Source organism: Anopheles ziemanni, chromosome 3, assembly GCF_943734765.1.
Source record: "Anopheles ziemanni chromosome 3, idAnoZiCoDA_A2_x.2, whole genome shotgun sequence".
NCBI lineage: Eukaryota > Metazoa > Arthropoda > Insecta > Diptera > Culicidae > Anopheles > Anopheles ziemanni.
This window is the reverse complement of record NC_080706.1, coordinates 19466417-19537432: the sequence shown is the minus strand read 5'-3', so window position 1 is coordinate 19537432 and position 71016 is coordinate 19466417. Positions and strand designations below refer to the sequence as shown.

Below are 71016 nucleotides of genomic sequence, written 5' to 3'. Positions count from 1 at the left end.
TTTCTTACGAAAGACATTGCCGGAAAGAAAAACCTTAACTCCAATGATGGCGGGCAGATTCACTGCCTCCGGCTTTAATCGACACGTTGAGCAAGACTTAGTTCGAGAAAAACAGTCCAACACATTCTGTCTTCTTAATTATATTTTTAGTAGTAACTAGTTCTTTGAATGTTAGTGCAACATATTTATTTAATTTTTTCGTTTCATATTAAAAATTAAGACAACATTCCTACTACCCAACTTTTAAGTAATAAACTTAGTTTATCCTTTTCCCTTATTAAATTTCAACGGAAAATGCTTATTTGAATAATTTATAGGAAACCGGGAAAAATGCAACCGCTTCTTGAACCGGATTAAAATGCCCATAACTTCAGCACGGTATGAGTAGTTTGTGGAACCTACACAAACCCACTTGGCATACCCTCACGATGGTCCTGGACCCTGATGATACAGACACCGTCACTCCCGCCTCATTTTTCCGCCTCAGTTCGATCGACGTCCGGCCTCATCTTACTTACTTCGGCAAGTTTTCAGGAGGAGGGAAGCAGGGAAAAAAAAGGTTTCCTTCCCCAACCTGAGTGCCCTTCTTATAGTTTTAACAGAAGCCAACCGACGAACGGCTACTCTCCTTCCGCGGAAAAACCCAAGCAGCTCGGAAACTTTCTCCATTTCGCCCATCAATCAATCTTAACTTACGCTGCCAACATCCGTACAACGCCGATGACCGATGGCTGCCAGGCCATCATACTTTCATTAAAACTAGCGAAAACTGCAGCCTGCCATGCTTGGGGCGGGATGGGAAAAACTCTTGGAAAATGAATTTGGGTTTTTCATAAATTAAGCTAAGCCACGGTGGGGGAGTAGCAGTAAGTGAAACCGTGAAACTTAAAGTGAAGCTTTTTGAAAACAACACGCCAACAAGGGGTAACTTATTAGGTTTATAATCGTACTTGACGTTGGCCTCTAACACCCTACAGGGGGGATGATCCTGGCACGGGATCCTAGCGGATGAAAAATTCAATCGCCCTCGCTCTTGCGTTCGTGGTGCATTTCAATTCAGCTAAGCCCATCTCATTCCTGTCATCCTACTTTCAGCTAACCTCGAAACGGGTATGATTTGCCGAGATTATAATCCGCACGTGCCGTGGGTAAGGGATTCGTTAGTACCGATGGCGTTACAACGACCCACAAAACCAATGTCGGCCCCACTTTTCCATCGTAGGCTCCTCGTGACCGGGACCACGATTGGCAACGGCGAATAACATTTACCGATCCAGAGAGACCGACATCGACACATCGACTATCGACAACTCGGAACTCAGGGATCCTTGGAGCTGCGAGCTTGAGGAAGCCCTTCGCACAGAGGAACTGCAATAAAATGCTTTTAACCAGACCGAGTAAATCTAAGGCCAGCCGGTACAACGCAACCACAAATCCTGGTCACCCTTCCATTTTATGAGACCCTTACACCCCATCCCGGTCGAGGGTGGATAGGGGCATATTTACATTTTGAAGCGGAGTTTTCAATGGGATTACCTTGGGTTTTCCCGAGGACGCCCCGCCAACGCCTGAAAGCGAATCTACATATCCGCCCACTGATGAAATTTTCTATGAATTCATCGACTCCCAATCCGACCCCTGGGTGAGTATCACCCCCCCCCCACCCCCTCCCCCCCTGCCATGCCAACCATTCGATCCAGAAATATACCCACAATAAAATCGATATCTAAACGCTCGTTAGTTTTCGGGCTACAATGGAGTGGCGCCGTGCGGGTGTCCACATGTACATGTGGGTTTGCCATTAGATGCCATTAGATTGTCATTATAGGTTATCACACGGTGAATAGCCTTTGACACCACCGCCGCCACCTGGAGCACCCCCGTGTGTCCCGTATTCCGGCGTACTAAGGGATGTTTCTGCTGCCTCTCCAGTCCTAAACCGCATGACAAATAGATTCTGATTGCGTTCTCTAGTAGAAACATGCGGCATGTGGAGAGTCAGCTCCATTAAATGGCAGTAACTTGCAGCGCAGATAAGTATTTCCTTCACAATTGAGTCCCGGGTAAATCGAATGGTGTGTTAAAATGACAAATAAATGAATTCTTAACAAACACATATTTTACCGGTTCAATTCAACATGATGAGATTAAAGTAGTTTGGATAATGAAATTCTGTGCTCTTGAAATTATTGTTAGGTATGTAACTGCTGAAAAAGGTAAGCTTTGGTAAGGTTTATCATTGTTACACAAACTATGCTATATTACTACGTCTATCTTTGAAGTTAAGGACTATAAAGTCTGAAATGTAAACTCCTTCAGATTCTTCCATACTCCACAAGATACTCAAATGGGCTTAAAGAGTATGTTCAATCCCTTCTTCAAGTATCGTTCACGTTCGGTTCAAATGCAGCGTCTCAAGAAACACGGGCAAGACCCCCTACCTTTCGTACAGCTTAAATTCAACCTTTAAATTCCATGCACTCGAAGTACTGTTGTAAACAAGGTCCTTCAAATAAACTCACGCATTCCTACCACGTAATGCCGAAGACGCTCGGTTCGTCTGCCAAGGTTCACTAGCCCTCCTTTGCCCCATTCCCCCCCCCCCCCCCCCCCCGCCACCAGCTTAGTTCAAGAGTTTTGGGGCGTATTTTACGGCAGGTCGCGCCACAGTTTTTCCCATTTTCATTGCCCTCCGCGCTGCAAGAAGCGCAGCTACAAATTTATCTCAAGTGTTTTTCACCGCTTTTCGACCGCGCGGAGCCGTCCGTTGTTTTTCGAGAACCGAAGCCGGTGGGCCGCGCCGCCCCGAGGGAAGACTAAATCGTAGACCGTCTCGGGTGGGGTGAATCCTTAAAAGAAAATACTGGATGGGCTGAAGGTTGGCAGCGAGAGAGAGCAAAACACGGCCACACACACCACCCACAAATCCGTGCGCCATGCGGTCCCACGTCACGGAGCATAGGTTTGCCGCTCGTGTAGAGCGCACGACCGGGGGCCAAGAGGGCGAGACGCCTGCCGACCGGCAGGCTTCGTGATTTATGATTCATCAATTTTCCATTGCGCTGCTCGACCGGCACAAGATACTTGGGCTCGTGCTGATGTGCGACGGTTGTTTGCGTACCCGGAAAAGAATGTAACGCGGGCGATCGTGATAAGCGCAAGACTTTTGCGACGGAAAGGAGGTTAAAATAAATACGGAATCTTCAACTTATGGGAGCTGTTGTTTTCCTGCGTTGGGCTTGTTCTACCGAACAAAGCTCGGCTGAGAAACAGCTTCATTTGGAGAAGACTTAATTCGTTTCCTTTCTACGAACGTTGCAATCTTTCATGAACATTCCTTGTTTCTTTGCCATCCAGCGTTTTTAATGAGAATATGGTTTAGTTCTGTTGTGATGTTACATGCTGTTTTTCTAAAAAAAAATAACTTAGTACATGTATCAGCGTTTGTTATATGTCAGCAAAAAAATCAAAAGCTATTTATGATGCTTGTTATTCCTGGGTCGCATTTAACGATTGTTGCTTTTAAATAATATTCAACCGCTTCGTTTCAATAAAATGTAAAAGCTCTTGTACGTGAAACGAATTTTATGCTACGAGGCAGAGAAAAGTTTTGTTTTTATCCAATCGAATAAATGCTCAAGAATTAAAGAATTGTTCCAACGATAAAAAAATGTACGATAAAAGGCATCCTACAACTGCAATTCAATTTCATGTGGAGAGCAAATGTTTGTCTGAATTTAATATCGCCCAGTGAATAAAACATTGATGCAGGTTTGAAGAGCATTTTCTCGTGTTTCGATTTCCCTCGCTGCGTACACACAGTTTTTCCCGCAAATTCGTGCAATTTCATACAACATGGAGCCCAACTGAGGCTCGGAAGGAAATATGTACGATGGACTGTACTCATAATTTTCGTGCTCACGCGCTCGTCCCTATCTGTTTCACCCACGGCGGGCGCTTATTTTCCGCAACGCATAACGCCTCCATGCAACGTTAAAGTGCAAGTATTGAGATGTAAAATATTAGAGAAAACCAAACAAAAATAACTCAACCAGTCCCGCGCGAGCCACGTGCCAACCGAAACCGAACCACGCTTTCATATTCGTGGGACCGCTCGTACTTTAGCGGCCATGGTTTTTCGAGAAAGCAACAAGTAGGTGGATCCAAGCGCTTTCCGACGGGAGAACGCGCACGGGCCGGTGGAAAGTGTGTTCCGGGAAAGAGTCGAGCAAACATCGCTGCACGGTTTTATTCCGCTGCTGGTCTCGGGTCCGGGATGATCCTAAGCGAATATTTACCCGCCGAGACTCTGAAGTCGTAACCACCGCACATCGATTATTTCATTTTCACATCACGGCTTACTGTTTACAGTTGGAGGGATATTTTAAAATAAAAAAGATGACCAATAGCAAGAATGTTTTCGCTGTATCGAGTGTCAAATATTGTGGAATTCCGTGAAGCTACAGGCTTATTTGAAATTCAAATATAATGCATCTAGGGAGGCTGTCAATAAAGTAAACATTTGCGTTTGCCAAAAATAATTTCTAATTATGAAATATGTTTACTTTCCTCACTGCCTCACAGTCTGTGGTGGAAATAAAAGACCTTCCAGGATATGCGTAACATGATGGCATAATGGCTCCAAATTTCGCTTCTTCTCCGTCTTTGACCACTCGACGATACGGAGATTGCCGGAAATCCAGGAAATTATACGAAAACAAGTCTCACAAATCCTGCCCCGGAGCAAGTACACCCTCGGAACAAGGCGGAAAGTCCAAACGGAGGTGAGATTAAGCAAAAGGTAACTGGCAGTCGTTACACTCTCCACTGTCAGTTGCTTTGCGCCCTTGACTGATGTTGAAGTCACCTTCAGTTTTTGCGACGAAGTGTTTTCTTTTCGATTTTTTTTTTGTCTCGTGTTTTTCATTTCTGATTGTCTGATCACGAAACGACTCGTTCCGAGAATTATGATGAAATATTTTATCCATCCCGCATCTTCCGCCGGTAAAGTCGCGGAAAAATACCTCGCCGGAAAAAAATGTTCACGAATTTGGGGTTTTTCTCCCCCGCAACGTTAATAAACGAAATTCTTTTGAGCAGCGCCGAACGGAACGTGTCAATAAAATTTGCCCCAATCGATCTCGCAGCTTCCCGCCCCCGGGGTGGAACGAGGTATGCCACTGTTTTCCTTGGATTATTTCTATAAACCCCAAACATTTTTCATCAATGGCTTCCGATGCGGAAGGTAATGGAAGCCCCACAAAGGGGGAAGCTCTACTTATGATTGCTGCTGTTTTCTCCCAGTGAAACCCCAAACAAAAGAGGAAGGAAAAAAACCTGGCACCGATGAGAAGGAATCGTCGTTTGTGCGGAAAAATCAAGTTCCCAAATATCGATCGACGGTTCCGGGTCTAGTTTTTTGTGCCGACATCAAAATTTCCTCTATCGTAAAGGGACCATTTGAATGCTCGATTGAATTACAACGTCGATCGGTTCGGGTTCAGCCACATGGCGCTAGACCTGGGCCGCAGGTGCACTCAATTTGTACGCCAATAATCGCACGTGGCACTGGCGTAATTGTGCGCGGAAAGGTGTAGTTCATTTGCATTCCATTTAATTGTGGTTTCGTAGTAATTTTACGTTTGCTCGATCGAAGTGTACTGTATAATGTTCAATAATTTAAATGATTTACCGTGAAGATAACATTTCAAATAAGCCTAAAAAAATGGTTGATTTAAAAAATAATGTGTAGAGTTATTAAATTTATTTTCAACATTGCGATTCCAAAACTAACTACACATAAACTAAACTATCAAAGAATTTAAAAAAGAAAATTGTCCGGAGGTCGATAATACGCATAAACATGCGTCCGTTTGTGGTTCAATATTTCCCAAACTTTGTCCATATTTCTGCATCATTCGTCTCCAAAATGCCTACGCATGAAACCGGTTCCGGACGAAGCCGGATTATGGATTTAATTTAACAGATCACCGATTTGCGGACCCCACTCGATGGCACACCGGAGCGGGTGGGGCCGTGGAAAAGGGTGGCATGGCCCGACGGTAGCCGAAATTTTGCAATCTGTTTCTTATCGTCGAACATCTTGCTCTGGCTTCGCCGGAGCACCAGCGCGCTCGGTTTGACGAAAGATTAGGGCAAACTTTGTTCTAAGTTCTCCTTCACATCTCACAAACCGGCCTCGACAAGTACTAGGGTTTCGCGTGGGTGAGGGGTGAAAGTGGGGTAGCGGTAGCGAATTTAATTAACAGTGTATCCGTTGACGACCGTACAGTGCAAGCTGCGGGGTAGCTAAACTGGTGGAAACGGGACTGTGCCGTTTTCCCCACCACGGGCGATAAAGGAAGCTGTGTATGTGAAAACCCTTCTGAAGTCGCCCTGTGCTAAGGAAAGCAGCTCTAGTTCATTTTTTCTTAGGTGCTCCTTAGGTGCTACCATCGTTTTGCTGCACTCGTAAAAGTTAACGATAGTTCCACATTTCGATTGCCCCCCTTTGAGGTCGTTCAGTTCGATGTGGTGCTTCATTAAGTCATTCAGTATAGGCCACACTTACCAAGAACGTGCTAATTACCTTCGCACTTCATTCGTCTGATTTGGCGATCGTTGAAGGGTTTCACAAACGGGTTAGGTAAATATTGATTGAAAACAAATTTATCCGTGATGAGAACAGTAATTATTGAGTTGATCAAATTGATTTGAGGCCCAAAGTTAATCTGCTTTACGAGGCGTTTAAAGTTGAAAACAAATTTGAATTTTATCAATATTTTTTATACAATTTTTCATTTTGTTCATCGAATTTTCCCAAACTTAGAATACCGGAAGTTTCTTTTTATTCCCTCTTGCTCCAATATTCAACCCCCCAAATGGGTTAAAACTTGAACTATGCTACAAATTTTCCCAATTAGAGCATTATCTATTCATGCCGAAAGCGGAAACCCTGTCAGTGGGACACTAAATTTTTATTCCCATTTCCACCTCCGAATCTTGCCCGCTGCATCGCCGAGCGAAAAGCGTAACTTTACATCGTCTCACTCGCTTATCCTTTCGTATCGCTCACGGGATTTCGTTGCACCTACGAGATGCGCTTGTCGCTGCCGTTGGTAATTTCCGTTCCGGATCGCCTTTTGCCACAGGAAAATGTCTCCCTTTACCGTTTCCCGGTTTCGCTAAGAATGACGGCTGCTCGTAGTCGTCTGAAAGCGCCGTTATGTTCGTGCTCACCTTACTAGCTGTTCCGTATCCTGTATGATCCTCCGAGAAAGATTGCTTGCACTTGCATTTGTAAAGGATTCACTTCTCTGCCAGTTTCCAAGTCAGATGAAACTTTCAGTATAGAAGCGACTTTCGGTGTCCCTTGGATGTGTATCGGAGTTTATTTTTTTATTCGCAGCTACAAAAATCTCATCCGTATGCATCAACGTCTACCGAGGGACTGCTATACTCTCATTTGAACCGTCATCGAAGCGTTTGGCGTTTTTCTTAAATACTTTCACCAAACGACCTTTTTTCTTACCCTCTACTCCATCGTTACAGTAACTTCGCTCGAACTATTTTTTGCTCCAACGAGAAAATTTAACGCTTCCTTCTCGGCAGATGCCATTAGTGTTGGGGAAAGTTTTTCCCAATTCACTGCACGGTGACACTTCCTCTTCCGTGGCGGAGAATGACCAGTTTTGGTTGACATATTCTTCGCCGACACACACACCCACCCGCTCTCTCTCTCTCCCTCATTGAACATTCTTGGCACACTGATCGGAGGGGTTGAACAGTTTGCCAAACTTTTCGCCAAAGTGCAATATCGCATAATGTTTCGGTGAAAGAAGCGTCACTTCTCACTGCATTATAAACGAAATCCAACGGAAGGCGCCACAAATGGCGGCATAAGGGCGTGATGATGTATTTAATATTTAAATTTAATTGAATCGTGTTTTCATGTCGGGTACAGTTGGAAGGTGGTAGGTTTAACCTCTGGAGTTTTAAAATCAACCATCGTCGGCTTGAGCATTTATAATTATTAAATCTTTACTATTATGAATTGACACAAAAAGTGCAGATCATTTAATACATTATTTATTTATTTAAAAAACGCAAAAATGTGTAACTCTTCTTCCATTCTACGTTCAACTGAAATATGGGGGAAATTTAAATAAATAAATGAAACAATGCTCAAAAACCAGCCTTGTGTGATGTGATCAAAACACACACCACACCATTATCCACTGGAGCATAATTCAACCCATCACGCGGTGACACGGTGGTAAAAGCTGATTTCACGCAACGGTCACCGTCTATTTCACGGCTAATACCCCTAACCGTTCTCCTGTTTGACGAAACCAGCTGATGGAAAACGGGTGTAGGCAGTGCTGCGTCAAAATTAGCCACCACACTTTATGCCGTTTCTATGACAACTAGCACAATCCCTACAAATATGTCCCGCAACATTAATGTCCCTTTCCGCTCGTCGCGGGATTTTAAAACATCCGTTTGTTAGTTATGAAAATTGAAAAAGAAAAACCACCTGTTCGTTGCATCACCAAAGTGGACAATGGAGGCTGCACTGGGACATGCTGCACGGAAAAGGTAGCAACGGGAACATGCGCTTCCTCGATGGTTTTTCACGCACCAGAAGTCCTCCCGTTTCGGCTTTCGAACGTAAACGCTCCTGTCACTCGTACCGCATCGATGGCACCGGAAGTCAGTGCGCCCGCCAATTTCAACACGTGCCCGTATGTGTGCGTGTGTGTTTTAATTAAGCGCTCAATAATTCAATTACACACTTGGCCTGTACTGTTGCATAACGCTGCTAAAGTACCGAAGCGGTGTATGTTTCACCCAGCGAATCGTTACGAATCGAAATGCGGCCTGACCTACATTTCGGGGCGGCCCCAGCTGGCCGAGCAAGGGTTTCCTGCTCGTTTCGAAATTTAATACATTTCAAGCTCCAACTCCAACCATGCCGCTGTTCGCAGTGTGGTGCGATAATTGCGACATGACTGGAATAATTAAATCATAAAATTTTTCTTTCACTTCAATGTAAGGCGATTAGATCGAACGGAAAATGTGTGATTATTCAGCCGGGTTTAGTGGTAGCGACATGGACGGTAGTTTTTCCCTTGGCAAAATCTAACAGTTGGAAAATTAAACCATGCATGTACACATGTATTATGTACAGATGACTTAGGTCGCTTTTTTCGGAAACACAGTGAACCGCTTTCGATTGATTTATTATGCTTCAGGTGGGCTTAGTGGCTTTATTTCATTTTGTTCCTGTGAAACAAATGATTCCCTCTCGAACTGCTAGTCCTGCCTTGCGCAGGCCACCGCAGTACAAAAAAGAGAAACCAAACATAAGCGTAAGTAAACGGTGCTTTGGAGAGATGGAGTCCTTCGGGAAGAGCGTGGAGAACGGTTCCAGTTTACTAGAACGGATACGTAACCGGTTCGTCGGCGTTGCAGAGACCGGCGTAGTCGGGATTGCATCCTGTCGTACATCCCGAGCACGGCGCGCCCCGCTTGTACACCGGAAGGCCCTGAATGTCGGTGAACGAATAGTTGCACACCAGGTACAGGAAGGGGTTGCCCTCATCGGACCACTGCGACAGTGCGCAGCCAATCTTGTTCGCCTTTTCAGCCGCCATCACGACAAAGTGGAAGACCATCGTGCTGAAAAGGAAGGAGTACGATGTCCATGAGTACTGGAGAGCTCATGGGTACCGAACTGCGGAACCTGCCACACTTACTGTCTGCCCGGGTCGTACATGCTGTCGATCATACGGGACGGTACATCCTTTCGTTCGTCCCACCAGGACGAGATCAGGTCCTTGATCACCTGCGGGATGTTACCGATGTCGTCGCCGGCACCGAATGTCTTGATGTGGTTCAGGTTCTGGCCCGAGTAGCGGAAGTTGGCCGTGTTGTGGCACTGGTCGTGCTTCTGCGTGCACCGGTTGGCGTTCAGCTGAGCCAACTGAGCCAGCTCATCGTCCCAGCTCTAACGTTTGAAACCAAGGATATCAATAACGTAAGATAAATCCGAACTGCCTAAAGGATCGCTAATTAACCCTACCATCGTGACCATCTGCTTGGCCTTTGGCAGCCATTTAACGCCTCCAGTCGCGACGGTACTCCTGTACTTGTTGTGCTCATCCAGGATGATCTTCTTGTACTCGTCGGACATTTCGATCTTTTTGGCCTTCTGGCAGCCTGGTACGAATCCTCCGGGATTGTTGCAACCGATGTGATCGTCGCCAGGATCACAGAGGTCCGGATCGCAGTAATCCTGGGCCACGGTCGTCTTCAAGGCAGCCGCCAGCAGCACCGACAGGAGCAGCATCCACACGCACTTTCCACTGGCCATTTTAGAACCCCAAACTACTTCGACCTCTGGCAGTTTCACGAGACACACGCACAGTAAAGACCTCAGACTTGTTCACCGTTCACCGGGGAGAACACTGATAGTTTGCTGCATGAAGCGTCGAGATTTTATATGGAATCTTCACGCTCAACGCAATTGCCATTAATAGAGCATCTCCTCGAATATTGCACTTCTAATCATTTGATTTTTCCCACCTACGTTTTGCTGCCCGGAGATGCCATCAGTCAAACTGCGAGCTCCAACAGCAGTACAAGTAGCAGCCGAACAAATCATTCTCTCGATCGTAACTAGCTGATAGCGGCACGCACTTGTACTATCACCTGTTTCCATCAAACCGTAGGAAAAATTGAACAGATTGATTAAAGCGATTTGCTGGAACGAGGGATACATGCCGCTTGTTGTGCGGCGCCACACCCTCACGTGTGGCGAAAGAAAAACGAAAATGCCACCAGTATTTCCTTCCAAAGGTTCGTAGTATCACACCTCAATAAAAATTGGACCTTCAAGGGAGCGAAACAATTAAAATGTGATTAGAGAATCAACCACTTACAACCCACAATCAGCCGGCAGTTAAGGGTTTTAATTTTTTGTTTCCACCTCAAGATGGCCGCACTGTGACGTACATGTAAATTATACACTTATGCACGTGTTGGATTTTAAATTGTTCCCCAAGCGCTCCATTACAGCACGTTTTGAACAAGGCAATAAAAAATCTCATATTGTCTGTTCGCCAATATTCAAACTATTCTGCGAATTGATTGTGTAAGAGTTCTCAGCAGCTTCAGATTACGGCGATTAGTATTGTACGGGTGCTTAAAACTGCAACGCACACGAGGGCAATACAGTTGCAGCAAAAGCTGATCTTATTACCTTCCGGCACGATCAATGCATAATAAATATGCATACGAGGACGCTTGATCGACAGAAGCTGATAAATGGTAGATAACATATATGAGCAACCAAAGCTAACGGGTTGCCTGACTTAGATTTATCAAGCTTTTGTAACAATTAACATTTTCTTGATAGGAACAAATGCGTCACATGTTCAAAAGTTTTGTGAGTGCAAATTGCAACAAAACTAAGTAACCATAATTTATAAATACATTATTCAAAAAGGTCTCTCAATAGAAACTAAAACAATTTACCACTAGAAAACAAGGTAATCGATAACAGAAATGTGCAACACTTGTTGTGCTTTGAATAGTAATAGAACGAGCAAAGGAACCTTCTCACAACACAAGACACGTAGAACTGATAGCTCTCTAGCGCACTTTTAAGCAACCTTTCACCTTCACTTCCAGCACATTGGTTATCATAAATTTTAGAAGATACTTTCTAGAACTCCATTCAAGCAAAAGATAGCATCAGAAGAAACTGGCATGCACAAAACACTTTCGTAATTCAGTATTCAACTTTCAAATTGAAAAGGATCGTCTTGGCTGAAACGTGACGACTTCGTAACTTTATAAATCTTCAAATTGAATTGTAGAGATTGCCTACTGGGCTTTTCCGTGCTTAAAATACGTGCTGCTTTCGGAGTAACTGTTGATAAGCAAAATAGCATAATTAATGCAGCAGTATTATTAGGAACTCTGCGTTTGAAACCACGAACAAATATGCCTTTGTGTAATTTAAAACTGCAAAACGGAGCGTGTCAGTACAATGAACCATTCAGCTGAATTAATAATAAATTTTTAATACGGCGTACTTTGTAATTGTTTCCTAGAACATATATGGATAATTGGATCCCAATTCATTGAATATTTAATTAGAACGAAAACGAATTTCACTGCCATTTACATTCGTAAGCCGAGTAATTAATTAAGGAAATTGAGGAATCGGTTAATCTCCAAACTTAATAAAAACTTAGCTCAAAGCAAATTCACTTGCTTGTGCGATTTGATAATTGACAAGCACTATCTATTGTGTTCAAATCTATACATGAATATTAAAAATTAAACCAGAAATGCCTTGTACATCACAGTGTTTTTTATTCGTCTTGTTATATTAACATTTTCTTTTCTTATCGACTCTTTAGTTTATATTTCAACGGGTATTTCAAGTGCATATATTTAGTTAACTTAATGACAACTAGGTGGTACTAACGATTCGGAAACATGATGTTTTCAAATTTACCAAGGTGTCTTAAGGTGTGATCTAGAAACTTTGGTTAAAATGTAAATACATTAGTGATGGGGGAACTGAATCCCTACATTCTGAGATCCGGATCTTCGAATCCGAATCCCAATCCGGCATATCCTCTTATATCTTCCTTTCCTTTCCTTGTTATGTTATAGGCAATGCCTGGTTGTCAAATTGTTCGCGCGAACAAGTTCGCGACGTCTACGCCTTGCTTTAGAATCTGTCAAATGGGATTCGAATCTTTAGAATCCGTCTAGGGAGCAAATCTTCGTTCTTCCGAATCCCGATTCTGACAACACTAAAATACATATTTTGACAACTCCTGCTGTCAATTGTATGTAAACAACAACATATTTTTAGTCGTAAAATCCGGAATATTTTGTGAAAATGTCTGAAGACGATAATTGGTCAGTAAATTGCATCGAAACGACAGATTGGATGCCATCACCTGACGAACTAGATACAGCATACAGCGCGTTGGAGAATGGTACGTACGTGCTGGAGTTGAACTGGAAATGCCCAGGACGCCGAGCTCCTTCGCCAGCCAAAAAGGACGAACCGAAAGTGGCCGACAATGTAGATAAGGAAGCGTAAGTATGAAGAAACCGATCGCTGGAAAGGAAAATCATGTGATTTGAAATGTACTTCTATTTATAGAGCAATGAAGAACAAAGAATTTGATTTCATGGACGACGTCGCGCTGCCACAGATGCGGGTCCGTGGGCAAAATTCCGGTCCGAAAGGGTCGGCCAAAAAGAAGACCACCAACTTTGCCGGGGTCCTGGATCAAATGAAGAAGCACGGTCGCCTAACGCAGTCAAAGGACAGTGCCGGATCGTAGCCGTTTCGTTCGTAGTATTTTTTTTTTACTTAATGCTCATTATTTACATTCACTATCCCAATTTGAAATATCTTGGCCATGTGGTCACAACCCGGTGAATCCCGTCAGTCATTCGTTCGCGCTGTACAGGGGTATGTCGATGAAGTTGAGGGTGAAGGCCTGCAAGGGACAAATTAATAGATCGATCGACCGTTAAACGACAGTAAACAGTTTATAAATATAGCTTACGATCAAGGTTTGGTCGTATGATGCCAACTGGTATACGGAGGGTTGCCCAACAAGATCGAATCCCATCAGCAGGTGTTAGTTCAATAACTCATGCAAATTTGACGGAAGTAAGGAAGATTAGAAATACAAAAAAATGCCTAGAATATAAAGTAAGCAGGAAATCCTAGAAGAGATTAAGTCTAATTACAGTTAAGTCTTCATCAAACATTGTAGACATTGTAAATAAATAGTGTACACCTACAGTAAACAACGATGCTCGTAAACAGTGTTTTATAGTAACGAGAAAAACGCATCCAAACATCAGATTCGGCCACGTTGCAAAGTTGGTCGAATTCTCGAGGGTTTGGCAGGTCTCCAATAATCATTAGTTGAAATTCCTCTACCAACGGTGCGCATCAGATTTTTGATCAGGAAATTAGTTTGCTAAAATCTCGCCGGCAAGCAGTTTGACCGCCAAGCCGACCGTCATTAATCCGTGCTAGTGATACACATGTCAGGCTACATTTTCAATGCCACGAATGCGTGGACAGAACATAAAATCTTCTTAATTATATCCTGTATTCACACACATTCGCACCAAGGTTTTATTGACTCGAACACGTGTTTTTTTTTATTTAAACACATTCCAAAGAGTCGAAAAACCACACGTGTCGGCAGATTGTGGTGCTACGAGGGATATAACCAACGTCGTGGTCTTCGCCGCTTAGTCCATCAAGTGATTCACAGTTCATTAGGCTCGTCAGCATTAACTGAAAAACCGGTGGCCACCATATGGAAACTCGTGACTTTTCAATCAACAAGCTACTGGAAGGAGGAAAAACTCTATCTAGGAAAAGGTTGGGCGGTTGCGTGCGATCTTTGCCGCAAAACGTGGACGATTCTGAGGGACCGTTCGGCAGCTGCACAAAATCCAAACCACGGCGAACGCATCAACAATGTAAACAATTTCGTTGAACCACAGTTCGAAAAGTAAACCGTCGGATTTGAGGTGAATCCAGTTATGTTCCAACCCTTTCCCTCCTGCCTGTTGCCATTCGCTTAGAGCCGTGGTTCGACCAAGCATTAGGATCGGCTCATCGAATTTCGTTCGATCCATTTAGTTCGACAATGAGTTTTTGTTTTTTTTTTAATTCTTGATCAAAAATCCTCATCTGATCAGGAATAGAATTCAAGGGAAATTTCATTTTGAAATCACCCGATCAATACACAATCGAACGGAAGACAATCGAAACCCGCCAGCAGCGGAACAATATTACCTGTTCCCTGTCGACTATCGTGCCATCGCGGTAACTGGTCGGTCAACCGTGCTCGATGGGGAAAAATATTACACCAATATTTACACTTGCCGAGCCAACCTCCCGGCAGTCCGATTCACCTGGGGTAATGAGACTGAACGCGGCCTGAACCGTCGCTTGCTGGAGAAGAGAGCGAGAACTCGAATCTCCACTATGAACTGCACTGGACCGACTACAATCGAACGAAAGTGTGTTATTTATTTCCCTCCCATTTCCCTCACAATTGGAAACCGATTTCCACGGCGTGTAGGTGTACCGGTGTCCGGAGTAGAATAAACAGTTTTTAAAATCAAACGAACTCGCGCTAGAGCTTACCTTCGGTTCGGAATCGAAGCACTGTGTATACGGAATCACCGGTCGTAGGCCTTCCGCTTTGGAGTCAGGCTTAGAAATTTGTGTTTTTCTTTCCATACCGAAAGCCGGCTCATATCAGCTCATTGCGGGCCCTGTCAGTGTCTACTTGGACACGATCGCGTTAAGTGTATGCGTGTGCGCGTGGTGGTCAAAGGAAGGATCACGTTGAGCAGATGGTAGATTGAAAGGATCCCCCACGAGCACGCCGTTTGGTCTGGGAAGGAAACCGGTAGCCGGGGTCGGACACCTCGTCCACTACTCACCTCACCATCCGCTCGCGGGCCGCTGCCACTCCTGGGTTCGTTCGCTGGCGTCACGTTTTCGGTGCGTTCGCTACCAGCTGCGCCAACGTTTCGCGCATCAGTACATCATAACGCTTCGGTACGGGCGGACTGTTCGCTCCGGCTTGCGCCGTTCCTGGTTGGCGTGCGTGCGTGAGTTTTTCCTACGATATTGGAGGAAAGTGCGTCGAGTGTGTGAAGAGAGAAAGAGAGAGAGAAAGAGAGAGAAACAGTTTAGTTTATTTTTATGGAAAATAGTTAGTACGAGTGAACGGGCGGATTTCCTGTGGATGTTTCTAAGTTATAAGTAACAGGAAGTGTGAAAAATTCGTGCCGAAACAATGGACTGGACTGACCGTACGGTCGTCGAAGACCAGCAGAGTGTTGATGGGTTGCGTGGGATCGATTTTCGCCACGATCAGCAACCGGCACACCAACAGCAACATCTTCTGCAGCAACCGCTTCAACAACCGCTGCTGCAACCGGTGCAGCAACTGCATCCGTATCTTCCGCAGTCCACGGCACCAAGCCCACTTCCACCACCTCACCACACCCCACCGGCTCTGGCCATACCGATTTCGGATGCGTTGAGACATCGAACAGGTTAGTGAACTACGTTAACTGATTCTTTGGATTAATTGTTTGAAACAGAGACATACCTTTTTTGTATGTTGTGGTTTTGATTAAATTTTAAGCGTAGGTTTTTTGGGTAACTTCAAGTTAGTCACGTCTATTACCTTTGATAAGTTTGCAGTAACCAAGTTAAAGAATGTTGTGAAACATATTTCCCGTAAACTGTTTATTAACGAACTGTCGATAACGTTGGCCGCAGCACAGCAGAACTCAAAACAGAAGCATACGCATCCTCATAAAATCCCAACGTATCGCTCCAGCTTCGCTGGGAAGCAGAAATGAACCAATGCAAACGATTTCTCACACCTAATGCAATCGCGCAACGGTTCCGTCCGTTTCCGAAGGTCGATCCGATCGGTGGTCTGCGGTGGAACGGGCCCAAGAGGATCGGTTTCTCCACCCGTGGCCCGTGTTCCGGTCGGTTGTATTTACTTAAGATATTAGCTTGAACCTCCGCTCCGTCGTCTCCCGTGCATATGGGCTGGTTTATTTTTATTTTGTTAACCGATCGATTAATGTAAAAATAAACACAACCTGAAAAACACTCGGGACAGGACTTGGCCGGAGCGGTCACCGGTTGGCGCGGGACGGCTTCCGCCAGACACTACCCACTCCCAACCCACCCTTCCTTCTCAAGCAACGATGTCCTGTCGATCGTGTCTGATGATGTTTCGTGCGTTTTCGCGTTGAAAGAATTTGGCAAAAGTTTTTTTCTGCTGCTTCTACTACTTTTCGCAGGTCATTTGGTAGAAGTGTGTAACAATGTTCCGGTGTTTTTTTTATTTTTATTTTTCGATGTTGTTTTCCGCTCCGAGCAAATGTCAGATCGGTTCGAATCCATTAACAACTCGATCCATCCGTCCGTTTCGAACTCTTGGAACATCCGGCGCCGGGGCCATCGATACGCCGAGCGATGCGTGTTTGTACATCGCGCTGGTGTTAGTCGACGTTTTCGTAGGTAAAATGGTCCAAAAGAAGGCGCTCCACGGTGCGTAAACAGCGCGAAACACACGGAACACCACAGTCCATTAATCTTGCAGACAGACGCCGACCGGGCCGATCGCTGATGTTCGAGTTTCTTACCATAGAAAATTTAAAAGAGAGGAGATGTTAAAAAAAATAAGTAAAAGGTTTCATTGATAAGTTGTACTATATTTAACCAACATATATCTATGCAACATAAAGTCTAATTAATTAAAACTTACTGAATTTAAACGTCTAAGTAAGAACTCATCTAACGAGATTTTTCAACGCTACACGTGCCACAAACTGGGATCCCACTAAACCATCGTGTACTACAACCCCCACCTCACGCCATGTAAGACAACCGATCACGACCGTATTCGAAAATCGTGTTTCCGCACGCACCTTAAAACGATCGTGACGTGACAACGGGCCCGAACCATTGCGCTTAACAGGATGTCCTGTCGGGGCGTGCCCATAAATCAAACCGGGCGGGAAAGTCCCGCTGGCCGGAATAGTTTATTTTCGTTCGCCCAGCCGAGCAAAACACATTGTTGTCCGAAGTTTCCGGGGGTTCGATTGAGGGAAAATATTTATATTTGCTTTATCGAGTCCCGGGACGTGCGAAGATCGGTCGGACGGTGATTGTCGACCGTGGTCGGTTTGGAATAATATTTTCCGATGAAATTATGTTTAGATTACACAGACCGGGCAAACCAGTCGCTGTTTATTTCACAAACGGCTTCAGTTCTTGATCAAATGTTGATCCATGTTATCGATCCGTTTACTTGAAGCAAGTAGCAAAATGGAGTAGCAAAAACCCCGCGTAACAAACAACAATAAACAATTTTGCATAATTTTTGTAAATACTCTTTGATGTTTTTATTACAGATCACGAAAAATTCTTTCTTCTTTCGTGATATGCATAATCCATTGTCCATCATAATGCCTGTTACAAAGTAACACTGGCCGACGACTTTTAAACTAGATTGGTATCCACGCGGTAGTGGAATCGAGTAGTAAACAATAGTGACAGGCAGTGACAGGCAGGGTTTATAGAGTAAGAGAGGTCGAAGAAACACTCCTTAACTGCTTACCTTGGTTGGGCGAAATTTCGCCCGATCAAGATGCGCGCATGATGGCCCCGATGGGCATTTTGAAAATGAACCGGCCATCGCGAAACGGCCATCGCGATACGGAGAGTATAAATATAAGATACGAAGGGAAGCGGTTCCTTTTCTTGATTCGACTGTGAAGATAGCCCGAATAAACACCGCGTTTTTTAAAACGCTTGCAACACAAAGTAGCGTTGTTAATATACGGTTGGGGGCATCGTTCACATTTTTTTAAAAAACGCGCGTAGTGGTTCCCGTTGAACGGGATAAGTAATAAGTGAACCCGCGAGTGTTTTCCGCCGAACGAGAGGTGATAAGTTCACGCGATTGAGTCGCGACTACACCCAGGAACATTCGCCGTTCGAGGTAAACGCGATTGAGTCGCATAGTGACCAGAAGGATCATTCGCGGATCGTGTTACAAACCTACGAGAAAAGTTATGTTCCGTCCAGTGGCCCCGCGCACCGAGGAGTTCGTTGGTACAGGGCAGGAGCAGCATCCGCCCGCCACCGAGAGGCCACCAAGCAGGAGAAGTGTGCAGCCGGCCACTTCGGACCCGTTGGCCAGCTCAACGATCATGCGGCCCGCCACGGAAAGGCCAACGTCAAGAGGGTCATCCGTGAGCGAAGTGGACGAGTTAGTGCGGAGAGCTCGGTACGCCAAGCGTGAGCTAGCGGCCGTGATGAAGGAGCTTGGCGACATCGTCATTGACTCAGCGTCGTCTATCGCAGATGAGCTCGACGACGAATACAGAGCGATGGACGTTGAATGTGAAGATGCGCGCGCGCGAAGCGCGCCAGGCGAGCATGGCGGCATACTAGAGAAAGTGCGCCATCACGAACAGATCCGCCATCGCGGTTTAAGTGCTGCAGCCGCACACTCCAATGTAGCGCTGGAAGCGGAATTCAAACGGATCGACGAGCAGTGTGAGCAACGAATGCTCGAAGAAAAATTGCGCGTCATAGAGGAGTGCGAAAAGCGTCGGCAGGAGGAAAAACGACGCCTACTTCACGCCTCACTCCGGCAGCCTACGCGCGTCACTGCGAGGCAGCCGGAACCAGCAGTAAACGGAAGCCACTCCGAAAGCTTCGAGCTGCTGAACCAAAGCCAACTTTCGGCAAGAAAGTGCACGAGCCGAGAGTTGCCAACGTTCTCCGGGGACCCGCAGGAGTGGTCGGTGTTTATTGCCAATTATAAACACTCTACGGCCATCTGCGGGTACACCAACGAGGAGAACTTACTTCGACTTCAGCAGTGCCTTAAGGGGAAGGCACGGGACGCCGTGGAAAGTTGCTTATACCATCCGTCAAGCGTACCGGAGGCAATCGACATCCTGACAGAGTGCTATGGCCGCCCGGAGCTCATTGTGGAGTCGTTGATGACCAAAATTCGACGGATGCCACCACCAAAGGACGACCGATTTGACACCCTGGTCGATTACGGTGTCGCGGTCAGGAACCTGTGTGCGGCGATGAAGAGCTGCGGTCTACAGGAGTATCTCAGCGGAGGATCGCTGTTGAACGAGCTGGTGGAGAAGCTGCCACCGACGGTGAGGCTGAACTGGTTTTACCAACGGAACATCAACGGGGGGGCAACACTGTTGGCCTTCAACGATTGGATGAAGGAGCTAGTCAGCGCAGCTTGCCAGGGTGTTAAGCCAATCTCCCGGGACTTACAACGCGAAGGTGGTGGTCGCTCAGGCCACCCGCGTAAGTACGCTAACGTAAACGTCCATGTCTCAGGTCAGTCTGCAGAGCCCGTCACCGTAAATCATGGGGAACCCTGTTCCGCGTGTTCAGGGAAGTGTTCCAGTCTGGCAGAGTGCGGCAAATTTCTCGGCATGGACGTCAATTCGAGATGGCGGCACATCAAGACCCACGCCGTGTGCAGAACCTGCCTGAAGAAACATCCGCGTTACTGTCGTGTGGATGTGTTGTGCGGTGTGAACGGGTGTAACCGACGGCACAACAAGCTGCTCCACGACGAGGATTTTGTACGAGAACGCCAGTCGGGCAGAGCCGCCGAGAAAACGATGAGCTGCAACCTCCACGTTGGTCCGTATGATGGTGTGCTCCTCAAATACATCCCCGTGACGCTGCACGGAAAGGGTAGAACCATCAATACGCTCGCACTGTTGGATGACGGTTCGACGGCGACCTTTATGGACCACTCGTTGGTGGAAGAGCTGGGTCTTGTCGGACAACCCCGTCCGCTCTGTATCTCCTGGACGGGAAACCAAGGACGTCGAGAGGAGCAATCGGTTGAAGTGTCACTAAAAATCTCCGGAGTTGAAAGTTCGGCAATTTTCGACCTTCACTCAGTACACACCGTTGCCAGCTTAAGTCTGAGGAAGCAGTCGGTTGCGCCCTCGGTCATAAGCGAGGAGTACGAGTACCTCAAGGGACTTCCGCTGCGTGGGTACACCGCCAAGGCTCCACGAATCCTTATCGGGGTCGACAACATTTTCGTTGGACAGGCGCTGAGAACCGTGGAACGAGAGCCGAACGAACCAGCCGCTTCAAAAACTCGTCTCGGTTGGGTGTTGTATGGGCCATACAAACAGTCCGGCTCTAAAGAGGTAAAGATGGCATCGGTAAATGCCCACATCTGTCCGTGTAACAAAGAAAGAGATGATAGAATAAACATGGCATTGAAAGACTACTTCACGCTAGAGTCACTTGGAATATACCGACCGACTACAAGTTTACGTTCGCGGGATGAGGAACGCGCGCTGATGTTGCTTGGAACCAGCGTTCACTTAAAGGATAATCGCTATGAGGCTGGTCTGCTGTGGAAGTACGAGGATGTTAAGTTGCCTGATAGCCGAGCAATGGCCCTAAAGCGACACGAGTGTCTCGAAAGAAAATTGCGAAGAGATCCCGACCTGGCTAAAGCAATGCACAACAAGATCGTGGAGTACGAGCAGAAAGGGTACGTCAGAAAGCTCACTCCCGAGGAGCAGGTTACTCGAACGCCAAACGACTGGTACCTGCCGATCTTCCCGGTGACCAATCCGAATAAGCCTGGGAAGATTCGAGTAGTGTTCGATGCGGCGGCAAAGGCGAACGGAGTAAGCCTAAACTCCATGCTACTCACCGGCCCGGACCAATTGGTGAGTCTACTCATGGTCCTGTTTAAGTTCAGAGAGTACAAGGTGGCAGTGACGGGAGATATCCGCGAGATGTTCTTCCAGGTAGACATGAACCCTCGCGACCAGCGCAGCCAAATGTTCTTATGGAACGACGGGAAACTCGGTAGCGACCCACAGCATTACGTACTACAAGTGATGACATTCGGTGCCGCGTGTTCACCCAGCACCGCGCACTACGTCAAGAACGTAAATGCGGAAAGGTTCGAGGCTACACTACCCAAAGCTGTGGAGTGTATAAAGTACGAGCATTACGTGGACGACATGCTCGCGAGCGTAGAAACAGAGCAAGAAGCCATAAATCTAGCCCGTGACGTCCAGTATATACACTCCCAAGGCGGGTTTGAGATACGGAATTGGCTGTCCAATTCCACCACGGTGAAAATATTATTGAATGGCAACGAGAACAACGGAGTGGACATTCCTGTCGAGAGCGAAATGACGACGGAAAAGGTCCTTGGAATGTGGTGGAACACAGCGACGGACGTGTTTACGTTTAAAATATCCCCGAGGTACGATCCACGAGTGTTGCTTGGTGAGCGAGCACCTACGAAGAGGATAGTACTAAAAACGCTTATGGCAATTTATGATCCCTTGGGGCTAATAGGAAACTTCCTCATGTATCTGAAGATACTTCTACAGGAGTTTTGGCGCGCTAAGAGCCCATGGGATGACGAGGTTATCGGACACCTCGCCGTTAAGTGGCAAATCTGGGTAACCGCGTTGCCCAATGTTCAAAGAGTCAGCGTCCCAAGGTGTTATCGGAGTAAGACGACGGCCAACGCAGAAAGAGTAGAGCTCCACATGTTCTGCGACGCCAGTGAAAATGGGGCATCAGCCGTCGCCTACCTACGATTCGAGGAAAACGGTGTGATCGAGTGCGCCCTAGTAGGCTCAAAGACGAAGGTGGCCCCTATTACGTTCGTTTCCATCCCACGACTCGAACTTCAGGCCGCAGTCATAGGTGCCCGCTTAGCAGAGACGATACAGTTATCCCACCGAATTGCTATAACTCACCGATTCCTCTGGACGGATTCGCGCACCGTTATGAGTTGGTTGCTATCCGACCATCGCCGATACAGCCAGTTCGTGGCAGTTAGGGTCAGTGAGCTACTAGATACTACAAACCCGGAAGAGTGGAACTGGCTATCTACACGGCTCAACGTAGCGGACGAAGGAACAAAATGGCAAAAGCCACCAGACCTCAGCCCCTCGAGTAGGTGGTTCCGTGGGCCTGATTTCCTATGGGAACCAAAGGATCAGTGGCCCATAGTCGAACAAAAACCCGGAGAGACAAGCGAGGAGATTCGACATAGCCTGCTACATCACACGGTCACGACGCCAAATATCGAGTTCACCAGATTCTCAAAGTGGCAACGGCTACTAAGGGCGGTAGCTTATGTATACCGCTTTTTGGAAAATTGCAGGAAGGGCATAGCCAAAGAGCATAAGCAACTTGATAGCCTGACGCATGAAGAGCTGGAGCGTGCAGAAAACGCAATTTATCGAGATGTACAAAGATCTGAGTATGCCGACGAGATACATGTACTCAGCAGTAAAGAATGTGTGAAGCACCCTTGGAAGCGACCACTGCAGAAATCGAGCCCGCTGTATAAGCTAAGCCCGATGCTGGATGTGAATGGAGTGCTACGCATCAAAGGCAGGATCGAGAAATGTGTATGGGTCGGCGAGGATACCAAGCGCCCCATAATTCTCCCCCGACGGCACTACGTCACTGAACTGCTGATTCACAGTTACCACAGCAAGTACAAGCACGCCAATCACCAAACAGTCGTCAATGAGGTCCGCCTTAAGTATCACATCCCGCAGCTCAAGGCCACGTACAACCAGGTAAGGCACCGATGCCAATACTGCAAGGTAAAGTGTGCGCTCCCTCAAAACCCCGCAATGGGAAATCTGCCGCCCCAGCGACTAGCAGCATTTCAGCGACCGTTCTCGTACACCGGAATTGACTACTTCGGTCCGATGCTAGTCTCAGTGGGGAGAAGAGCTGAAAAACGGTGGGGAGTCATATTTACGTGCCTGACAACGCGAGGGATCCACATCGAAATCGCACATAGCCTCTCTACAGATTCCTGCATATTTGCGATCCGCAACTTTATCACGAGGAAGGGAATGCCTCTCGAGTTCATCAGTGATCGAGGCACAAACTTCGTAGGAGCCTCACGTGAGCTACGGGAAGCGATGGCAGCAGTGGATCAAGAGCGCCTGATGACAGAATTCATCCAACCTACAACGAAATGGATTTTTAATCCACCTGCTGCGCCACATTTCGGAGGATCATGGGAACGACTGGTACAATCAATTAAGAAAACGCTTACCAAACTGGCCCTTCCACATAACCCGTCCGACGAGCTGCTACGAGCTAGTTTGAGTGAAGTGGAGTTGATTGTAAACTCGCGACCGTTGACAGACGTACCAGTTGAAGATGAAGCCGAAGCCCCACTAACTCCCAATCACTTCATTTTAGGGAGTTCCAACGGTAGTAAACCAGCAGTGCCATTTGACGACTCGCCGCCGTCGCTCCGGAGGTCATGGAAGTCAGCACAACAGTTCGCAGATCTTTTCTGGAAAAGATGGGTTACCGAGTACTTACCCCATCTGACGAGGAGGACTAAATGGCACAAATCCACTAAACCAATTGAGGAGGGAGACTTAGTCCTCGTAGCGGATACAAACAACCCTCGGAACTGCTGGCCACGGGGGCACGTGATAAAAACATACCGATCCGCGGATGGGCAAGTACGACGCGTGCAAGTTAAAACTTTGAGCGGAATAATCGAACGGCCGGCCGTCAATATCGCTGTGTTAGATGTCGGCCAGAAACAGGGGTAGGCCACTTCACGTAGCATACCGGTGGGGAGAATGTTACAAAGTAACACTGGCCGACGACTTTTAAACTAGATTGGTATCCACGCGGTAGTGGAATCGAGTAGTAAACAATAGTGACAGGCAGTGACAGGCAGGGTTTATAGAGTAAGAGAGGTCGAAGAAACACTCCTTAACTGCTTACCTTGGTTGGGCGAAATTTCGCCCGATCAAGATGCGCGCATGATGGCCCCGATGGGCATTTTGAAAATGAACCGGCCATCGCGAAACGGCCATCGCGATACGGAGAGTATAAATATAAGATACGAAGGGAAGCGGTTCCTTTTCTTGATTCGACTGTGAAGATAGCCCGAATAAACACCGCGTTTTTTAAAACGCTTGCAACACAAAGTAGCGTTGTTAATATACGGTTGGGGGCATCGTTCACAATGCCCACAGCCGGACGAGGCTTAAAAAGTGACAAAACAAACCCTCCCCGCCCGACGTTGATCCCGTGTTCGTGATTGTTTTCCGAATCCCGCCGAAGGGGGGCAATGGAATCATTTGTAGATATAATTTATAGCTCAGCATACCGAGAAATTAGACGCTGCATATTTTTAGACTCCTCCGCTCCGAAACCGATCCCACCGTAATCTTGTTTTCATTCTCACGTTCTCACCCCGTGCTTTTCGGGTGCGGTGAATTGAGAACGCTTATTTTCAATGGACCCCACCACACTTGATGGAAATCCTCTCACGCAGCACGTGGTTGGAAAAGATGAAATAGAAAAAAATTAAGGCCGACTCCGGTAGGTAAACCACTTCTCTTTCTTTATCCCTCGTTTACTTACTTTCACCATGTTTTAGTCGCTCTCTTTTTCCATTTCTCGAACGCTACATCGTACACGGCATGTGTTTGTGTGTATTTCAGTTGCCAGTTTATTTTCTCTAGACTTTCCGGATCACGGCGGGATTGGGAGGTTTTCCATGGCCCCGCTTCGAGAAGTTCAAGTGATCATCCACCAGAGCACGCCGACTCTTGAAACTCCAAGTGCCGGGAATTAGTAAGGATTGTTAGGTTGGTGCTATACCAAAAACACCAAAAAAAAAAACAAGAGAGAAGAAAAGACCGATAAATTAACTCCCTAATTAGACCAGCACTCGGGGCGAGTATCGGTGTGGGGCGTTACAACCACTTAGCACACCATACGCCGCAACGTTGGCACGTTTCGCTCTAAAGATAGATAATAAACACAAATGTTTGGTAATAAATACTTCACTGGCGAAATCCAGACCCACCGAGACGCGCTCGCAGTGAAAACAATTACCCGGACGGGAAGCTCCAGCCAGGAGCACGAGATTTTTCCCGACGTGCGATTCTATTCGTGGAAAACCTCCCTTTGCAGTGACTCACCGTGGGGAGATTTCTTTCTCCGGCTCGGGTGCCATCGTCCCCAATGGGCTTGTTAACAACGGAAATATTTGGGCACGGTCAAATGTCAGTGAAAATGTCTCCCATCGGTAAGCGGCCCTAGGAAAAACTCTAGATGCGTCTCGGTTGGAAGGAATGTCTGGTGCATTCGAAAAACACCGGGCGTCTCCATCGATCTTCCGAGCGGACGTGAGAAGATGCCAGAACTGAACGGATTTTTCGATTATTCCAAACAGAGCGCAATCTTCGATCTTTCATCTAATGTATTTTTCACCTCTCCTTCGCTTTTCGTCGGCATCTTCCTTTCGTTTTTCTGCTCAATTTTCCCTCAATCCACCGTTCGACAACGTGGTTGGTTTATCCCGCGCCACTCGTCATCGTCCCCAATGGCGGCCGAATTTCCGGTCCTCCGCCTACGGAAAAGATTGCCCAAACCATGACCTTTTTCCTCCGATTTCCCCGGTCCTGTTTTCGTGCCACCGTTACCTTGTCAGCGGCAGCAAACAGCATTTGTTCGATGACTTTTCTCACTTTCATGGCGTGAAAGGCGATAGGAAGAGGGGGAGGGGGGGGGGGGGGAGGGGGTGGCCTGAGGGACGTACGACTTCCAATAATTGATAGCCGTTTGAGCGCTTCGGTAATCGGGAACCGTTTGCAAGCAGATCAGAAGGTTTCCGGTGGCGTTTTCCTGTCGTCTGAGTTGATGTTCTCGATAGTTTTCATGTCCTGTTTTTCTTTCCTCCCCCTCCCCCCCGGTACAACGCGACTCGAGAAAGTCCTGGCGGCACTTTGTCTGAGATGCCGGATGCTGTTCAATTTTCCCGATGCCCGATGGAGGGCGAGGGTGGTTCAGCGAGGCGAGAGCTCATTGTTTCATTTTCACTTCACCAAAATCTGCGCCTCGCCATGTTGTACTCCTGCTACGTGTTCTCGTTCGGACTCTCGGGTACGACGCGGTCGAAGAAAAAAAAAACACCAACTGGCGAACAAAAGTGAAGCCAGCATCAGTGGAGTGTAAATCGACAGGAAAAGTGTTTCTCCCCCAATGGAATGGGACGCGGAAAAAGACCGGACGATTGGTGGAAGCTCAATTTCCGACAGTGTTTATTCCCTTTTTTCGCGAATGTTCTACTTTCTTTCCTTGTTGGAACAAACAAAAGCGTGTGCAGTCGCAATTCGACTGGTGAAAGTAGGTTTAACCTTTCACCGAGCAGCGTGGCGCTACACTTTATGTTCACAGAGGGGAATCTTACCTCGATGACAAACTGTCTGGTTTCCGAGAAATTCGATTGCCTTTCCCCCAATCAATAGGACGCATTTACTATTTCCCCCTTCGACCCGGGACTAAGATCTCAGCAGTTTTCCCGTAATTCCCTCAGCATTCCTGACGTTGCAGGGTCGCCTGCCGACCGGCATATAATCCAGCTTCGAGCAGTGATAGCGAAATTATGCATGCAAATGTGATCTCTTTCGTTCGTTTGTGCTCGCTGACGTCGGGAAACAAACAAGTTCATAATGTTCTTTCCGCACCAGACGAGAACCGACATGCCGGACCGTCTTCCCTTCGGTATGGGTTTTTGTTTTTCTCACTGTTTGTCCATTCCACCAAGTGATCGGTACTTTCATTAGCTAGATCTGCATGGCCTGACGCGACTTTGGTTGTTTTCTTTGATTCCATTTTCTTATTTGATTTCGGCATGAAGACAAACGATATCAAATATATAATGTTGCATGGAGCATTGTCCTTTAAAATCAAGCGACCCACTTGTACGGAATGCACTATCGGAAAAAGACGCTTTCTGCCATTTATGACTTCATTTAGAAGAACTTAAAAGAATTTATGCGTTTATCTAATGCTTTTTCGGACTATAACTTTTAGCCATCAGCTGCAGTAGACAAACCCACTGTTCAGATATTGTTTCGTTCAATGCACTGAGCTGTGGAAGCGCATTCCGAGCGGCATAATATCATGTTTTTTACTCCTATTGTTTACTGTAAGCACTAAGTGAAAGGAGCTAATAAAATAAATACTATCTGAACCCAAGAAAAATAGTTTCGGAAGCGATGCAATGCTGGAGGAAAACGTCTCGAAGCGCCCAGACAGCAGCCACGGCTGTTCTAAGAAGTTTTACACACAACTTTCGCCCTGCTAATGATAGGCAAAGGAAGGCCACATGGCGATGAAGTAACGTTTGTTGTACAATTTATTTACGTCTGTTTCCGGTTTCTCGTGACTTGGCAAAAGCCCTGGCAATCCTAATTTGGTGCTTGTTTGTAATGGTTGTACTCATTCTGTCGTTGAAGATAAAAAACAATTCCAAGATAAAAGCAAGAGTTATGGGTTTTTAGCCTCTGTTTGTAGCTGTATTGTACTGGCAGCATTAACTCGATGTTGATAATCATGTTGATGTGAGAAAAAAAGCTTTAAATGCTGAATAGAAAAGTAAAGAACAGTAGCTGCTAGAGAAAAAAGACTATTTAAAGAGCTCGTCTTAAAAGAATAAATGAAAATTGTGTTCATAGAGCATCTAGATGTTTTAAAGAACCAAGCAACAACGTATAAAACGAAATAAGATTTCTCCGTAGAAACTTACCCCAGTTGCAGTGTAATGAAAGCCACAGATGGATATCAAATTCAAGTGTTTTTCCTGAGAAGATTGCAGTACAAGACGTAACACTCTTACCCGTGAAAGGAGAAAATGCACTTCAGGAAACTGCAGAGTATGCTAGTCCTTCGGAAACTGAATACAAGTGATCTACTACTCAAGAGAAAAAACGAATGAAACTTTGCTTTTCTTTAGCACACCGCCGCCCATCCCCACCCCATTTGCTTGCAACCAACTTGAGGATATTTAACGTTGAGTATCACTATGTCAGTCAGTCGTTACATCGACACGACTCATTGGGCGCTCCGCTCGTTCGCTCGAGAATGTTTTGACTGCGCGAAAACCCATTCGGAAAAACACACTGAATGGAACTGTGTGCAGTTGTCGCTCGCCGCAATCGTCATTGATGGTGGATTCTATGGCCTGTTCAGTGTCAACGTTCGTGTGTGCCCCAACGAGAACCGGGTCCATGCCGGGAAGACACGACTAGACGGAAAGTGTCTTAGCAGTGCATTTAAATCAACGGCATCAAACCGTTGCCGTCGCTTCTATTGATGTTGGGAAATCGTGGTGTTCGTATTTGATCTGATTCGTTTAATGTGGTTGGAACTCGAGTTATACGCTTTTAATTGCCAATAAAACCAACGTTCATGACTGTCTGTACACTTTTGGGGAGGTTAATCAAATAAACAATCGACATGCATGAACTAGTTTGTACAGATTTTTGCTTTAATTTTCTTTGAACTCTCGAACTCTGTATAGCAAATAGAAATTTAATAATAATATGTGTATCTAATTCATTATTCATAGAATTTATGTTCATGCGAGCATCAAACAACTACATGTTTATTGTTATCGTATTTTATTGTGATTTCATTGTCAAAAACTGTCTTGACCATTGTACGCGCCAGTTTAAACCAGGTTTCTTTATTTTTATGATTATTTTCTTACCCACGCTAGCCCCTTCGATCGTGAGAGTTTCTTTGTAAATATTTGATCCATTGTGCAATACTACATAAATTCTACCATTCGCCATTACAAAAGACCCGATTTAGTAGGGTCACCGTGCTTTGGGGCCAGGGAGAGAAAACGACCAGAACCGAACCAGGCAGTACCTTTGAACAGCGATAAAAATAAACGAGTGTCATAACTTACAGCGAAACGTCAGAAATGCGAAGATAAGACACAGTGAACATAAAGTTCTCAAAGCTGTTCTGTCACCATCTTGGATCCGATATTCGCGAAGGATAATCCCTACTGAGATCCTATAACAGTTTGATAAAGAAATTTAAAGTTGAGGAACATAAACATATGATCATATAAAATCAAACATGAGACCACAATGAAAAGAAAACAATAATTTACAATAATAACTCTCCTACCACTTACCCTTAAATGTTAGCTAATATTTCCGAAATGATTTTTTTACTGACTGATTATCAGTGAATGTTTATTTTCTAATCCCACGTGAAAGGTGTCGTTCTACACTATCTCTACATTGTGTCAAATGCCTTTTTTACCATACATCTGTGACAAAGCCTTCGGTTAGAAGCTGTCCCTCCGTTCCAGGGCTACGCGACTTATCCCTCCTCCCCTTCCAAGTTCCCACCGGCGAGTGGCATTGTCCGAGTGTCACAACATTCGCTGCACATCACGCATCCATAATTTATCTGCCGATCGCCGTAAACGTCTGCTCGTCCTCTTGGGGTGGATTTTCCGTTCACTCCACCGCTGTTCTGTTGTCCGATGTGCACCGTTGTGTTCGCTGACGGTGACGGGATTTCGCACGCAGGCCAGCTTCTCTGTGTGTGTGTGTATGTGTTTATGTCTAGCGTCGATTAAGTCATAGACCGGTCGGCCCATAGCTCTGGGCGGAGATGGCGTGGAGTTTTCCGAACGTTCCCAACGGTCTGACAGAGTGGCATGACAGGGCTGGCCGTAGCTTTTAACGTGGAGATGTTAGTCCTTGGAGTGTCGAGCGTCGATCTCCACCGAGTCCCACTGATAGCGAGCGTAGATTGTATAATAGCAGACAATAGTTGCGAATCGTAAGGGTACAGTAAAGTTCATATAAATGGAGCAAAAGATAACTAGTAAACTAATTCATTTTTTTGTTGTAATTTTTAGATTACATAGCCGAAAGTGTGTTATTCATTCACTCAATTGATTGAAAAAAAGATAAACCTTATTTCAGCAATGAAGTTAATGATCTCTATACTCAGTCTCAGGCTCAGTCAACATGTTACCGTCACTGTAAATCATCCCTTAGGGTAACAATGCGTGTATAAATTTCAGCGTGATGTTTGTAAATTCGCTCCGCCACTCCGCTCTCAGAACGATTCGCTCCATACCCACCCTCACCCGCCTACCAGTGAGGCCAGTGTGTGGCGCGAATAGACTCACTAGAGAGTTTCCCGACGCCGTCCTTGAGGCGGAAAAATAATTTCTCCTTCACACATCCATCGCCACGGACTCGCGTCCTCTTACTCCATTGTTCGTCACCGTCGTGAACGGTTTCAGAAAGCAAAACTGCCGAACCGCGGAGTGGCAAAGATGGTGGGAAGTTTTTCCGAAACCGAAACAAAAGAATCTCACACACGAGAATACCGGTATCGCACGAATGGGGGAAACGGGTGAAAAACGGGGTCCCACACTACGAGAGAATCGTACGGCTGCTCTCGGCTTGCCGGCCTCGCAATCGTGATGAAAAACGCGCCGAAGAAGCGCTTCGGTCGGGCAGCATCCAAGACGAAAGAACTCTGCTACAGTGATGTGCCTAGTAGTGCTCGGGAAAACCGTTTATCGATTGAATGTAGAATTTGAATTTGATCCACAGTGTTTGTGATGCGCTTATCTTCAACGCGGATAGCAAAATAATTCCCATTGCAACAAACCCTTTTTCGATTGATTTGAAGTTTCTCAACGACCGCAAATGGTGTGGCCACCGCTGTAAGACACATGCACAGCGCGCCGTAGCGCCGTTTCTCAAGAGATTCCTTCGAGAGCATCCTCGATGTGCTCGAGACAGCCGGGCAGCCAGTGGATGCGCGACGAGGGCGCGAAACCGATGACAATGCGAAGCGCCGAACGTGTCGGCAACTCCGGGCGTGCTGCTCGCCGTTGGGACTCGCTCCCACTATCAGACAGTCCTGTCAACGAAGCCGCCGGTGAAAGATAACGAAGCGTGCTGCGCGACCTCCGTCGAGTGTAAATGCTCCGCTCGCGATCGTTCGAAAATTGCTTTGCTTTGTGATTTTTTGGTGTGAATGCGGAACACAGTGAACCACATTAAGTTGACAATCTAGCATCGAATGTGAACGGCGATATGATAAGCTGTGATCTCGTAGATCCCTTTCGAAGACCCTCGAATGAATGATCGTTCGCAAGCTATTATGCTGCAAGGATCACTCAACACCGAAGAAAACGTCCATCGATAAGTGACACCGTCCTGACGCTTGTGTGAAAAATAGCAACAAAAAACATAGAAAATAGTATCGAAAACCCCACCGAAACAAGAAACAGCTTTACCTAAACTAGTCAACAGTAGAGCGAACGAAATCAAGCACTTTCACGAAATGTACCAGGCACAGCATTTACAATCGCAGCAATTGCAACCACCTCAGCAGCAACAACAGGATCAAGTGCGTTGGAAAGTGAAAAGTAGGTAATTTGTGTGCAACGATACTAACTTTGAGTGTAACTCTTCTTTGCTTCCTTCGCCACGAAGTAACACATTGTTCGGATACACTGTCTAACAACAATTCATGCTAACAAGATTGATCTTCCACGTCGTCGATTTACAGGGTTAAGCACGATTTCCGTGCCGACCCGAGCGAAACCAAGCGATGGATTTATAATCTCCAAACGGTGATTGATTGAGCAGCGCGTGGGTGCTAATTTTGGGAAATCGTGAAAATCACTGCAACCTGTTCCCATCTGTATTCTTTCTTGCTTTTTTTCTTTTCGGCTTTTCCTCCCCAACCATCATACATAACTGTCCGCTAAAGTTTCTACACGCACGCATCATCGCCGAAGTGACGATCGCCATTGTTTACATCTGAAATAGAACCCGGTCGACTGGTGTGAGTGTATCCGTGTTGTGTTTGCCACCCACCATCTCAAACATTGCTTGGATTTGGAAAGCGAATTCATGTAGGGAATCTTTTAATTGCGAGATACGCATAGTTTGTGTGCATAAACGTCACGAACATTAAACATGCTCGACCACGGTGAAACATATTAACGCGCGATGTGCGCGTATGCTTGACACCGTTTTTCCTCCGCTTGTTGAGTTTTATAAATAATTCCCCATTTTTTTTCCGGCAACGGTTCTGCTGTGTTCCCTCGGTGGCCTCGTGGTCTTTTCTGACATGAGCATCGTTTATAAGCCATATCAAATCGCGCCAACGATCGCGATTGTGGGAAGCCCGTCAAGGGGCGCGGGATTGTTTTATCAATTATTTGCTATTTTTGTAACACATTTCACGCCACCATTCGAACAACAGTTTCAGCTTAACAAATGTATTTGAGTACAAGCGACCAGGCGCCTCCGTCAGCGTTAATGAAGGAAGTGATTGAAATAAACCACGCACTTTATGCTTCTAATCGAAACGGACAGCTGTTTGTTTGTGATAAACATTAAAACATTAAACAAATGACCACAATTCTTTCAACGATTCGCTTGAGGGGCTTCCCGATACACATTCACAAAAGCTTCGCTAATGTTGCTGCTCGTACGAAAAAAAGCATAAGCTTCCCACACTCTGCACCTTTTGCATTGACGGCTTCGATTGCACGCTGCACGATGGCGCTTCTAGCGATTGCAACGTAGTAGTAACGCAAACACTAATGCAGCCAAAACCCGACCCGTTTGCAGCCCCGATGCACTCTCCGCAGAGCACTGCCGAAGCCCCCCGCAAACAGCCCTACCCTCGGCCACAGTACTACGGTAAGTGGGCGCATCTTCACGTGTGTGTGTGTGCTTGAGTAAAACAACGAAATAGCAAAAAAAAACAAAACGCCTCCTCAATTATAGACGGCCGCGTGCTTCTTTTAGCAAGCAGCCCATGCTGGGTAGCTCGAGTGTGTTCGCGGTGTCGGTAGAGAAGTGTTGCTATCATTAGTTACGGGTTAATAATCAGTTAGTGAGCTTGTAGTGGTTTGTTAGTGAGTCACGAAACAAGTGTCACCTCTGGCGCTTTATAATGAGAAAACCGGAAGTAGGGGTGATTTACCGGCAACAATGAGCAGACATTGAACAGAGGTGGTTAAATTTGTTTACATTTTTGTGGCTGTGTTACGAGTTGAAAGAATTATGGATTGCACAACATACATACATTTTCATAAACATTTTATTCAAATATTTTTTCCTCTTTTCGAATACATAAAATTTAAGCAAATGTACTATCTGTTATTAATTGTAATTATTTCTGTTACATGTTTTGGTCATCTGGTAACTTTTAAAAAAATACCATTTAAAAATTATAACTTTCAACTTTTCTCAAAAAAGATGTAATAGTGTTACTAACAAAAATGACTAAAAAGGGGATTTTCCGTTAAACGTTTTACAATTGGGACAATAAAGTTGTAGGTTTTTTTTGTGTTTTACGATAGCTTATTATCTTTTCTACTTGATCAGTATGTGAAAGTTAACAATGATGAAACAGTTTGCTTCGCAAACACTGAGATGAAACGTTGCAGGTGAAGATGTTTAAATGTGGATTAACAATGATGAAAGGCATGAATCATGAGAGATATTCTAACTGAGTGGAATTTTTGAAACGTACTTTAACATATTTTCCCATATTGTTATTGCCACAATTTTTGGATTGAAAAATTAATTGTCTCTTTTGAAAGATTATGTTAAAGCTTGAAGCAGAAAGTAACGTTTGTAACGCACTCAAAATGACCCGACGTCGACGATGATGGCATGGCTTATCTGTTCGCACACTGTCTCGTGCGGGGGATTTTTTTTACACCCATTCAACGTGAGTAAAAAACCGAGCCACAACTGATAGGAAATTCCAAGGAACCATAGGGCGGGACTGCGGAACCGGCGGACCGTGCCGTTGTTGTCATCTAGATGCCTTCGATTAACGGCGCCGGTCGGAGTCAGTATGTGGTCGCGACTCCAACAAACCGGTTCGTTCGACGTTCCGGCTCTCGCGGTTTGTTTACGATCGTTAGCCATTTCGGCCGGTAGCGTGCGTGATTTGTTTGTTGTTCGTGCGTGAGCTCGTGTATCGTTTTGCGCAGGAAAAATTGTACGTCTGCATCAGTATAAATGACCAACGCGGACATGAACAACCAGGGGTCCTCTTCATCTCATGCCGTCATGATCGACGAAAGCAAGCGTCGCTCTGGAGGTTAGTTTTGGGACGTTTGTATCAGTTGGTTTTTGCTGCCCAACGGTGGGGCCGTCAGACATCGACTTTCCAAAACCAAGATAAGCCACAACAATTTCGTTGGTTTCGTTTCAAATATAATCTCTTATCAGAAGCAGAAAACCCTTCAAGTCTTATCTGTGCTCAGAATTAATGAGCTGCAAGTTGCATCATCGAGAAATAAACACAACGTCGTTATCAACTACGCCTTCGGCTTCAACAATCTTCCGAGTGATGAATCAATGCGATGTGAAAGTTATTGTATCTCTTTAAAAATAAGACAATTAACGCTTTTCCGTAGAATCTAACCATATCATTTTAAGTAATAAACATTCCACGAAGTTAAAATATTATTTATATAGTTGTTCTCGATGAATGATCGATGAATGAATGCAATTTTGTTATTGCAGCTCAGAGGCCGTGACGGACGTTTTTGAACAATATTTTGATTCTACGGAGCGAATCTCACTCGACACAAGGTTTCTTCCGCGTGGACTTGGGTTGGATTGTTTGTAATGAGGAATGGGGTTTATTTACAACCAGACTGTTGATGTGCTGGAAAAATATGATTATGTACCTCGAGTCAAAAGAGTGTAAGTAAAGGAAGTGTATATAGTTTAGAATACGCGAAGGATGTAAAACATAGTTGTTTAATCTTGACATGACGTTTATATTAACAACGGTGGTTCATCGTCACGATACCGAGGAAAAAGACCGACCACTTGACCTTCTCATCGGGCACAGCATGGAAAACATCCTGGTGAGGAAAAACTCCAACCAACCGCACGCGATTAGATCATGCGAATAGTCAACCGATCAATCATCGCCGGCGTAATGGTGGTAATGGCATTCATTGCCCTCGATCATATGTGTGATGTGAGGCCGTACATATTTGATGATGGAGCAAATTGTTTATTCTAATGCGATGCCCTTATCGGAAAAATTCAAGCACACCACCCAGCGCCAAACGTACAACATCGCGATGTCCTTCGGCTGGCTTTCCGGCCGAGTTCGAGTCTCTGCAAAATCAGTTTTTCGCATTCGGAGAAAAGCACTACGTTTGATGACGACGGTCGGGGCGAAGCATTAATCATTGTGGCCACTGGCGGCAAGAGGGTGGAACCCATTTGCATATTTTCGCCATTCGATGATTACACTTATCTCCGGGCGGTCGGATCGGGGCACGCACACGCATGGTGATTGCGGAGAAGAAAACGGCAAAACGCACGCGGAAAACTGGGCTAACTCTCCGTCGACAGAACAATTCACTCAACGACCGATGGGTGGCTGTGACCCAATGCATGTGTGAGGGCACGCAAGCGACCAGTCAATTCCGAAGCATCTGCTTCCCGAAGCGAGATCTCTTTGATGAAAAACGACTACCCGGGTGTAACCCGTTTCGGTTTGTTGGACGGGAGGGAAATAGAAGCTGAACACTCCGCCGGCGACTGATTTCCATTGCGCGAGATTTCCCCGGCGAAAATGTCCAGACGAAACATTTTATTTGTTCGCAGCCCAAGGACTTTGCATCGTTAGGGGGCCATTTAAAACAATATTCCTCCACCCCAAACCCCTTCGGACGTAACGGATCCAAGGACACTCCTTGCTAATGCGCTTTGCTGGAAAACTAATTTGGAAAATGTGCTGCGTCAGTCGAGAGGAAATAGGGGATTTTGTGTTTTTTTTAAACCGAAATAAGATGGCGAACCCTTTCGCCAAAAAACAAACGAAAAGTTTATATTCCACCGATGCTGAAGTGGAACGTTATTTCGTACCATTTTCCAATTCCCCATCTAATGCCAACGCTAGGAATCAGCTGCGTCTCGGTATGCTTAAGGAATGTAATTCAACTGAGGGTAAAAGATAGTTCAATGGAGAGAAAGAAAATTATTCTCCATAAAGTTTAATGGGATTGTGTAAAGTATCATTCATCATCGGGATGGTGTACGAAGATAAATCTTATCTTGTTTAAATTACCCTTTTTCAGCAAGCTCTTTCTGCAACGGTAGTTTTAATATTTTATCATTGGAGTGCTAGGCTCTTTGAATTTATTGCATGTCATTTGATCAGGTTTGTTGAACGATTTTAAAATATTACTACAACAGTCATCAGTAGTAAATTTTTCAACAGCAATGGCAACCTCACTACATCATAAATAACATGCGTTGGAGATTGTGAGATTGTGGTATTGCCTCATCTCAGCCACTAAAACTTTAACTACATCTCTCATTATTATGACATTATCATGAACCACTCGTATTGGTACGTCCCATTTATCATAGTAAAAGTTCAAAGTGGGTTCAGAAGTGGATACTAAAAAGTTAGTTTTCCCAACCACCTCTACGTCCTGGTGTTCGTCCAACGGCAGCAAATTGTAGGAAATTTCTTCCGCCTCATCAGTCGCCCGCGTCAAGCCAGGCGACTCATTTATCATCCACCATTAATGACCGGCCGCTGATCGTGCGGCTGATGATGAAGTGGAAATCGGTCCCAACCACTTGTTGAGCTGGTTGGCCCCCGCTCCGTAGGAGGAAAACTTGTTACGAGAGTGAAAACTCACCGCGCCCGGAAAAATCGTCTAGGGTATTGAACTGTGAACGACGTGCCAACGCACTGCGAAAAGTGTCCGAACAAATGCGATGTGCGCTACCGTCGCCCACACGTCATCCATCACTCACCACCGCTGCTGGCATTCCATTTTCCGGGTCAGCATTTTCAAACCCCCTTCTCAATCGGCTCAGACGTGACCGATGGATTGTTGTGTGGCCCGGCGCACTTGCCTTCCACCGCGATGTGAGGTCTCTTTCATCGTCACCTTTGACTTCGCATCTCCCACTAATGGGAAACAATTTGAGGATGATTTACATCTGTCCGGCTACCGTGTGGCTTTTCCGTCCCGTAAATTGTTTGTTCTCGTGCGCTGCGTAGCGGAAAATTTTGTTTAGCAGAGCATGCTTTACCCCTTCGGACTTAACACTTCAGGTCACGTTCAGTTAATTTGGACGAAAATCCTTCAGCACAGCAACTAGTTGAGCCAAGAAAAAAAAGAAAATCCAAACCGATCGTAGCCTTCTTTGTCAGCAACAGGAGAATTGATTTTCCAAACAATTGGCAAACGGGAGGGTAAAAAAAACTTTCCAATGCCAACGGTCAAAAGGAATTAAACAAAGCTAACCATGGCTTCTGTTTACCAAATCTGCACGCGTCCTCGTAATGAGCAGTAGCCGAGCCGGGAATGGAAAGACAAAATCATTTCCAGCGCACGTGGTTCTGGGCGGGAAAACTAAACAGATGTGCCGTGGCGGTCGAGATCGAGTGGAGATTATTTATTATTTTAAACTCGACCATGGCTCTCGCGGTCGGAAGAGGATGCTAAATTCATGCCCAAAATATAGTTTACGCTATCTTGATTTATTTTGCTTCGGAGTAGAGAAAAAAGAGAAAAAAGAGAAGGCGGTAAATTATTGTTTTGCGAAAAGAAAATGCAATGCATTTACGATTCTAATATTTTGCGTCAATTTTGTTCTATAAATATTTGTACCCTTCTAACGTTAAGTAGATTAAAGTAGAGTCTCAGCTTGTGTCTGATAAGAATCACAGCAGACAAACTGGCTCCTGCCACCGCCTTTTATCAAGAAGTAGCTACCACCGATTGTAGCAGTAAGCCAATAAATCCTCCATTAAATGGACCAGTGACTAATCCAGCTAATCTTGTCCCAATCACGTCGCTTTTAACGATCTCAGCGTATTAATCCGAGTCTGGCTGTGGAAATCACTTTCCGGAATCTGCTGTCTCCCGTCTACTCGCTTGCATCAAGGCTTCAGACGTCGCCCAAACTGGCCCAACTTTGCTTTCCCCACTCGGCGTTTCGGCGACGTTGTCAGTCGTCAGTCGCCGGGAAAGTTAGCCCTCGCTCGATTGCTCCTAAATCTTCGCCTTCATTAACCCCATCGCGTCGTGTCCGACATCTTGATGCCTGGTTCACAATATTTGGACATCGTCTGGCGTTTGCGTCCGTCCGTGGGCCTGCTTTTCCGATCCGAACTTTCCCCTCCCAAAGCACCCCCAAAACAGATCCACTCCAAGAGGTGGAGAGAGTAATCCTCGTGTACTCAACTCACGGTCCATTTGGGCCACGATTTATAAATATCATTAACACTCGGCAGACGCCTCGTTCTTTGCGGGGTGTGTTTGTGGGTCTGTGCGTTTGTCCTTGCAGTGGGGCGTGTTGCATTTTCACACATTTAGCGACAGGTTGCCACCGATGGGTTTGACTCTTCGACATTTTCCGTGTCGGACGTCAGCGGGTGCATGTGCAACATAAGCTACAAAAACGAAAGAGAAGCATTCCCTTCCCATAACATGCAACTTCTGTAAACATTTTCCCCCGTTTTCCTGCGAGTATGTAGGGAAAATTATGAAAAATTCCATCCCTCCTCCCTTGAACCCTTGGTTGCCACCAGCGGAACGGTTGATAGAAAAACTTCCTCAAATTGTTTCGCTCTTTGCCTTGGGTTTTTCCAACGGTTCATGAAGCCGGCAAAAGAACCCCGGGCACGGTTGGGTGGGCTCGGAACGGGTCAACCATTGCAGTAGACGCCAACCGAGCTGCCAGCCCAACCGACCAGCTTGTCATCAAAGCGCAATCTGTGCCGGGCTGGCATCTGCCGTTTGGTAGAAGCTCATCAGACTGTGGAAAGATTTTCGTCTCGATTTTTATCGCGATTCCAAAGACACACACAGCCTGGTGAAGAAGGGCAGGTGAAGTTTGGGGGAAGCAGAAGAGGGTTGGGAAAATGTAGTTCTGCAAATAAACAGATCTAATCAGGATTTACGGAAATAAAAAGGCAATTTTCTCTTGGTGTGCGTGACGCAAAGAGATTGATTCCGGTCAGTACGACCAAGCGCGGATATGGAGGGAAAATAAGTCGTCTATGGAAACTTGGTCCCTTTCTTTTGGCATGTTTAAATTTTACGTATCAACGGAACAGATCTTCAGACCACTTCACGTTCCACCCGAAAGTCGTACTTGCGAGCGAGCGTTTACAATCAATTAACAATCCCCTCAATTGAGTCCCTCCTCCCTAGATTGTCTTGGTTTTCCACTCCACCTCTGGCTAGACCGAGACTCACCAACAGCTGAGCTCATCAGAAAGATTTATTTGTTGGATAAGTCGTCCGTTTCGTGTTTTTATTGTCGTGCAAGACGAACGAATCGAGCACGACTTATTACGGCTGCAACGAGGGAACCACGGGATGGGGGAAATTATCCCATTTTCCCAGCCCCCACCACTTGTGCAGATCTCTTGATTTCCCCCTTAGTCAACCCCTTGTGCACGTACGTGACGATTGTTGCCTTCTTTTATTACCTTTACGTAGCATATTAGAGTGTGGCTTTTAATTTCCCGCCTCGAAGGAAAGCTGAGCCAGAAGAGAAGAAATTCGATACGACATCACGGCGGCATTCCGACTCGCCTAATCGCTCGACGCTGTGGTCGCAGGACGTGTGCGATGGAAAATTAATTGCATGCAGTCGAACGAGCGCGAGCAGTGGGTGGCCCGAATTGTGACTGGTGTGCGGAAGTGACAGAAACATGCCCGAAGGAATGTCACAGCCAAGCCGTTCCGCCAGCGAAACCGTCAAGGAGATAAATCGTTTCGAATAGGGTTTTTGTTGCACATGAAAACAAAGATTAGAACAAGTTGGATGTAACGTTGTTGTGTTGCTTCGAGTGGCCCAGACCCATTTTCTCACCATGTAACGGTAATGGATCAACAGTCTTTTAGATTAAGATGCTTCGTTTTTTTCCGTTCGTTGACAGCTTAATGAACTGCTAACGATCAAACGGTGCGTTTGGGACACTGTCTTTGCGGTTGGCATATGATTAAAACATTGCGCATAACATTGTGGTTCTGCAATTCGATGTGAATGAAATTCATTGCAAAATATTACTGTGAATCACAAAACAATCTGATTTGCTACGTTTGCTAAGAGGGACGCAACGAAAGCAACAGTAAGAGGAGATAAGATAATCATCTTGAAAACAATAAGACGTGCATTCAAGGTATGGCATCACGGCTTATTTCGTGCAATTGTCGCAATGGTCGTGTGTTATCAGTTTGATTTAGATAAAAAAGCGTACGTTTATCGCGCACAAAACAATGGTTCATTCGTTTGATTCGTAATCAAATTTTTATTGTTGTTTATTGTTGTGATTCAGATTATCTATGTTGACGATGCACTGAATTTATTTAAATTTAAACAATCCTCTCTGTTCGAATATAAAAATTCAGATTTACGGCTGGTTTTTATTCCGTTTTGTTTACCTTGTTAAAGACGATCCGATTCAGCTGGAAACTTTTTCTCTTTTCCTTTTCGCATCACGCCTATATTGCTTGGTGTTTATTAGACCATAATGAGGAAGATGATGTAATGTATTATTCTACAAATTTCTACTATAATTTACTAAAAGCAAGATTCCACTGGCTTCTCACGACCAGGAAATCAATAGCACAGGTTTTTCATTTAGTTTATGATCGAGTAAAAAGCTGACTAATTTCCTAAAAATTGGAATGCTCTGCCAGTACCAACCAGCTTAATTGGAAACGATTTATAAAAGGCAACACTAAATAAATAATACCTACGAAAATTCGATTGGCAAGCAATTCATTACATGGTTTATTTGAAAAAGAAACAAAATCGGAAAAGTTTGAGAGGAAAGGATAGCAAAAAACAGCAACTCACCGTCAGAACCAGCGGGAAACATCGAACTATCTAATTCGCTGCCAAAAGCCCGATACGTGAGAATTCCGACCGTAGCAGAGGCCATTTTTCCCGAGGCGGAAAGGAAAAACGCAGCCAGAACGCAGCGCAACCGAACGGGAGATAGATTTAAGGGGTGAGAGATAGAGTCGAGCACGGCCAGAAGGATTTACCGGTACGAAAATTCGATTTACACCCATGGTCATCGGGCGCACGGTACGGTCCGAATTTAACTGCATTCCCCACGCCCTTTCGGCTCATCGCTCTACCTACCACCACGGCCGTGCGTAAGCGTTCGACAGATTTTCCCTGTTTTTTCGGGGCTACAATCCCGTCCGCCCATCCCGCCTGTCCCTTTGGCCCTGGCGCTGGTGGTATGTTATTTTATCCGGTCGTTAGAGCGAGCGCACTTCGCACTCCGAGGTTTTGGGGGCGGCCTACGCGGAAATTGATTCGAATTACTTCTTGTTCGGGTTGCTTTCGGGTGGGCGTACGCTCGCGCCCTGACCGCTACGACTTTGTCCGGCCGGACTCACTTTGCTGGCCGACGTCGTGCCGTTGGGTGGGTGGGTGTTCAGCCCGGCCGGCGCTTGTACTACCGGGAGTGTGTCCGCGCTAGTGCTACAGAAGTGTCACCGTTTTGTTTTGTGAACCGAGTTTAACCCGTGGGAGAAAAAAAGGAGGAACATTTTGTCTGCCTCGTGATTTTTCGTTGAAGAATTTGGCGCACGTGCGTGTTGTTTAAAAAGAAACAAAGGCGTGTAGAAGAAAACTTTCTGAAAAAAACACCGGCCGACCGATAAATTATGCTCAGCGACAGTTTCTGCACGGCCCATCGGCTACCCGTCGCTGCTGGATGGAGCAAGCTCTAGGTCACTTCGCCACTTCGCCCGGAATCCGCCGCCATCATGGATACGGACTGCCTCAGTACGGAGTCCGGTGGTTGCGAGTGCTACGTTGATGTCCGTAGGTATCAGTGACGTGCCCGCTTGTCATAAGCGCCAATGCCAATCCCCCACTCGCCCTTCCCTGTCTGTCTGCGATGGGGCGACGTTTCGTTTGACGTTTACGACCCACCGTTTGCCCGCCGGTGGAGACGCCTGGTGGCGCGATCGATCGAATCCGTTCGTGCTCGGGGCGAAACGTTTCGTGCGGATCAGCATCATCGTACGCACACGGTCGACATCACGGTCTCGCTGTTTGGGTTGGTTTGGTCCGAGCACCGCTCGGGACGATCCTCCGGGGTGGTCAGTCTTTGGCCGGCCGTCGTAGGTGGCACAACTGAGAGCCAATTAGCGCCCGAGTGAGCACAAGGCGAACCGGGAAGTAACGTGTTGTGGATCGAAACATTTTTCTGTGTCGTTCGTGCACATCGTATTTTTTTCGGTGATTTATTTGGTTGGCAACGTTGAGTTCTGTGTGCAAGACAGAGAGATCTCAGGAGTACGCTCAAGTGTTTTCAAGTGTTCGGTTTCGAAGCCCTTTGAAGTCCTGGTTATGTTTGACGATACGTTCGAATGAAAACACGTTGGATACTAAGCAAGTAATCGCGTTTTAGTATTCTCTATTGCATCGGTTTTGAAACAGTTTGACCGCTTTTAAAAGTTCTCCGATGAATCGTTCGTCCAAAACCCGAAACTCCCCTCCCCCAGTAACGCATAACGTAACACCACTTCTATCTATTTAATTGTGCAATTAATTAACATCCCTTTCCCCGATAGGCGAGCGGTTGAAAAATGGTCCCATTAATTATGTGTTTTCCCGACGGCGCAAGTAACCCTTCGGGCTGAGATTGAACAGAAAGGAATAACATAACCGGAGAACCGCTTAAAAATCTGCCATTAACAACATAATTTATAACGATCAAATTGCACCGAGTGTGGCAAGGTGAAAGAAAGAAAACAACCAAAGCAAAGCGCCCGGATAACTCTGGAAGAACATTACCGCGGAAAAGTGATCTTTCTTCGTTAAACCCTTCGTGCCGTTTCCACTGGCGCGCATTATTTAGCCGTAGGAAAACACTCAAGACACTTCACGGGTGCGGGAAAATTCTCTCCACCATCCCCCGAGATTGTTGCCCGAGGGGACCATATGCTGGAGGACTCTCTTCCACTCTCTCTCTCTCTCTCTTCCGAGGCCACCATTCCCCCTGGAGCGCGCTTAAGAGTTGCCCAAGAGGTGGTGGTTGGCAGTCGAGCATAAACAAACCATTTCCCATCCCGGGGAAAACTCTGCCGTTCGCCGTGCCTTTGGTTCGTCTTTCGAACGTTACGGTTCAACCCATCTCACTTGCACCTATTGATAGCACCTCTCCCCGTTTCCAATTTTCACGCGTACTGCAATACACACCTGCACAATTTTACTAAATACTCCCACCGCTTCTGCCCCCTTTTGCCTGCGATGCAGAGAATCTCCAGCCCCCGACGGTCGTGCAAGGCGTGTGGTGTCAGTGCGGTTCCGATCGTCGATCAAAACTCGATCATCGTCTCGTGAGTGGTGCTATCATTATAGTGCTCGCATAACAAGCGCGTCCCCAGCATCAGGGCCTCCGAGCGTTCGATGAGTGAATGAAGGTGGTTTTGAAAACATCCGGCGGTAATTTACTGCAAGTTAAGTTGCGTTCCTGTGCTCCTCCGGGCCGTGGCCTCCAAGCCTGGTTCGTTTTCTCCGTGTTTCGTGTTGATTGTTGGTTTAGCAGGAACCGTGGTTCATTCCCAGGGCGGGTCATGGTTTATACGTGGGTGTGTGAGTGTGTATGTGTGGGTGTCTATGATGTGGGATGTTTTATGCAGTTGAAATGGAGACAGGATGGCATTTGGAAGCAATATTTGCTCTTTGTTTTTTGAAGTTTTGTGAGAAAGTGGAAAACACGTCCCAATTAAAAATATTTCTAGCTTCATCCGTTCGCAAAACAAAATCCATTTACTAAAGCGATAATATGGTATAGTTTTGTTATATTAGGTTTGTTATAAATTTTCTTTAAGTATGGCATTTAAAATTGCGTTTGTATTTTACACCAAAACTCGATTTGTAACTCCTCAAAATAATTCTACCAATCATAAATTTGTTAGGAAGGAAGTATAAATGTTAGATTTACAATCTTATTTTTGCTAAACAATAGCTCTGTGAACGAGCAGAAAGCAAAAATTGGTTTAATTTTTCAAAAGAGGTACGAAATGGTCGTTGCTCTAATCTTAACCTATTGATGATGGATAGGTATAAATTATTGATGGGTACTACATAAAACGGATAATACTTTTTAATGGAAAAAAGCGAATTTGAAAAAAATATCAGAATTATATGAAAAGTAAATGTAAACTTGATATTTATAACATGTACTTAACTGTTTTAAGGAGCAAATGGTTCCCAACGTTCGTGAATTAAGATTTACCCAAGCTTTCGGCATAAAAATCTATTTTTTCCTTCATTGGATTCTCTTCAGTCACGTACTTAGAACATTAAACGCGAGACACCATGTGATTCTAATCGTTTAAACCGTTCGCAAACAGCACACTGAAATAGTACCGGAAAACAACACGCCCCAGATGACGTTGATGACTTTTTTTCCATCTTTTAGTTTTCCATTATTGCTTCTCTTTTTTTTATACGACCGCCACATTTCCGTGAGCCGAAGCCACAGCTGCTCTAGACAAAGCGTTAAAAAACAATCATCCCGTGGATGCAAAAACATGTGCAGCATATGACAATCGTATGCTTTTTGGTGGTTTTCTCATTAGAACCGCAGTTGGCACGTGCTTGCGATTTGTATGTTTCCAACGACAAGCTGGAATGAACAATGTGAATGGATGAAGGATTGTCTGAGTGAAAACTACCTACCAATTATTCTACTTAACACCTACACTTCGCGGGAAATCGCGGTTCGCTTTCACATCCGAAACAATAGAAAACGCCGACGTGTTCTGCGTTGGATGAAACAATGCCAAACGACCTTCCCGTTCCATTCTTCGTTCGGGGAAAAATTGCCTGTTTTCCAAATCATGAGAGCCTTCGTCTGAATGTGTTCGACTCGAAATGTAATCGATGTCCTTTGCTTTGCTTTCCCTTCAACAGCCGAGGCCGATTCGATAGGATGCGTGGAAGTGCTGGCCACCGTGTGCTCGATCGTGCTGATGGTCCTGACCCTCCCGATCTCGCTGTTCCTGTGCTTCAAGGTCGTGCAGGAGTACGAGCGTGCCGTCATCTTCCGGCTCGGTCGGCTGCGATCCGGAGGTGCCCGCGGTCCGGGTGTGTTCTTCGTACTGCCGTGCATCGATAACTACTGCAAGGTCGACCTGCGGACGGTTTCGTTCGATGTGCCACCGCAGGAGGTGTTGACGCGCGACTCCGTCACCGTGTCCGTGGACGCCGTCGTGTACTACCGGATCCGCGACCCGTTGAACGCTGTCGTGCAGGTCGCCAACTACAGCCACTCGACCCGCCTGCTGGCCGCAACGACGCTGCGGAACGTGCTCGGCACACGCAACCTGTCCGAGCTGCTGACGGAGCGAGAAGCCATCTCGCACTCGATGCAGGTCACGCTGGATGAGGCCACCGATCCGTGGGGCGTACAGGTGGAGCGTGTTGAAATGTAAGGGAACGCTTCGGAAACGACTCGCGAACAACGCACTAATCATCTCCACTTCGTTTCACTCCACAGCAAGGACGTTTCGCTTCCGGACTCACTGCAGCGTTCGATGGCGGCCGAGGCGGAAGCGGCCCGCGAAGCCCGTGCCAAGGTGATCGCCGCCGAGGGTGAGATGAAGTCGTCACGAGCCCTCAAGGAAGCCTCCGACATCATGTGCGAGAGTCCGGCCGCCCTCCAGCTGCGCTACCTGCAGACCCTGAGCAGCATCGCCGGCGAAAAGAACTCGACGATTGTGTTCCCGCTGCCGATCGAGCTGATTGGACCGCTGATGAACTTTACCTCTTCGCTGGGGGTCCAGCGTACCACCGCTCCGGTCGGTAGGGTGGCACGCCCCGAAGGACCTTCGACCACCACTAGCTCCTCGTCCCCGCAGGCCGTCGATCCGCAGAACCATCAGCCGCCGCTCGATTAGCAGCAGCTGCCGAGAGTACACTTGCAGCGACGCCACCATCATCAGCATCGACGGCATCCGCATCACCACCACCATCACCAGCAGCAGCAGCAGCAGCACCACCACCAACACCACCAGCGGCCACGGCATCACCAGCCCGGCGGCGGCGACCGGAAGCCCAGCGAATCCGGCGCCACGTCGTACTCCGCATCCTCGGCGGAAGATTCTGCCCTCTGCTCGCCCACCAACCGTTTGGCACGATTCATTCTAGACCTCTAGGTCGAACACGGCGGACGGGCTTCGGTTCAGTCCTTCTGCTGAAAGCCTTAAACAACGATGGAATTAAATATACATAAATTAATATACCAAGCCGTTGGAACGAAAAAGGGAGGGGAAAGGTTTCCGGTTTCCATCCGTATTGATCGAGCCACACAATTTACACATACGCACTAGTTGTTGGTGTTTACCATGTTATAATTTTGTTTTTACTATCCTTTTTTGAATGTATTTTAACGTTAACCGTATCGAAGATTGTAAATAAAGTCTTATTCGTACTAAATAGAACGTCGTTTTTAGCTTCACCTTCACGACGGTCCATATCCTCTCGGTCAATAAGAAATAGAAACATTTGGTATTCAAAAATCTGGGCATACTTTTGCTGAACAGAATGGAAAATCCACAATACAAACGGGAAAACGGTTTAAAAGCAATTCTTTTGAAGTTGAAAAATCGTTCAGGGTTAAAATAAATCATTTAAACCTACCATTCATTTAGAGGTTTACGACACACACACTTCCACCGGCTGCTGGTTGCAACCCAAAGAATTTAATGCCAAAAAAGGATTTGAAACCACCACGTGCCAAGGGCCGTACCTGTTAAAAATATTCCCCGAAGGTTAATGCCATCCGAAATCCGCTTATCGTAACCTCAGCCCTTTCGAAATGCTTTTCCACCGTATTAACCACACTCGAGTTGCCCGGGTTTCATTGCAGGCCACTCACATTCGGATTCCTTGTAGGCGGCCCCTTGCATTCACTCGCATCGAAAGACACTACAATTTACCGTCATGGTTACATCGGAATTCGATTGCATATCATAAAAGAAAATAGAATATTATATCAATCAAATGATGCACGCCCTTTCGCTTTTCCGTGCGCTTATGACTTATTCAGATCGGATGCGAAGCGACGTCCTTGAAGGAAAAGTAAGCGAGACGTCAGGTAACGAGATATAACAATTTACATAAATACTCAGGGATGAGAAAAGCTCGCATCCTGCGACAACCCGGACGACGGGATGGTCTTTTCTTTGTCCTACCAATGGTTGAGAAGTTATAGATCAGCCGAGTGATTGATGTCTTCAATAATTTGGTAACAAAACGAAAGACGCAGAAATACGGTAAGGGTGGGATAGTTCTCACAACACAAGCAGAGCCTCGAAACCGAATTTTTTGTTATCAAAAATTTATTGACATAATAAACATTACATGTGGTAGAGAAAATAGCCCTACAAACTAACCGATTTGGAACAATTTGTACCCTTAGCTACCCGCAAAAATTCAGTCAAATATTCATTCAGTTAAGTAACTTTACCATTTCTTAAATACTTAAGAAAAACACTGGTAAACCGTTCGGCTCAATTACGAAGCATTAAAAAAATCGTGATTAAAATAATAATAATAATAAACGATGTAATTTGCATACTTATCGAAAGCAGCACCGATGGTAATAATTTAATGAGGAAAAACTAAAACGCGTGCAATAATATTATGAAAATGATTAAAACATTAAATATTTGCTTCGTGCTAAAATGGATTAGTTCAACGGATTGAACATCCCGATGCCGCTTTGGAGGTGGTGAGTATAATATTTGGATTTGGAATGGCCTTAACAACTTTAAAAATAATAGAAAAATGGTATAATTAAAAAAAAACTACTATAAATGCTTCCAGGCAAGAGGCTGTTTGGTTTTGTTTCACTGCGTTCGGTTCAAATCAGTTCCCCTCCATGTTCACCCAGTTCGGTATCCAAATCGCCCGACTGTTTGCGAAACACGGACTTCATCATCTGCTTCCGGATGTCTTTGGTCGAGCGGCGCAGACTGCCCCTAATTGTTGCACCACCGGTTGGTGCCGCAGAAATCGGTTTGTACTGGTCCAGCGATGGTTGGCGGAACACAGCACGCGGTTGTTCGGCAATTATGGATATTTCCAGCGGGGAATCTTCTGCTGCTTTACTGTCCTTGGTTTCGGTGGCTTTCGTCTGACGGCGTCTCAAGCTGTGTCGAATGGTAGAAATCAAACCATGCCCATGATTGCCCTCGTCACTCGGGGCATGTGTTTCCTCGCTTTGTTTTCCCTTCTCTTGCTGCTCCTGGTCCGAGTGGTGACGTGGCATCAGGCGGCGGAAACTACGGCGAATCACATCCCGTACCTTGTGGGATTTTGCCGGGCCATTTTCGCGAGCTTCACCCGATGGCACCGCCGCCGGACACTTGAACTCTTCCGTTGCAGGACGCGTAGCCAGCGGCTCCTTCTTACGGTAGGCCCGTTGAAACGGTGCCGGATTGTGCATAAGTTCAACGTCCTGCTCTTCGTCTTCGAAGTCTTCCACCTCTTCGAACTGTACGTCCGGATTCGAGACATCGATACGGATCTCCTCCCGTACGGTCGTCTCTTTGGTTATGGTAAAGGTCATTTGGTTTCGGTGCATTTCGGAAGAACGCGTTTCTTCCTCCGCTGCGCTCGTCGAATCAGTTTTCTCTTGCTTCTCTTCCATCGGAGGCACGGTCGTGCCTTTAGCCTCCTGTGGTGGCTGTTTATTTTCCTTGTCCTCTTCATCCTCATGCTCCTCCACGTGTGGTGTGGGCTCATCGTCCTCTAGCTTCGTTATGCCGTTTTCCTCGTCCTCCAGATCGCGCAGCTTTTGGGAGAGATTACTTATGTGCTTCATGTCGATCAGACTACGGCGCACCGATCGACGACGGTGTCCGGTGCCACTGAATGAGAACTGAGTTGTCTCGCCCTGCCGCTGTTTCCTGGCCTTCGCCTCGTTGATGCTATTTTCCAACTCCAGCTGGTAGCAATCCAGCTTCTCGCCGATGTCCGACTCTTCGCTTATGACCGAAAGCGACCGCCTTTTCGCCAACGTCACAGTGGCATTTCTCACCGCAGGGTCTCCGGTACCGGCCAAGTTTGAATTAACGGCCTGTGTCGAAACGTCCGGGCTACACACAACCATGTTGGCCATCATTTGACAGGGTGTTAGAGCGCTGGCTGGCAGCTCTTGGAAGTTTATACGATGCTTCAGGGATGGTGTGAACGGTACGGCAATCGCGTACGTCGGCATTTCCATTGCCGGATTTTCTATGCCGGACAATTCGGGCACGGGTAGCCCTCGCACCGGTGGTTCCGTAGCCGGGTCTTTCGGGCGCACAATTTCGAAAGGATTGAACCGCTCGCCACTGTTCGCTTCTGGGCCACGAATGTTTAGCGCATTGTTTACGAAACAGCGGCTCAACTCTTCCGCTTCCTTGCGCTTGCATTCGTCACCGTCCCGTGGAACTTCGAACGGATTAACCGGCTGCTTATCGACCGCTGCCAGGTTGAGGCCCGGGTTCTCGAAACAGCTGTCCTGCAGAGCGGCCACCGTCGGGTGTTGCTGTTTTTTCTTCTTCTTCGGTGGTTTACGGATCACTTCGAATGGGTTCGTGGTGTCGCTGGTCGTCATACGCTTCGTGGCCACACCCGATCCGGCAAGGTCCGCAATCGATTTCACCTCCATGCACGAGTCGGAGAACAGGTTGTAGTTTTCCTTGTTGCCCACACGGAACGAAGGGTTTTCGAAGGCACTGCCATCGATCTGCCGATTGTGGATTGGCGTCGACGAAGGAATGCTGAACGTTTGTTCGGTAAAGTTGAGGAATGGGTTTGTTTCCGCGTTTCGTTTACGTTTTTTGCCGGGTGTTTCCATCGACGCCACGGCAGATGCATCACAGAACGCATGTTCGACCGCGAGAGGCATCGTGGGAAAGTCCTTTCTTTGTCCTCGCACCCGCAGATGTTTCACACAAATCGTCCTTGAAGATTGCCGTTGCAAAACAAACTACTTTTTTAAAACAAACCGCAGAATGTTTAACTGCAATCGAAGTTTTCACACACTGAACAATGGATTACGTATGGCAAAATAGTGTTTAAAGTTTCGTAAAGTATACAAATAAACTGTTTTTCGTTTTCCGTGCACAACATTCGTGCGCGGTCGGAGAAACACAATTGTTTGACAACTGAATTGACAGTATTCGGCCGTTATTTTTGAATAGCCACGGAGCGTTACTAGAAGGTAGCCTCGAAGCATTTGTTTGGCTGCCATGTTGGATTCCGTTTGACAGTCGCTGGCCCTATTTGATTGCAGCGTAAATAATGCCCACGTTTTGTAAAATCGCATTAAAATAAACAATACGCGATAGTCAACATTGCTTGTATTTTGTATACATAAATATTTCGTTTGCGGTTGATTCTAAAGCATATCCACTTTAATTCCATACAGAAAACATTATTTGCGTATTATGAAACATTCACATCTGATTTTTTGTTGTTTGTGGTATTGTTTGGAATGTTTAGCAAACTAACAAACAAAACTTTTCCTTTTGGAGTCTAGACTTTCTTTACAATAAATTTAAAATAGGCTAAGATGATTCTGTAATCTTATTCCATACTTATTGTCGAAAATATTCACTATGTGACCTTCAATACAATGTTGTTCAATTACCTATGGGAGCATATACTACCTGTGTATGGAAACATTTTATTTGAGTTTTCCAAAGAGATGTGAAACATAAACATACGTTTTTTTCAACAACCAGTAACAAAAAAGCTATCTGATAACAATTCTAATCGTATTTCCCTTTATTCAAGAGTAGACCTTGACACTATTTCAAAGCAATTTATGGCCATTGGTATTGATACCGCTGGAACTGTAAACAAGACTGGATGTTGTCCCAGCGTAACATCCTAAGCAGAAACCCCGTTCGGCAGAACAAAACGAAACAAACTGGATTTTATAAAATATTTTCATTTTTTTATTCTCCTCTTCGAACTCATACATAAGACATGCTCCAAATTAGCATATTAGCAGCGGGTAAAGTTTTCCTAAAACCCATACCACTGCGGGGTGGTTCCTCCTCTTCTTCAAACTATCACAATACTTACTGTAGGAATATGATTAGCCTAGCGCTCCTAACACGGTTTAATACAAAATATCTACACACAAATCCTCCTAGCATCTTGACGGTTTGTCTCTTGGTCCCTCTCTTGAACTGTGTCTTTCACTGTGCGGCGATGGTCAATAAACCACCGCCGAGGCAATATGATCGACCGGTAATCTCAACGTTTTAACTTAAATATTACTGTGTCTTGGGTTTGTCATCAGTGCACGTCCATTTACATCTTCTGAACACGGTCCTTCAGCTGCTCCAGCTCGGTGGCAATCTCCTTCGGCAGGTCATGGGGCACCTGGTTGTCGTAGTACTGCTTGATCTCTTCCACCTCCCGCAGCCAGAAGTCCTTCGGGATCGAGAAGAGTTCGCGCTCGTTCACCGGACTGCTCAGCCCATCGAGGTTCAGGGCACCCTCGGTCGGGACGCGACCGATCGGTGTATCCCGGTAGCAGTCGGCATCATCGATGCGGTGCAGGATCCATTCGAGCACGCGGCTGTTCTCGCCGAATCCGGGCCACAGGAACTTGCCGTTCGCGTCCTTGCGGAACCAGTTGACGTGGAAGATCTTGGGCGCGTGGCCACCGGCGGCACCGGCGCGCTGCTCCATGCTCAGCCAGTGCTTCAGGTAGTCACCGAAGTTGTAACCAAAGAACGGTCGCATCGCAAACGGATCGTTCATGATGGCCTTGCCTTTGTGTTCGGCAGCAGCCGTGCTTTCACTGCGCATGGCGGATCCGATGAAGACACCGTGGGCCCAGGAGTTGGCCTCGTACACCAGCGGAACGCCCTGCGGACGACGACCGCCGAAGAGGATGGCCGAGATTGGCACACCTTCCGAGTCTTCCCATGCCGGATCGATGATCGGGCACTGGGCGGCAGGGGCACAGAAGCGGGAGTTGGGATGTGCGGCCGGTGTTTTCGATTCACCCAGCTTCCACGGATTGCCCAGCCAGTCGGTGATCTGTACGTCGGGAGACACCTCCTTCTCCATGCCCTCCCAGAACACACCACCGTCCGAGGTGGACGCCACGTTGGTGAAGATCGTATCCTTGTAGATGGTGTCCATCGCGTTGGGGTTGGTCTCAGTCGAGGTGCCGGGTGCAACTCCAAAGAAGCCGTTCTCCGGGTTGATCGCTCGCAGCTGACCCTTGGAGTCGAACTTCATCCAGGCAATGTCGTCGCCGACGCACTCGATCTTGTAGCCGGGCAGGGTTGGGTTCATCATGGCGAGATTCGTTTTACCGCAGGCGGACGGGAAGGCGGCCGCAATGTACTTCTTCACACCGTTCGGGTCGGTGATGCCGAGGATCAGCATGTGCTCCGCCAGCCAACCTTCCCGCTGGGCGATGGTGCTGCCGATGCGCAGTGCAAAGCACTTCTTGCCGAGCAGCGAGTTGCCACCGTAGCCGGAACCGTACGAAACGATTTCGTTGTTGGCGGGTTTGTGCAGGATGATGGTACGCTCTGGGTCGCAGGGCCACGATGGCACCGCGATCTTACCGCTGGCCGGAGTACCGACGGAATGCAGACACTTGATGAAATCCTGTAAGAGTACGAAAGGAGGAGGAGCAAACACACATCATGAGTACCGGTCACCAGAGCACAGACAGTTCCTACGAAGTTAGAGAACTACGGCGTTGAAACCTACCGAGTTGTCCGCAAGCTTGTCCAGCACCTCCGAGCCCATGCGGGTCATGATACGCATGGAGGAAACGACGTACGCCGAGTCGGTGATCTCGATACCAATCTTCGACAGGGGCGACGAGATCGGACCCATCGAGAATGGCACCACAAACATCGTGCGTCCCTTCATGCAGCCCGGAAACCGGGCCATGATCGCTCGCTCGTAGTCCGCCGGCGAGATCCAGTTGCCCAACGAGCCGGTCACTCCCTCCTTCGGGGTCGGGATCGCCTGCTCCCGTCGCTCGGTGCAGATGAACGTCTTCGACTCGACGCGGGCCACATCGGCCGGATTGGTGTGTGCCAGCCAGCAGTTGTCGTACTTCGGCAGCGGCTTGATCGTGCCCTGGCTGTGCAGGGTCTTCAGCAGCGTATTGCTTTCACTTTCGCTGCCGTCGACGATGTGGATCCGGTCCGGTTGGCACATGGCGGCCGATTCCTCCACGAAGCGGCGCACCTTGTCCGACAGCTGGGTCACCTCACCATTGACGACCGGGAACCCACGGAGATGGTTGTACAGATTCTTCGGCAGCGTCTTCAGCTTCGGGCTGCATCCCAGAGTGGTCGGGAGCCTGAGTAGAGCGAATAGTTTGACCATTGCGAATTGGCAGGAAGCGGGTTGGCCAGGCGCAAAACGGAAAGAAAGCGTAACGAGGTTAGAGTTGGTCCTTGATCGACGTCGGGTAATGCTTCCAACAGAACACTGCACTCGAACACACTATGCTCATTGGAACTGGGACAGCGATAGAGAGCGAGAGAACTCCAAAAAGGGCTTGGAAAAAGGTTTGTAAGCTTGTGTTGTGATCGAGGTGATCTTAGAAAGGGCTCGTTGCACGATTGTAACTGAACACGCTGTGACCAGCTGCACGGCTTATATACATATATTGCCCGCGATGTTATCAACGTTTCGGTCCTACGTAGCAGGCAACAAACACCAGAGCCCACCGTGACGTCGGTCATCCGGGAGGGGTATTATCGAAAACAGATGACTTAGGCCAGCAGGCTGGAGGGTCTGCTTCGGCGCAGGCAACAAACTTCACGGTGACGGGCAAATACAAATTCCGCTCAGTCAAAGTTCAAAGGTTTTCCCTAACGCTCAAGGGCACGTCTGGGAGAAGCTCAAACCTGCCGGGACCTGGCTGCTGATAATTGCCTTATCGCGGCCGAAAATCGACCTGCAGCTCGCTGGCGCACACACCCCCGAGCAGAAGGAATTCAAGGAGCCAGGCTGATAAAGGTGCCCTTCTGAATGCTTGTGACGGGAAGCTTGCCCGAACACAACATTCAGGGGGAGTGGTTTTGGACAAAATATCGTTCCGAAGTGCAAGTACCGAAGGGAGAAGCAAACCCAATACGGGGTAAAGGGAATGGGTAATACTTACGGCGTGTACTGTTCGATGAGTTGAGGCATTTTGTTTGTATATTATAGCTGATACGGTAACTCAAAAACAACAATTTTTAACAATCGCAAGGAAACAAGCTCACCAACACAAAACACTGCGGTAAACTGGGTAGGATTTGTTTTTATCAAACTGGACTGGTTGTTTTGTTGCTTTACAAAGAAAGCGTTGTTTTTCTCTACTGCAAATCAGACGGACTTGCTTACGGAAGCGCAAATTTTGTTTTCAAACGATTGAACTTTTTCTTTATGCTCGATGGCACTGGGTGATCCTCGCAGGATTGGAAAACTAGCTTGTTTTCATCTTCTGAATTGGATTGGTTCTGGTGAACTGATGCTGTTACCTACCGAGCGGGCCTTCTTATATTCGCATCGTTCGCACGCGCTCCTCGGGTCCGGGTAGGAGGCGGGTCGGTTTCGGGAGCTTGAGGTAGGAGAAAGGTTTCGGTGATGGTAGGTTGGCCTCCGCAAGAGCGATACACGGCCACCACGGGTCCACTCTGCAACGGGGGTGAAAGAGATGGGCAGTTCTGGGCAAAAATAGAACCTCCCAGACCCGGCCCGACCCTGCCCGCCTTTCTTTGCCCCGTACCGGTTGCTCCCTTTGGAGACCTGTTGCCAACCCACGGCCCGAGTCGATAAGGGTGTCGAGCACAGTTGTTGGGCCCGAAACTGTACATGTTCGTAGACCCGGTGGGGGAAGAGGGAGCGAGTGCCGGCTCATGGAAAGGCCGGAGGGGACGCGAAAGCGAGAGGATCGCTTGGCCGCAGCTGATTGGCGCGAGCATTGGAGGCATGTATGCGGACATGCTCGCACCTATACATTGGCCCCACACTGGGGATGACGTTGCATAGTTCCTTCGCGATGCCAGCATCGTGCCTCCCGTGCCACATGGTGGAGGGAGTTTGTTTTGATGCATGACGTCATGGATCCTATCGCGACGTATACTACCACCGGTCCACAGTCTATCGCCGTCTTGTTTCTGTGCCATCGGACACATTCGCTCAAACTCTTCAGCGCTCTTCCAGCGCTGCGGAAATACCAACCATTCAACCCTCCGCTTCCATCTAGTCTTATCGTATTCGGAACACTCTTGTGGCACGCTGTTTCCATATGACCGACCTTTGGCAGATGACCGGAGGGTAAAGGATACCGTATGTCAACTTCAAAACTTCAAAATGGCTTGTAGTTTGAATATGTTTTCATAACAGCTCTCTGGAACATTATTTACGACAGGGCTGGCACCCCATCGTGACCGGATGTCGCCGAGGATCAAAACACGGGAGGGCTCGACCTTTTCTCCTACGTGACCGTAACGGTCGAAAACAGGAAGCGACGGCGTGCGTACGATTTGGCTTCCAGCTCGCTACGGATAGGTTTGTTGTTTTTCCATCTCATACTGGCCATGTGCTGGCTCACTCGAACCAACTCGAACTCGCTCGATTGTTGCATGCCACACCACACGTCCTATGTTGGCCCTCCATCGGCCCGGCTGTAACCGGTTTGATCCACCCGAAAGGGGAGTGTGTCTGTTACAAACACCCTCGACTGCTCCATTACAGCATGTGCCGCCAACGCAGCTCTAGACCGGCCCAAGGTTCCAAGTACGGCGAGTCCGTCGGGTTAACTGCGCTTTGGCAGAGGCGGATGCTGGCATGCGCCAAAATGCTGATGCTGGACCTAGTCTGACGGGGCAGTTCAGGGACAGGGGCGCCTATGTTTGGTCTAGCGTGTGGCGGGGACTATCGGTGAATCGTGAGTGTTTGTTATGATGCAACTGATGATCATCGCGATCGGTGTAGAAGGTTCGTTTTGTGACAGTTGATGCTATGATTAGAAAGCAAGCGGCAAACGTTCCTCAGATTCTAGTGAAGTTGTTTTCCCAATTGTTTAGCTTCTGTTCATCATATTCTAAGAAGTACAGATATAATGACAGATTTTATGCTACAAGTATATGAATAGTACTGTACTGTGGGGATCGTTGTTCATAGTTGATCATACATCACATATAGCACTGTTTTTAAACTACAATGAAAAGTCTCAAAATAAAAACATTTGTTTTCGTTTAACTTATTCAAAAAAATTCCTACCAATAAGTGTTCTCGAAACCAACGAAATAATAATGTATATAAGCAATTTACATGATCAGGTAGAAGCCTAAAAACCTGAATAACGGAAAGACAAATGTTTGTTCTTCAGGAAGTTGAAGTTTTTACATGAGTCCAAACGATATAATGAGGTTGAAATTGTTTAATCCTATTAATACGTATTGTATTCGCTATGCAAAGGCATACAAATCATCTGTCGTTGACAGTTTCAGATAGGGTTCATTTTCAGCCGTTTGCTAATGCACACAATGTAAAGAACAATGTAAAGAAGAAGTTTTGTCTGTCGTACCTGGTCCAAAAAAAGGAGACTATTCTGTATGTACCTACGTCCAAATTTACCAGTTTTAAGGCGTAACGGTACTTTTCCATTATTTTTGCCTTTGGACAGTGTGTTTGAGATTTCTAGGGCAATAGTTAAGAGTAAATTTTGCCGCCAATAACCGTTGAGATGGTACGCTTCGAAGATGCCCCGATTGAAGATAGTAGGAAAAGGAAAGAAATCAACAAGGACGGCGATATCGTGAGGGAGATAGCATGCAAAGAAAAAGATGGAGGGAAGATAGAGAGATGAAAACGGTGCAGGAGAAGGATGGAAAGATGGCATCTTAACAGTGGAAATTTCCATCTTCAATCCTCACGGATGGCTGATGTAGGATTGATTGGAGTTCTTGCTGATTGTAGCCGTTGGAACCAGACGTTGAAGGCCTAAATATTCGACATGGAAAAAACTTAACCATAACCGGACATTTCTGGACTGAATCATGGGACAAACTGTAGATTCTTGGATAAACTAACATCTGCTCTAGTAAATAAGAAGCAGTTTTTTGTTTTGACAATATTTGAGGAGAGTTTGCGGATATCTAACTAAAACTCAGGAGATTCCTAAGCCACGCAAATCTTTTCAATCTATTGTTGAACAGATGCTCATGATTGAACCTGACGTATTGAAGAAACAATCTTCTCTATGTCAAAGCTATGTGTTTGTTGCAGAATTCCATCACGAACGGAACCCATGGCAACACCGATCCTCTTGACGGACCAAAACAAAGCTCATCCTCATTACCCACGCCCGATTATCGGCTGCCATCGGCGGATCAACCTCTCGCAGTGGCCCCGGGACAGCGGGCCGCTGGTATCAACATCCGAGTGGTTATCACCTGAAGCGACGGGGCTGAGGGTTGCCTGTGAGGAGAAGAGAAGCAGAGAGAACTAGGTCTTATGGCAAGGCCCGGGCGGAGTTTTCTGGGTGAAGAACTTCTCCCGTGCAGCAGGAAGGAAACGACAGTTCGGGCAAGTCATCCACCCGGCCGAGTTGACGATAGGCATTGCCGAAATGGGGCTCGCGAATCAGCTCATTTCAAAACAAACCACCCGCCCTACTCCCCTACGTCGCCGCTCTTGAACCGGTCAGGGGCGAGAGTTGACCAACCTTTTCGAGGCCTTCGCTGTTGTTTACGGATCTGGTCCCGAAATCGGGGGGCTCCCATTACGGACCAGACGAGCCCTTCGCGTGTAGCGTGATGTCGATCCCTGATAGGCGGCGGCTTATCAGGTGGAGTTCTCGGTTGTAAAGTTCAGGACCGGCATCGAAATTAAACGAATAATAAACACAAACAACCCATCCCGGGCGACCGTTTGGCGAGCAGGCATCATAGCCAACGACGAGATAGCTCCTATAGCCGGCAAATAAACGCCAAAGACATCGGCGCCGGTTGGCAACAGCGACTTAAAATACGCGAACCGTTGATGCACGATGAGACAAGCGATGCGTATGAAATTGGAACCTGGCGAATGGACCAAAACAAAAATGACATTGACCGGTGGCGGGAAACAGGTTCCGCAACCTGTTTTTATGTCGGGCTGCAGGCAAGTTTGAGGAAGAGATTGAAGCGAGCAAATGTAGGTTTTTTGATGCCCAACTCGATCATTATGCGGGCCACGCTGGCTTCCAAGAGGATCGCTATCACGCCATTGGTCCGTTCCTAAAACAGGTGACTTTGGGGCTTCATGCGAGATTGGTTAAAATTTTAAAGCAACAAGTTTGTTTTGTTTTTCTTCCTAACGATCGCATTTTTGTTGATAGGTTTTGCAGCATAAATCAAAATCAGCGTCTCTTAAAGTCATCATATGTCGTTTGGAACTGTTCCAACGTTTTGCTACCACATTTTTACTGATAAGTGTTTGTAAAAATGGTACGGTTGACTCCTTTTACACGTCCACCTCCGTGTTATGCATGGGTGGAACACAAACATATGTAAATTAGCGGTTAATTTAAAACTTTCAGCTCAGGCTCAGGCTTCAATGGGCCTGAACAACCTGTATTCCGTAACATACTATTAGTGCCCGGTGTTTAAATGACCAACATTCATAGTCGTTTCAACTGAAAGGTTTGATCCTGGATTTCATCTCAGTTATTTTAATCTAGGGGTTTTAGAGAAATAACATTTTGTATTTCGTTTGTAAATTTTGTGTTTTGCACATCAACTACAGTCTCAGATAGGAATGATACAAATAGGAGAGAGAAGAATATTTTAACTTAGGTACGAGGAATGACCATTAGTTGCTGTATTGAATGATGATTTCAAATAATTGTTGAGAAGAATTCCATATAAATATTAACATTTACAAATTTTCCGTTCTCTCTCGTTCAATAGTCTAAACCGCTTGTTGTGCAAGTCCCTGTTGCTGAACCCAATGAACATGATCATTCTTTCTACCTTTTCCTTCGCCTTCTGACATAAAGACCTTGACTGTTTTATTCCACGCCATGCTCCACGCATTGAAATTCCCCCCGAAGAGAGTGACGCAAGAGTGCATTTAGTTTTACATCAGTCTCCGGATGAAACATCCGATGCTTTCGGGTTCTTTGGATTTAACCAGCACCCTGTGGACTTTTTCTTCGAAATAAAACCGCCGTGGCTCGGTGTTACTGCTTTCAATTTTTAAATGTAGGACTTTGTTCCCCCGTTCCAGCGTGCAACTAACAACACATGATTGGTAAATGGACCCGACAATGTCGTTTCTAATTCGAGGGCAACTCTGGGCCCGGTGGTTTACATGCGCTAGTTTCTAGCGGTACCAGTTGTTCGAGGGTACACACATGGACCAATTCCAGCTCGAACCGGCTGAGGCCGTTTGGTAGAGGCATGCTATAGGCGCAGCTTGTTTGTACTTTGATCTGTGCTGTGCTGCTGTCCGTTACTCCCCCTTTTAGAGGCATGGATGCTAAACGCCACGCTAATGTAACACCCCAGGCAGGTTCCGGCGCGATCGTTCAAGGCCTCGCCACTTGATCGGCTTTGTTGACTTCGCTGCTCGCATCTGGAAGGAATGGTAGAGTCGCTTGGGGTTTGCATGTTCAACATGGGACTAAATATCCGAAATCTTCGTGTGATAGACTTGAGGATGTCTTCAGCGTACGGTGCTAAATGACATCGCTAATTTGGACGTGCCCCTCGGACGCTCGATTCAGCCCCTCGATGCCGCAGCTGCCAGCAGACACTCTGAAGGTGTGTGTCATTCACACATAACGCCGCTGTCGGGGAAGATTATGGCGCCGATAATGCCAGCGCGATTTCCTCGGAACATACAACTTCCCGACGCCGAGCTCACTGTTGCCAGGCGCGCTAAAAATGACACTCGAAAGTACGCGCCGTATGCGAACGGGCATCTTGCAGGGTGGCAGCCTGCCTTGGGGTAGATGCCAGCGAGGGCTGGATGCCACGCTTCACCCCGTACGAGTGTGTGGCTGCTCTGCCGGATCGCGAAACAGCTGATAGCGCTCGCTTGGCTTGGTTTGTTTTGAGGTCGACATTCAATCGTCTGCGATTGTGCTTCTAGGGGTGGGGCGTAAAGGGAGGAACGGGTGGAAGCGTAAGGGGTTGAACAACATTAAAAAAACCGGCCACCCTACTGCCCGGCAATCTTGGAGGCTTGGCCCGCCAGCAACAGTCCGTGATTGGTCGATTCAACCCAGGGTCGTTCGGTTCTGTTTCTGCCCGCGGCTGACGCAAGCCACCGCCGGCGTTCGTCAGCTTCGAAATGCCTTCAAACAAACTCCCTCACACACACACACGCTACCCCTCCCTATTTGTCGCTCGTTAACTGGCAATGCTTCTCTCGTTCTCTTCCTCCTCATACAGACGAAAATACCCGCGTGTCACCCTTCCGCGCGTCGATCCTCCCTGGCGCGATCAACGCCTGCTTGCCGTACCGGACTTTCTTGTTCGCGAGCGTGTTTGTTATTGTTTTGATGCGCCATCGGTGGAGCAGAGGAGCGTCTTGGAAGACGGTTCAGAGGGTGCAGATGGGAGAGGATCTTTTTTATACTACACACACTTTCCACAATGACCGCCAGTGTGTGCAGATCGCGAAAGTATCACATGACAACACGGATGGTGTTCTACGGTTGCTCGCAGGGTGCGTCAACATGTTGACTAGAGGATGATGTTGTTATTATGCTCGTTAGTTCTTAAATGAAATAAAACTCTTTAATGAGACGCACCGCGGACGTGGATGTTTGTGGCCGTATGTGCCCTCTGCGTGGAAGATCTTGCGTCTGATATTTTCGGGCATTCGGACTCGAAAAATCAGGTGACATCCGTCCGCCAACAATGCGTTGCTTGGTATAATTAGAAACCGAGAGGAAGATCAAAAAACCGCATGAACGCAAGATTGGTTCTTCTTATTTCTTCTAAACGAACGAAGGAAAAATATGCTACCGATGGGTGATGTAATTCATTTCTCTTGTTTCTCAGCAGTTAACAAGTAGTCTGTAAAACAAACTCCAGCGGACTTCTTACTTCCACATTGCAAACAAAATGTGTTTACTCAGCTCCCCTTCGAGGGCGTTCTGCACGAGCCAACCGTCTTCGTTCGGTTGGAAAACAAAAAATATGTTGTTGCCGTCGAGGGTTGATCGGCAAAAAAGGAATTCCTTGTCGGCTGCAATTACCAGGGTCAAATGGTTTGTTTTGGCCAAAGAAAATGCATCGTCCGTCGGCCGGTCGAAGTAAACAGACGCTGTTCGAGAAACTATCGTTATCGGTCGTAGTTTGTTTGTTGGGTGGGTTGCCTCCGAGTGGGTTCCCTTTTCCTTCCCCTTATCGCTTTTTTGTTCGAGTTTTGTTGTGCTTAAGGGCGAGGGAAAACATCTGCCTCCACCGATGGCGATCGCCGATCGAGCCTCAGCTTGAACCCGTACTTGATCCCGGATGGAATTTGCCGTTTGCAGAACAACGGGGGAAAACAGCCGTGGTGGGACATGGATGTTTACGCGGTAACAAACAGGCGTCGGTGAAGTGGCACTACTCACCCTGGGAAGGGGTACCCGGTTTACTAGTAGTGGCCCGGAATGCTTCGCGTGGCTTTAGGAGAAAATATTTAAAGGATTCCCTAATCGGCTTCACACTTGAGGCACGTTTCCCGAAGGTCTTCGATGATGCCGGGCAATCCCTGGAGCTAATTGAAATCGTGTGCAGTGTCTAAGTCACCAGATGGCTTAGCAATAGTTATTGCCGTATTAAAACCAGGGCACATGGGGCAAATCCGTGCCTTTCATTTCGAGAGGGTGTTGTTGATTAATGACTGTTGTTGTTTTCCTAGTATGATCTTTGTTGTCACCCTTAGGTGCAGCAAGGGGAAGTGTTTCCAGCATGAAGTAATCCTCGGAAAAAAACTAAACAAAACCGAAGTCAACTTGCATGTCTATTTATGGCTGCGGTAAATATCGTGTCAATGCACAGGTGGTGAAGTGAATAGTTTTGATATATTGACAGCGAAATGTCGCAGATGAAATATTTATTGGAATCTTGTTGCTGTTTTTAAGGCTTTTTTCATCAGTTATGTGCTATTTTCTTTGTTATTACATAAAATAACAAGTCTAAAAAAGTATTAACGTTTTAAAGCTTGTTCGTGAGTTCGAATAGAACAACGAGAAAATGAATTGAATACAGTTGAACGATCAGTTGAATGAACATGTTTGTTTTGCTAATAATTTTTAAATACCCTACAAAAGTGTTTAGCCTCTTTTCCTTGCTGCAACTAAACGATTGCTTTCGTCAGAAATATGAAACGAGATCGGTTCATCACCCTACAACCCTTATCGTCCGATTGCAACCAGTGGAGGAAATTTTGATTTCAATCACGAAGCACCCTGCATACAATGTAACGTATCGCTTGATCGAGCCTCTCGAAGTCGGAACTGAAATGCTCGCAGCCGGGCCAGGAAACACCCGGGAAGATCTTCGGATGAGTCGAGCCCTCCGTGCGTCACAGCCGAGGTGACGGAGGTCAAACGAAATGGCGATCTATAATTAGCAGCATCGTCGCCGAATGGGCGATCGCTTTCCCTTTCGCTGGCGTTGGATGCCAGTCAAGGTCGGCGGCTCCGTCGCGACGACGTCATCTGTCCCGCACTGCGTCATCCGAGCCTTAGCGTCGGAAGGCATCCGAAGCATCTAGGGAAGTGCAGATGATCGAGTGGTTTGATAGAGTGTCTATTGACGTGCGACACTGACAAACTGGCGATAGAGTGATGCTAGCTAATCATGCCCTATCGACACACCGTCGGCTCGCTCCAGTTTTTCGTCATGACTGCACACTGACGCAATCTTGTCGGTTGCTGGGCTTTGCGAAATTAGTTAAACAATACGCAGACACGGCTTGTCCATCAAAAACAGGGAACATTTTGCGTAAGGAGATGAGGCTTGTTTTGTGCGGAAGATAGGAATGTTGTTATTGGCACCACTAGAAACTGGCGATCAATAAGAGCATGCTCGGAGTCATTGTATTTTGCGAGGACAGACTCATGGACGAACTCTCCTCCGTACTGCGATCAAACCAAAGTCCGGGAGGTAAACTTTGATCGGCCTATTTACGTTCCCCAAGTGCACCATTCAAAAACCCAAGGATGAACACTCTATTGGATAGGGATAATCGAGGGGGGTGTGTACTTGAGACTTTGCTGAGGAAGTTATAAACATGTAGATAACTCATCGTATCGTCGGTATCATTAAATTTCATTCCGTTTGTTCGGCCCCTTATCTTGAGTGTTACTTGACGACGTGGAACTCGGGCACTCGGGACGATTGAACCATATTTATCATTGTTGCAACACTACCCTGATCACCTGTTCCGCCAGTCGTCTATGTGATAACGGCAGGAAAGGCTGGTTTTTTTTGGCCCCCGATATCTTGGTCAATCTTGACAAGGAGCTTGGACATCGATTGGGAGCAATTGCGTTGGTGCTTGCATCCCGTGGGTGGTTGTTGTGATATGGAGATACATTATCTCACCAGCCGTGATCAGGAACAAAAACGAAGACGGAAGGTTGCACGAATAAAAACCCAAATGAATGGAACGGTTTTGTCAAAACAAACAATGTTTGGAGGCAACTGTTTTGGAAGATGACACATTTCGACTTAAAGAACTGTGGAAAAAATTATTAAAATGAGTCATGGTCTGCTGTAGTTAGATTTTAGTTGCATGTTATGTTTTGTTAGGCTTCTTCATATTTTTATTTATTTCCCTTTAAATCAACATACGAAAAATTACTGTTTAAAAGGATTCTAGAGATGTTTTGGTTTTTACTCCACAATCTACCATTTCATCAATATTCATTCCATTTTCCCCAAATCCCCTTCTGAATACGACACATTCAGATTGATGAATTTTGTTCCTTTTCGTAGCCTTGCGCTCACCCCATCGAAATTTGGGCATGACTCCATGCAACTACCGATTTCGATCATGTGGAAAAATCATACCACATCTCTCGATTTTTTCCGACACCTCCACCGTGGACTGGATGTAGTTTTGCTCAATTAAAACCGGATCCGGAACGATCGATAAAAAGCATTGACCGTGCATGACCTGGAAAAGCGTGGTGGCAAAACAATCGGCATTGAAATACATCCGGAAAATTCTGGTCACCATGGCAAAGATTCAAATCGAACGTTCCATCGAACTTCCGATAGGCTTACATAGGAGAAGACAAAGCATTGAAAACTGTTTTTTACCTTTTGTCGCATCTATTTTATGGTCATCATGGAATAAATGCGAAAAAAAAACAAGAATAATAAACAAAAAACGGGAATAAATATTTCAACCCCCGTCCGGGGTTGCATGGCTGCTCGTTAGTGATCACCGGAAGGATGTTGGAGTTTGTCAAATGACGAAGCGTTTACTCGGGGGAGGGAACCATTAAATCTTAATGATGCATCCCGGTGCAGCTGGGTTCATCGAACGATGCATGACTGTCGACTTTGGTATGCAATTGAGGTATTTTTATAGGGTGGACAATTTCCATCATCCGCTTAAGGACGTGGTAATGCAGATGATTATTTTTGTATCCGAACGTCGACCGACCGGAAGCTAATCGATCAACTGTCAACTGATGATACACTTGATCTATATTTGGCACAATAATAAGCACTTGGTCGATGCAAAGAAAGTGGTAAGGGCCATTGCAAAGTTGTGCTTGATATTAAGATCATTAACATTTGTTATACGTTATCTAATTTTTGTTTGTTTGTTTATGATGATGTTTATAATCCCTGCTGCATATACAATTCGGTGCACAACGCGAGAGTATTTTGTTTGCTAAGATTTCCAAAAAGTAACTATCTCTCTAGTCGCAGCCATGTAATCAAGGATATACTTTCTATTGTCTTCGATGCACTTGCGAGTCCGATAGACACTTTTTGATAGAAGCAGATGATTCATCTGTTTGATAAATATTCATGAAGCAAATGCTTGTTTGCAGTTGAAAGCTTCCGGCAGTTCCTCACCCTTAGCAGCACAAATTAATTACTGGCGATGAGCCATTCTTTCCGTGGGGTTTAATTTTATCTTTAACGATGAGACTGTTTCGAACTTTTCATTCTGCTCACCAAGAAGCTGCGACTGTTGGACGATCAAGTGTGATTTACGAGCGATTCTCAGTTTCTCTTTGGAGTGATGGTTTTTCGGAAAGTCACCATCACCCACCCAGTCTATTGCAAAGGATTAAGATGAGGAGAAAGTTTTCAGCACTCGAAAATGGTGGAATTGTCTGCATTCTTGAAGGCTCTTAGTTCGAAGAATACTCCATTCATCTCACTCCACTGCAGCCGGCAGCTCCAAGTGAGTGTTTATTTGACGAAAACGGGGTGAAATTTTAATCGTCCAAAATATTTCCACAGCTCGAAAAATGTGACCGGTTTATCGCGCAGGATATTCAAAAGTTTGTTTAACGATGAACCCAACTTGGTACTAAGAATTGCATTAACCTTTTTTCTCTTTGTGTTCTCCCACAATTCAATCCATATGCACAGGTACGGAAGAAATAACGTACTTAAACTCCTCTATAAGGGATAAACTCGCCGTAAAAATTCTTCCCAACCACAAACCACCATCGAAGTTCCGCTAGCTGGCGCTTGCGGTTTTTCACTCGGACCTTGGTGTACGGTGTACGAAAAGTTGCCGAAAAGAGTGGAAACTTTGTGAATCAGAAAATTCCTTTTGGCCGGGCGCCAAGGTGTAGGGTTTTTATCTGTATGTGTGTGTGTGGGGGGGATGTATTTCCGATGAGGAAGGAAAAACATCATTTCTTCAACGAGGGGGCGGAGAATAGGAGAGTCTTTTATTGAAACTTTCCAACTTGGCCGATGGGAGTTCGAAATAAAGCTGCCCTCGGCGCAGAGCTGTTCCGTCTTAGCCAGACAGAGTGTCGTCGCTCCTGTCAGTGTCAGCGCCACCGGCGTACTGCCAAGAGTAATGGACGGATTGTGGATCAAGTATCGATGCTGTGGTTTGGGGATTTTTTTTTATTTTATTTTCCTATCACACACTTTTCCTCAACTTCCTGGCTAATGTGGAATGGAAACCCGATTTTTCTATTTTGTTTTCCGCTATAGGAGAGATTGTCACTCATTTTCCGGTGACCGATATACCCTCCTTTCAGTAAAAGTTTTCGTAGTGTTTTGAAAGAGGCTGCTGTTTTCCCGGGTTCACGTAGAAACAATGATTGAAAGATGGAAAAGCGACTTCAAAATAGTTTGCTATTGCGTTTCATGCTGCATTTGAAAACAGGCGAAACGAGTGAATGAATCTTAAACCATTCTTGCTTTATAATATTTCTTGCGTTTGATTGCAAATCATAAAAGAAATATATGATGGTAGCGTATCTCTTAAAAGTAATTTTAATATGATGTACGATGCGCAACTTCATCGAACAGATGGCAATAAATTCGATAACAATCTTTCTTACAAAAAGTACCGTCCAGTGTCTTAAAATTCATCGCGCGCAAGTGGCAGAGCTGAACAGGCGTAAAATTATGCATTGGATGAAAGTAGATCGTCCTTGAAAGCCCTGCACTTTGTTAACACCGTCGGAGAAAGTGGGTTCTGTGCGAGAAAATAGCTTCCTCCAGTGGGAAAACATGCACATGGTCGCTCGATCGGCCACACAGACGTTCGTCTTGGGCACCCGACCATGCCCAGCTTCCTGCAGAAAAGCTCCACCGGACGCGAAACTTACAACCCTGCGTCATTATTTATGGGAGCACAAAGTGAGGACGCCCTCCGAACGGGGACGAATTTAGGTGAGTATGGTCGTCGGTATTTTAAATCTTGCTTTTTGTTCACCCTGAAACATGCTTGAGCTGTGTCGGGTATCGCGGGATGGTCCACACACATTACATAAATCTTACGGTTTGGCCCTCCTGCCGGGCCATCCTTACAGGGATCTCTCATGCACTTCCCATCCGAAGATCGTTTGTTTCAGTTTTGTTTCCTTAAGGGCCGCCTTCCGGGCGGAAGGTTGCTTCAATCTACTAGCCCAAGCCCGGAGTAACTGAATCATAAATATGTCCCTGATCCCCGACTCACGGACTCCCTGGCAATTCCCGTTCCGAGGGCTTTTTCATACAATCCTGCACTGCATTTATCAACCGTCGTGGATTTAGACAGGATCACTTGTTCTTTTTTCGTTTATACGTCGAGATGCTACTAGAAAGAAATAAAAAATGCAAAATTGCTCTTCCTATGTTGAACAATGGTTGTCCGCTCGTTTTTACCGGTATATCATTGAACATGTGTATCTATCACTTTTACCATTGAAATGGACAAACGTTTTTAATTGAAAGTAGCAGCAATATCGATGTGAATTAATTGATGAAATTATAAAATTGTTCTGATAAATTTTACTTTAACTGTTACTTTAACTTTTCATTATGTCAACAGTATCACTTTTAATATACATAAACTATACTTTTTGCAAACATTTGTACCTGTATTACCAGTAAACACTTTAAACAACACAAAGTCGTCGTTTTTTTATTTGATGAAAGTAATTAATCATTTTATCAAGAACGAGTATGACAGGGAGTCAACATAACATTACCTTGGTGTGAGTGAAAGGAAAAGAATAAATACTTCCGCCATTGGATCGAAAGGTTTCGGCCACGAAAGATTGATGTCTGTCATGAATTAATTTGGTTACTTGCGAGTGGACAACAGCATCCGAAGATTGATGTTTATATTGCCACCATTTGGGCCATCTCTTGATTGACACTTTCTGACCCGATCAGGGTTCGTTTAAACAGCCGGAAAGTTGGGGCTTTACTTTAACAATTAACGAATTATTTTAGTTTTTATCAGTAGGGAAAAAATGTTAGAAAGCTTAGCTAACTTGATAAGATAATAAAGCTGATAAAAGGGAAGCAGGAGAATAACTAATTAAGATGTTATCATTTTTATTTTTATTTCAACCTGCGCATTGCACCGTTCAGTGCAATTGATAGTGCAGTATAAAACCACAACAAAAACTGTTTTGTACGATTAGGTTTGCAGACGCTTTCAACAAACAGCGCAAGAGCTTTCATTTACCCTCACAAACGGTTTTATGTTCGAGTTGGTATGAGAGCTGACTGTCCGAGTAAAACAGAAGTGGGAATTTTTTGCCCACACTTTACCAAACGTGCCTCGGGAACAATTTGCGTGGCCCGGCCGTTTTGTTCATTTTCGCGCCGAATTAGGTTGGAAAAGTGCCAGCAACGTGGAAAAGCGCTGCAACACCTCGCGGCTACAATCTGTAAGGATAGACACAAATGCCCAAAACTAAAACAACAAAATAGTCACTGTTGATCAAAACGTTCGAGTGTTATTTTGCTGGAGTTACGCCAGGAAAAGCGGCTAGGAAAACTGCTGCTCGGTGTGTGGTTTTCTGCCTTCTGGGAAGGGTCGGGTAAAATAGTTACACGTTCTGGCGGATACTTGATACCATGGGAAACAGTTCAGGAAAAGCTGCATAAAGAACGATAAAATAAATACGATAAAACCCGTCTCTATCCTCTACTTCATTTGCAATGATTATGTGGTGACATTAAGTATACGAGTACAACCGCAACGATTATCCTGATCAGTCCGTTTGTGAATGTTGCAACAATTGAATTTTTATTCTCGTCAAAAGAGGGCAAATTGCATGATCACGTAAAAGTTTCTTTCTTCATTTGGTCACTTGGAAACAACTCGTAAGTTAATCAGAATTGGAAAAGTTTGCAATCATGTACGGATGCCATGTTTTACACTCACTCCGGGTGTGCATGGAAGGAAAACTTTCCCTCAGGACAGAGTGTCAAAAACTTCCGACAGCAATTTTCACCAGTAATAGGTGCAGTTGTGGGTATAATGTGTAATAAATCCCATCCATCAGCTTCCGACCCTCCGGTGTCGCATTCCAGAAAACCCAAATGCTACAGCAAGGAAACTTTTGCCAGGAAACCGGACGGCTCGTTCGGTTGTGCTTTGATTTAATTCGGTAAACTTGACGTTACGTGCCAGTTTCCACCGGCCCACTGGCGTAAAACTGTTTGGTTGATCTCCAAATATGCACCGCTTGCATGTGGGACAGTTGGATTGTTGTCGTAGTAGACGTTACTGTAGACAGGAGACGTGAGTTGCAGTGTCCGTTGCAGTGGCATGTGTTCCGGATGATGAGGAAACTTTTCTCTGCTCAAGATAATTTTCGAGTCTTCATATGAACATGTGCCGAAAGCAAGAGACTGGTTACCGGATGTCAAGATTCAGTGAAGGAAGGGTCATTGGCAAGCATTACTTGTTTGAGAGCAATTCGAGGAGCCTTAATTAAAAACTTTTCTGTTGCCTAATTGGCCTTAATGTCGGTTGTTATTTACGTCCAAGTGAAGAATTTGTTACGAGCTTTTTTTCATTTTGGATGGAGATCTCCTCAAAATTATCACGTTTAGTAAGTCAACTATATTGTGATACTATTTAACATGCAATCATGTTTATCATAAACAAGCTATACTCTCAATTGAATGATAGTACTACCCGAAGATTACCGAAGATATACCAATCGCAATTCCCCCATTTGTACGCATGCTTGCCGTTTAGTTTTTGTCTTTCGGGCATACCGAAATAAAATACGTTTTTGTCAACATTTAACCACTTCAAGGCTAATAAGAATATTTAAGTTTTTCTTACTCCAACAACCCCTTCGTATTATTGTTTATTTTAATACAATGTTAATTTCCATTTCGGCATTTCAAAACAGCCATCGGTTCAACGGTTATTTCCGTTAATGTCTGTCGATTCGAGGGTGCGGTTGTTGCCTCGGCTAAATTCACCACAATTTCACCACTTGAAATTTGAATTGAAAAACGATACGTTTGCAAGTTACTAAGTCTCTAATACTCTTGTATTTTAAAAGTGTGAGGAGAAAATTAAAAAAAAAGTGTTGTGAATGTGAATAATGTGAATGGAAAATAGTATCACAATATATTCGGCTTACCAAACGCGAAAGAAGAACTCCAGAAAATACGAAAATAAGTTCGTATGAAATTCTTCTCTCTATTTGAACATCAAACGATCGAAACGCAGAGACTATAAGTTTGTTATTCTTCGCTCCTTTCGTTTCGTTCATTCGTTTAATCGTAGCACGTTTATTCTTCGTTCAATAAATATTTTTATCAATTATCACCTGATTTTCAAAATTCAAACCATGGCTGGAAAATATCGTTTCCCTCGGCAGGTGAGTCGGCGCACACAGCGCACAAACGCCGGCGCCGGTTCGGGTTTCGGCTGCCAGTTCGGATTCGGAAGTATGGAAGTCCCGATGACGAAGACGCCAACGACGATGATGGACCTGCTGACCGATTCGCGACGGAATCGTTC

At 46.1% G+C, this 71016-nt stretch overlaps 5 protein-coding genes across 5 annotated transcripts; 2 read left to right on the top strand and 3 right to left on the bottom strand.

Moving 5' to 3' along the window:
• Positions 1-9437: 9437 nt before the first annotated feature.
• LOC131287297 (antigen 5 like allergen Cul n 1-like) lies at positions 9438-10375 on the bottom strand. The gene is made up of 3 exons (XM_058316332.1): positions 10085-10375; positions 9759-10009; positions 9438-9681 (listed from the first exon to the last, which is right to left on the bottom strand). Exons 1-3 carry the CDS (start codon positions 10373-10375, stop codon positions 9438-9440), a joined length of 786 nt encoding a protein of 261 aa, XP_058172315.1.
• A 2547-nt stretch (positions 10376-12922) lies between these two features.
• LOC131288233 (uncharacterized) lies at positions 12923-13718 on the top strand. Its single transcript, XM_058317349.1, has 2 exons — positions 12923-13125; positions 13193-13718. The coding sequence occupies exons 1-2, from the start codon at positions 12923-12925 to the stop codon at positions 13374-13376; spliced, it is 387 nt and encodes a 128-aa protein (XP_058173332.1). The 3' UTR covers positions 13377-13718.
• A 2157-nt stretch (positions 13719-15875) lies between these two features.
• Positions 15876-46463, top strand: LOC131286808 (band 7 protein AGAP004871-like). The gene is made up of 3 exons (XM_058315810.1): positions 15876-16137; positions 45478-45994; positions 46064-46463. The coding sequence occupies exons 1-3, from the start codon at positions 15876-15878 to the stop codon at positions 46461-46463; spliced, it is 1179 nt and encodes a 392-aa protein (XP_058171793.1).
• Positions 46464-48366: 1903 nt separating this feature from the next.
• Positions 48367-50527, bottom strand: LOC131287086 (uncharacterized). Its single transcript, XM_058316103.1, has one exon. The coding sequence runs from the start codon at positions 50462-50464 to the stop codon at positions 48431-48433; it is 2034 nt and encodes a 677-aa protein (XP_058172086.1). The 5' UTR covers positions 50465-50527; the 3' UTR covers positions 48367-48430.
• A 983-nt stretch (positions 50528-51510) lies between these two features.
• Positions 51511-54747, bottom strand: LOC131286139 (phosphoenolpyruvate carboxykinase [GTP]). Its single transcript, XM_058315030.1, has 3 exons — positions 54719-54747; positions 53305-53908; positions 51511-53199 (listed from the first exon to the last, which is right to left on the bottom strand). The coding sequence occupies exons 1-3, from the start codon at positions 54745-54747 to the stop codon at positions 51880-51882; spliced, it is 1953 nt and encodes a 650-aa protein (XP_058171013.1). The 3' UTR covers positions 51511-51879.
• Positions 54748-71016: the final 16269 nt, after the last annotated feature.

What these genes read in the sequence shown, in the direction of transcription:
- LOC131287086 (XM_058316103.1), bottom strand. Translation starts at nt 50,464, where the DNA reads ATGCCTCTCGCGGTCGAACATGCGTTCTGTGATGCATCTGCCGTGGCG.
- LOC131286808 (XM_058315810.1), top strand. Translation starts at nt 15,876, where the DNA reads ATGGACTGGACTGACCGTACGGTCGTCGAAGACCAGCAGAGTGTTGAT. An exon ending in TGCGTTGAGACATCGAACAG is followed by an intron (nt 16,138 to 45,477) that starts GTTAGTGAACTA and finishes TCCCTTCAACAG; the next exon opens with CCGAGGCCGATTCGATAGGA. An exon ending in CAGGTGGAGCGTGTTGAAAT is followed by an intron (nt 45,995 to 46,063) that starts GTAAGGGAACGC and finishes TTCACTCCACAG; the next exon opens with CAAGGACGTTTCGCTTCCGG.
- LOC131287297 (XM_058316332.1), bottom strand. Translation starts at nt 10,375, where the DNA reads ATGGCCAGTGGAAAGTGCGTGTGGATGCTGCTCCTGTCGGTGCTGCTG. An exon ending in CCAAGCAGATGGTCACGATG is followed by an intron (nt 10,010 to 10,084) that starts GTAGGGTTAATT and finishes TTCAAACGTTAG; the next exon opens with AGCTGGGACGATGAGCTGGC. An exon ending in ATGTACGACCCGGGCAGACA is followed by an intron (nt 9,682 to 9,758) that starts GTAAGTGTGGCA and finishes CTTCCTTTTCAG; the next exon opens with CACGATGGTCTTCCACTTTG.
- LOC131288233 (XM_058317349.1), top strand. Translation starts at nt 12,923, where the DNA reads ATGTCTGAAGACGATAATTGGTCAGTAAATTGCATCGAAACGACAGAT. An exon ending in GACAATGTAGATAAGGAAGC is followed by an intron (nt 13,126 to 13,192) that starts GTAAGTATGAAG and finishes TTCTATTTATAG; the next exon opens with AGCAATGAAGAACAAAGAAT.
- LOC131286139 (XM_058315030.1), bottom strand. Translation starts at nt 54,747, where the DNA reads ATGCCTCAACTCATCGAACAGTACACGCC. An exon ending in CTCATCGAACAGTACACGCC is followed by an intron (nt 53,909 to 54,718) that starts GTAAGTATTACC and finishes CGCTCTACTCAG; the next exon opens with GCTCCCGACCACTCTGGGAT. An exon ending in ACAAGCTTGCGGACAACTCG is followed by an intron (nt 53,200 to 53,304) that starts GTAGGTTTCAAC and finishes GTACTCTTACAG; the next exon opens with GATTTCATCAAGTGTCTGCA.